General features: G+C 37.7%; 1 long non-coding RNA gene across 1 annotated transcript; it reads right to left on the bottom strand.

Moving 5' to 3' along the window:
- Nucleotides 1–27,685: 27,685 nt before the first annotated feature.
- On the bottom strand, nt 27,686–37,734 carry LOC109730099 (uncharacterized). The gene is made up of 3 exons (XR_002222782.2): nt 37,421–37,734; nt 35,005–35,050; nt 27,686–28,200 (listed from the first exon to the last, which is right to left on the bottom strand). It is a non-coding gene; the product is annotated as an uncharacterized LOC109730099 (long non-coding RNA).
- Nucleotides 37,735–72,089: the final 34,355 nt, after the last annotated feature.

The raw sequence follows: 72,089 nt of genomic DNA, 5'->3' as shown, positions 1-72,089 counted from the left end.
AACACCCTACTGACGGCACAAGACAAATTCTCCAAAAAGAAAATTAATAAATAATGGACTTAAACAAAACCCTGGAACAACTGGGTCTGACTGACATCTAAAGGACATTCTACCCAAAATCTACTGAATATATGTTCTTCTCATCAGCTCACGGGACATTCTCTAACATTGACCATATCCTAGAGATTTACACAAAGTAAATCTCAAGAAATTTAAAAAAATAGAAATCATACCATGTACCTTCTCAGATTTCAGTGGAATAAAAGTAGAAATCAACCCTAACAGAAACTCCCATTTCTACACAAAAATGTGGAAATTAAACAACCTCCTACTAAATGATTACTTCATGTATGAAGAAATCAAGATGGAAATAAAAAAATTCTATACTCCTACACTGCTGGTGGGACTTCAAATTAGTTCAACCTCTGTGGAAAGCAATATGGAGATACCTTAAAGCGATACAAGTGAATCTACCATTTGATCCAGCAAACTCATTGCTGGGCATCTACCCAAAAGATCCAATGACACTCTACAAAAAAGACACCTGTACTCGAATGTTTATAGCAGCACAATTCATAATTGCAAGGCTGTGGAAACAGCCCAAGTGCCCATCAATCTAAGAATGGATTAATAAAATGTGGTATATGTATACCATGGAGTACTATCCAGCTCTAAGAAACAATGGTGATATAGCACATCTCATATTTTCCTGGTTAGAGCTGGAACCCATACTATTAAGTGAAGTTTCCCAAGAATGGAAAAACAAGCACCACATATACTCACCAGCAAATTGGTATATACTGAACAGCACCTAAGTGGTCACATAGGTACTGCAGTAATAGGGTATTGGGCAGGGGGGAGGGGGAGGGTATATACATATATAATGAGTAAGATGTGCACCATCTGTGAGATGGTCATGCTGGAGACTCAGACTTGTGTGGGGAGGGGGGGAAATGGGCATTTATTGAAACCTTAAAATCTGTACCCCCATAATATGCCGAAATAAAAAAATAAAAAATAAAATAAAATAAATAAAAAAATTTACATATATCAAAATAATTTCTGAAAAAAATTAGGAGTAAAATTTAAAACAAAATAACTTTTAGATTTAATACTATGGTATCATTTACATGACTTTAATACTGTAAATTCAGAGTAAAACCTATAATAGAAATACAAAATGCTATTAGATTTCATTTAAATATCAGCAAGAGTTGTGGCCCAGCAAGAAAATAAATGATGATAATAATCATCATGTGTGATTCAGGAAATAGTGAAGAAAGTTACCTCTAACCTGGAATGTAGAAAGCAGAATTTTATCTCCCATATTAAGTAATAAAAATAACAAGAGTTTACAAAAGAGTTATTATCTAGAAGTCTTACCGTTAACATATGAGAAACCAACCTCATCTGAGCTGTGGACTTCCAAAAATGTTTAATGAGTCTAATGTGTTTTCCACCTGGGTTTTACGAATTTCTCAAGTAACACATCAGGTCATTTTTATCAAGACAATAACCTCAACTCTCTTGGGATGATGCTACTGCTCCTAAAAGACCAAAGGATATAAGCCAAAGCTAATAGAATTAGCAATAAGTCTTCATGGTTGATAGATATAGAATCAATGAAGATGGTTGTATTTCTGAACATTAATTCTAATCATTTAGGAACTTGTTTCTTCAAAAGATATATCATTAGCTAAAAGATACATTAAAATAAATCTAAGGAAAAAGTATAAAACAATGAATTTTCTGTTTAAAGAATAGTTTAAAAAAAATCAAAGAATGCCAGGCTTATAAGTAATACTCAAAGTCATAAAATTTTCAGATATTTCTGAATATTCCATATAGACAATATAATTCCTGTCTGGGTGAGTGTGTATAGGTCAACTGTCTAATTTTTATGTAACTTGAAAGTGAATGGGCCAAAAATAAGAGTGAAGACAATTTTGAACAAGTGGACCACTGGCCTTAGCAGAAATCAAGATTATTGTAAATTTTTAATATTTAAGATAGTGAGGAAGTTGGTGAAGAGATAAAGATAGAGATCAATGGAGCAAAATAGAGTGCTGAGAAAATGATTAAAACATTTGGAATTTGTAGGTATAATTATACAGATATACAGATAACTGGGAAAAATTGAATGTTTAATAAATGATGCACAAACAATTGGCTTCATGATTTACATGATTTTTCACATTAAAAAAAGTGAACCCATCTAACACACCATATGTAAAATTTACTCCAGGATTAAACATGAAGACTTAAAAATTTGATTATGTTAAAATAAGAAATTTTGTCAGCAAATGATACAAATTGAAAGAATGTATATTCATAGATATGTGAATATCTATGAATATAGCTTTCTTAGTTTATTAAACAAACTATTTTTTTTGCTTTTTGACTATATTATATTCTCAAAACATCATTGAGAAATCTTGACCAACCAGAAAAGACAAGAACAGCAAGGTATCTAAATGTAATATATCTAATTTAATGGGAGCCTTTTGGATTCAGTTCAGAACCTGTGACTTTAATTAAGCAGAGAAATTTGTACTGAGAAATGGAGATTTGAATAGAATAACTGAATTGAAACATATTTTTTATCTCTATAATCACAGCCTCCCATTACAATTGAAATAAAATATGAAAGTAACCAATTTCTCATGGAATATACAGTGGGCAGGTATGTGTGTATGGCTGCTATGTGAAAGCCTGAAATGTCTATATTAGAGTGAAATGGAACCTAGAGGGAAAAGGTAAGAGCTATCATATTTACATGTAAGTAATTCTCCACAGTGCGTCACCTAAAGCATCTCATCTAAACATTAAGAAAAATCTATATATTGTCTTTCCTTTTGAGGGGTCTGTGTATGTATGTGTTCATGAGCTTTTTTTCTTAATTTCAGGGTATTAAGGGGTACAAAGGTTTTCACTACATAAATTGCCTTTGCACCCCCCCCCCCAATCAGATTTACACGGGCGCCCATCCTCCAGACAGGGCACGCCAAATCTGTTAGGTGTGGATTTACCCATCCCCTCCTCCCCCCCTCACCTTCCCAACACCCTGTGAATGTTACCTCCCATGTGTGCACATTAATATTAGTGCCAATTTAACGGTGAGTACATGCGGTGTTTTGTTTCTCCATTCTTGCAATACTTCACTTAGAAGAATGGGCTCCAACTCCAACCAGGATAATACAAGAGGTGTTAGTTCACCATATTTTTTATGGCTCAGTAGTATACTCCATGGCTCACATATACCGCAGTTTATTAATCCTCTCATGGATTGATGGGCACTTGGGTTGTGCCAAAGATGTTTGCCCACATCTTTGAACTGTGAATTGTGCTGCTATAAACATTAGAGTACAGATGGCTTTTTTATAGAATGTCTTTTTTTTCCTTTGGGTAGAAACCCAGTAGTGGGATTGCTGGTAGTTCTACTTTTAGTTCTTTGAAGGTATCTCCATACTATTTTCCATAGAAGTGGTACTAGTTTGAAGTCCCACCAGCAGTGTATGGGGGGAAAAGGAGGACTCAGAATAATATACTATGTTTCCATTCATATGAATGTAAAAATAGGGACTCAGAATAATATACTATGTTTCCATTCATATGAATGTAAAAATAGGTAAAATTAGATAACACAGCATGCAAGCATATATGTTAAGATGATTATAAAAAATTAGTGATAAAATTCAGGAAAGTGTTAATTTCTGGGTGTAAAGGAGCTAATGAGAATTTCAAATAGAATATTGATGATGTACTATGGTGTTGTTTTTCCTCAGATTGTGTGCATATGATATATATTAGTTTTCTCTTGCTATTAAAACAAATGACCACAAACCTAGGGGCTTAAGACAATGCAAATTTACTGTCTTACAGTTCTGAAGATCAAAAGTTGAAATCCATTTCACTGGACTAAAATCGCTGAATCAACATGGCTGCATTTCTTTCTGGGGGCTCCAGGGAGGAATCTATAATATTTCCTTGCCTTTTTTAGCTTCAAGGGACTGCTTACAGTCCTCCATCCTCCCAAGGCTGTGTCTCTTTCCTCCGTCTGAAAGGCAGCGGCATAGTATTTTCATCCTGGCTGACCTCTGCTTCTGTCGTCGCATCGCCTTCTGTGTCTAGGACTCGTCTGCCCTGCTCTTATAAGAACCCTGTGGTAACGTTGGACCTAGAAGAATCCATGACGTTCTCCCCGGGAAAGACTCTGAATCCCATCACTGCAAAGTCGTTTTGACTGCGTAGGTAACGTGTTCACAGGCGCCGGGCGTAGGACGTGACTATTTCGGGGAGGGCGTTATGCAGCCTACCACAGATACGTTCCTAAGTTACATATGTTTAATTTAAAAAGCAAACATTATATTGCAAAAGGTAATTGTGATATAGACTAAAGAAGTACACATTCTCATACTAAGCGTAAGAGCATAAATTGCGTGAACTTTCTGGATTCAGTTTTGCAATGCGGTCTTCGCGCTCTGCATCGCCCATGCCTTCCGATCCCCAACGCCCCTTCTAGGAAATGAAATAAATATATTTCATGTGATTATTAAGTAAATTCTTAAAATTTCCTTTTCTCTGTGCTTTTTCTTCACATATTCTTAATCATTTATTTCATAATTAACAAAAACAGATTTTTATGAAAAGCACGTGCGGTTGGGGACGGTGTGTCCCCCCCAGCCCCCCCCCCCCGTGCAGCCCTGTCCCGCCCCCCGTGTCCCGCCGTGTCCCTCCCCCCCGCCCCGCCGCGTCACGCCGTGTCCCCCCCGCCAGTTCCCGGCCGTGTCCTGCCCCGCCGTGTCCCGCCGTGCCCCGCCCTGCCGTGTCCTTCCCCGCCAGTTCCCGGCCGTGTCCTGCCCCGCCGTGTCCCTCCGTGTCCCACTGTGTCCCGCCGTGTCCCGCCCTGCCGTGTCCCTCCCCGCCAGTGCCCGGCCGTGTCCTGCCCCGCCGTGTCCCTCCGTGTCCCACTGTGTCCCGCCGTGCCCCGCCCTGCCGTGTCCTTCCCCGCCAGTGCCCGGCCGTGTCCTGCCCCGCCGTGTCCCGCCGTGTCCCGCCGTGTCCCGCCGTGTCCCGCCGTGTCCCGCGCTGCCGTGTCCCGCCGTGTCCCGCCGTGTCTCGCCGTGTCTCGCCCTGCCGTGTCCCTCCGTGTCCCGCCGTGTCCCGCCCCGCCGTGTCCCCCCGTGTCCCGCCGTGTCCCCCCGTGTCCCGCCCCGCCGTGTCACGCCGCGTCCGAGCTCCGCCGGCGCAGGGAAGCGAAGCGGGATAACCAAGGACACTGAAATTCAAACCTTCACGTTAAACAGTGGGAAAAGCAACGCACTAAGTCAGAACGAGAAAAGATACATAGAAAAGGAAACTCTTGCTCTGCGGTGGGACAGGAGAGCGCAGGCCCTTCCTAGGGACACGCGGGTCCCGTGCGCGGACGCCGGGCGCCGATGGCACCCCAGGGACCTGCCCGGCCAGGAGCTCCGGGACGCGACGTTACGCGCCTTTTTGCTAGTGCTGATGACAGTCTGTGAAGATTTGGGTTGATTTGTAGGGTTTGATGTCATTAGCACCAGTTTAGCCTTTAGATTTTGGCTTCTTAAATATCATGAGATCTTAAGTATTTTGGGTAATGGAGATTTTTCCTGACACTGCTTTTGCTGCTCATTTGAATGGAGTAAGGATTATCTCTTGGAAGCACTTCTAAAAAACCAGTTTGGCCAGGGTAGAGCTATGCATAAAATTAAAAAACAAAGGAAATTTATGATTTTTATGGTATTAAAGGAGAGAACAAAAAGTTTTGCAAGTTTTGATAAGTTCAGTTAATTTGTAAGTATAGAATTTTTTTTAATTTTTGGTGATAGCAGCCTTTGAGCCATCCCACTGAGGACCCTGAGCATGACAAAATTCATTGTAGATAAATGAGGAATTTTGTTGATTCATGCAAATTACTAATTATATGGAAAACTCATTTAAAAATTTCCCATACTTCTACTTTCCCCCACTAAATTTGTTCCTCCTGTGCTATATTGTTTTAAAGTGTTAGCTGAAAAATGATATTCCAGCTGTAGTGTAATTTTTTAATCATCTCTTGAGTGGCTGAAATACCAAAAGGCATTGTTAGAAATAAAACGCCCACCTTTGCCAGCTGAGCATTTGCACGTTGCCTGGAGGTTGTAAGAGAGAGCTGGAAGCTAAAAGAACAGCTTTTAGATCTGATGGATTACATCTCAGTCTATTTTAAATTGCGGTTTATAATATATTTAGAAGAAAACATACAGAATTGTGTCAAATTCAACTCAGGACATTGCATTGATGAAAAGAAATTGACAGCACTCATTTAGAAAATGCCATAACTACTGGCTAGATGAGTTCATTATATTGCCCCATAGATTTGATATTATCAATACAGATTGAATCAAGCTAACCCAAAATGAAATTTTATCTTAAATGCTTTGTGAGTGAAACAATTTCCAGAAAATATGTGCCTTGTTAAGCCAATATCCAGTGAATGCTACATGCCAGACAATTTCTACAACCGTGTATATTTATAGTAACGTGCTTAGTAGCAACAACTCACTTATATATTTTTGTTCTTCTGGGATTCAAAGGTACCAATGGAAATGTCAACTAGGCCAATAGTTTTCCATCTTCCATATTCTACTTTTCCCCAAAATTGTATCAAATAATCAGGTTGCCAAATTGATATAAACAAAATGAACAATTTTTCAATGACACTTGTTTACTATCAATCTGTTGTCCTATTAATATTTACAGGAAGTTTGAGAAGCTAACTTAATGTCTTAACTAGCAAAGATCTATATTTTCATTTTATAGAAAAATTATCAGTATTGGAATACAACTTGATCTTGTTTGCAAAATTCATCATGCATTCCTAAGTATAAAAGAAACTTGAAAATAATGTGATACTTACTTTTCCAAATCTAAAGCTTTTAAAAAAAGTTTTCTGACCATTTTGAATATATGAACACTTAAGGACATAGATAAAATCACAAAATATCTACCAATAATAATTTATTAGTATAATTATATGTAACTATTTTAAATAACATACACAAAACTTTTTTATTTAGAAATGCATCATCTGTTTTCCTATCTCACCTTCTACTAAACCATATTATGTAGGCTTTTGACTTGGGCAATTGACATCAATCAATCATCATAGAGCCAATTTTTGCATCACCTAACACTGTTTTTCAGAGAACACACTCTTTACTTTCATCTGCATTTTTAAAAATACAGTAGTGTTTCCTCATGGTGCTTTCATAAGCAATGTTACCCCAAGCCACATGTATCAATTTGAGTAATATTAAGATAGTTTTCCCCCACCTCCCATACTTACTGTGATTTATGTTTGGTACATAAAAATCAATTAGGGTGTTTCTTTTAAAGATAAAATGTTACAAGCTTGTTTACAACAAAATATAGAGATTTGCCATTGTAAAATAAAGTAGTTATTCCTGGATAATATGGTAGATTTCTTTGACTAATAATGTTTCCATGACCTAAGTCTTATAATCAGTGGTGTTCTGGCTGGGAAATGTTTAAGACTGGGACTCTGGAAGTGAGGGCAAAACACAAATCCTGATTTGTACTATTTTCCAGTTTCCATGATGTAAATACTCCCACTCTGGCTACTGATGTGAAATAGAAACTGTCTTGCAAATTTCCAGAAATGCCAACAACAGGCTCTCCAGAGTCACGGGGAACCAGCTCCAGCACACCACAGAAATACAAGCATCTTTCTATCAATTAACTAAACTGCTTCCACTTCCCACCCCCACGTGCTTGTCTTCAATGTCTGTCTCTTCCCTGCCTCTATCTTCATTGGCTCCTTCCCTTCAGTATAAGCTCACTTACAGCCACTAAAGTCCTAATTCCTTCCCAGCCCAGCCCCCTTTTAATAAAAAATAGTTTTCATAATATTGATATTTCCAATACTCAACCTCATACAAATTCCTAAACTCAGTGAAAGTTGTACTCTAATATTGTTGTTTACACTGCCCTCAGCAGGGTCATTAGTAAACATTGCATTTATAAATCTGAAGGTTACTTTTCAGAGTTTATCTTATTAACCTTTCTTTGCATTGACATTTCTAAAAATAAATATGAAAAAAACTTTGGAAGTAAGAGTTCTGTTATTCTTCTTATCTCAATTCCACAACCTCATTATTTTCTATTTCTCTAATATGTCTTTCTTGATTTCCAAATACTGATTGCTAGCAGGAAGAACATATACTAGCAACCAGAATATCTGGTTTTTCTATTGATGAATTAAATTTACTATACTCCTGAAAATTATATTTAAACTTTATGATCCTCAAATAACTAATAAAAATATCCATAGTCTTCTAAAAGAAGGTAAATTGCCAGTTTACATTAGCTAATTCATTTAAAAATAAATACCCAATACTAGTTCATGCAATAGTTTTTATTAAATTTTTAGAAGCAAAAAGTTTGGAAATGGAATGCATGCATACATTGTTATAAAATATACATTCAGACAATCATATATTAATATTTTATCCTGTCAAACACTGAATAATTTAATTATTTCAGTAAGTGACTTCTTTTTTTTACATTTAGAAAACATGATTAATAATCTGTAATCCTAAAATCCATTTATGATCTCTTAATGGAAAAGCCAACTTAACATGAAATTATTACCTAAAAAATAAGTAATATAAGCATTCTGTTAATTAATTTATGAAGTCAATATTAATTGAGCATTTGTTTGTTGCTGAGGACACAGTGGTGAAATCCTCTGTAGGAATTTAGAGTTCCTAAAGATTACACTAAGATTACACTCTACTTGAGATTTTCTCATGTGGTGATAAAAGAACCCACAGGGATTATGTTTTAGAGAATTCATATCATTAAAAGTACTAATTGAATAAGTGCCATTTTCTATCTATAAATCACATAATAGAGTAACTATTCACATATTTTACCTTTTAAATAGAATAATTTGAGATTCTCCAAAGCCATATCAAATGATCATGACCCAATTTGTTAGAGAATATGTGTGTGTGATCATGTCTCAGCCTGCTCATCCTTTAGATCACAGGTCCACAAACACCTATCCATCAGCCAAACCCAATCCCTCATTTGTATGAATAAAGTTATACTGCAGCACAGTTATCCCCATTCATATGTGCATTGTCCCTGGCAGTATTTTTACTACAGAGGAATAGCTGAGTAATTGAAACAGAGAATTCTGGACTGCAAAACCTAAAATATTTATTCTCTGTCCCTTTGTAGAAAAAGTTTGCCCAATCCTACTATAGATAAATACTTCTAACAAGTCTAAAACTTTTAAAACAATTTTCAAGCTTTAAATTACATTTAATTACTAAATGCTTACATTGGAAACAAGAAAAGGTTTAACATCAATAACCTAAATTCCTACCTGAAGGAACTGGCAAAAGAGCAAAATATACCCGAAGCAGACAGAAGGAAGGAATTCATAAGAGACAGAAATCAACAAAATTGAAAATAAGAAAACAGCAGGGGGAAAAAATCGATGAAAAAATCAAAGCTAGCTCTTTGAAAAAATCAATAAAATTTATAAACCTCTAGCAAAACTAAAAAAAAAAATGAAAAGAAAGAAGACATGTATCACTAATATGAAGAATTAAAAAGGGGATATCAATACTGATCCTTCAGCCATAAAAAGTTTAAAAGGGAAAATGATCAGCAACTTCATGCTCATAAATTCAACAACTTAGAAAAAATAACCCAATATATCAAAAACCAACAAATACTGAAACTTAAGTGAAACAGACAATATGAATAGCCTAAATAACTATTAATAAAACTGAATTCCTACTTAAAAAACTCTCAAACAAGAAATCTCCAAGTCAAGATGGTTTTACTAAAAAATTTCACCAAAAATGTAAAGAAGAATTAACATCAATTTTATAATACAGTTTCTTTCAAAAAAATAGAAGAGATAAGAATAGAAATCAACTTATTTTATGAGGACATTATTACCTGAGACCCAAACCAGAAAAGACAGTACCAAAAATAAATAAATAATGTGCTAGAGAACATACCTTTTATAAACTCAGGCACAAAATCCCCAAAAGATATTAACCTACTAAATCCAGGAATGTCTAAAAATAATTAATGTTGCCAAGAGGGATTTATTCCAGGCATGCAAGGCTGAATTAACATTTGAAAAGCAATCAAGGCTATCCACAATACCAACATACAAAAGAAGAAATGTATTTGACTAAATCTGACACTCATTCAAGATAAAAAAACAAAACAAAAAAACTCTCAGCAAGTTAGGAATAGAACGAAATTACCTCAACTTGCTAAAAATATCTATTTAACAAAACTAAAGCTAATGTCATACTCAATGGTGTAAAAATGAAAGCTTTCCTCCTAAAATTGGAAACAAGAGAAGGGTATGTGCTCTCACCACCTTTATTCACTGCAGTACTAGGAGTTCTAGCTATTACAATAGGCCAAAAAAAGACATACAGATTGCAATGAAAAAAATAATAAAACTATCACTTCTTTACAGATGTCAATTACTATCTACACAGAAAATCCCAAGGAATTGACAAAAGAAAAAAAAAAAGCCCTCCTAGAACTAACAAGTGAGCTCACCAAGATTACAAGATACAAGATGAACACATAAAAGTCAATTGCAATTGCATTTCTATATACAGACATGTGTTGATTAACAACAGGGATATATTCTGATAAATGTGCCATCATTAGACAATTTTGTTGTGCCAGCATTATGGAATGTGTACACAGACCCAGAGGTACAGCCTACTCCATACCTAGGCTACACAGCCTAATGCTTCTAGACTACAAACCTGTACATGTGACTGTACTGAATACTGTAGGCAACTGTAACACAATGGTAAGCATTTATGTGTCTAAACATAGAAAATGGACAGTAAAAATATAATACAAAAGATAAAAAATAGTATACCTGCACATGGCACTTACCATGAATGGATCTTGCAGTAGTGAAAGTTCTGAGGGACTCAATGAATGAGAGATGAGTGAATGTGAAATCCTGAAGATATTACTGAACACTACTGTAGACTTTATAAACATTGTACAATTAAGCTTTGCTAAATTTATTTTAAAAATATACTAATGGCCAACAAACTTACGAAAAATGCTTAACATCGTTAATCATCAGAGAAATGCAAATTAAAATCACAATGAGATATGGCCTTAGTCCAAGCAGAATGGCCATTACTAAAAGGTCAATAAACAATATATGTTGGTGTATATGTGGTGAAAGAGAATGTTTATATGAGTTGGTGGGGCTGTATATTAGTACAACTTTTATGGAAGTCAATATGAAGATTTCTCAAAGAACTAAAAGTAGATATGCCATTCAATCCAAGCAAATTGGATAGAACCAGAGGCCATTATCCTAAATGAAGTAACTCAGGAATGGAAAACTACGGCATCTTCTTCTTTTTAGGTGGGAGCTAAGCTATGGCTATGCATGGTCACACAAGAGTGAAATAATGGACACTGGAGGCTCAGAAGGAAAGAGGATGAGAGGAGGGTGAGGGCTGAAAAATTACCTATTGGATACAATGTATATTATTTGGGTGATGAGTACACCAAAAGCTAGCTCAGACTTCACCACTACACAGCATATTGCTATAGTAGATGTTGGAATGCCAAAAAATTTGGAAAGTCTAACGTAGTCTATATATACATATTAGTGCCTCAACAATGAGAATCTTAGAGATTTTTCAAAAATATGGTATATTTGCAACTGCAAAAAAAAGCATTTTTACTTGACTATATTCTGAGTATTTCTTTCATTGCACTCATTATTATTAGTATTTAAAAGAAGAGAAAAATAATCCATAAAGATACATATATTCAACTTTTAGAGTAATTCAATCATCATCATACATACCTTATGTTCCACTTTGATAAAATCTTTATATGATGAAATAATTTCAAGGTTTTAATGATCAAAATAAATACAATAATGGCTAGAAGTAGGATAACACACCCTCTATTAAATGGATTCATTATTTTTCATTAACTAAACAAAATATAAACATTTCAAAAGATTTTAAAATTAACTGTGAATGTAGGCTTTGTGAGGAAAAATAAATAAATATATTACTCCAAACTCCTTAATTTCAACCTCTGACTTTTCATACAAGCACTAATTGCATGTCTGCTACTTCTGCTTGTATGAAATCTCATTATTCCAGCTTTCATTGAGTGACCTCTTAGAACCAGTGACAATCCCATAATACATACTGGTGGATGCTCATTAGTTTGTAGTCTAAAAATAATCATTCACTTAATTACAAAACTCAACTTGTGTATGTGTTCATATATGTTCGCATTTTTCTCTTACCCATTGATTTCTTGTTTATATTCCTTCAAAACTTACATACACACACATGTGTGAGCATTTATGTATATATAATATATAATTTACAAGTTTATATCAATTATCACTATTAAAATTTCCAGTTTTCTTTTGCTCATTTCTTTTTTTCTAGAACATCTTTGTATAAGAGAAGCAATTTGCTTAAAAGTTGGGTGATATATAGAGATATGGATGTAGATATAGATATCAACATGAAGAGAACAATTTCTCTTTATATTTTATGGTGATAGGAAATTATGTTTTACATATATGTCAAATAAATAGTCTTCATAACGACATGTTGGACGGAGCCACACTTTCTGCATTACTGAAACCTACACCCCGGGAGCCACTGTTACACCATCAACAAAGTGAGCATCTTTGCAGATACTTTTATCTCTAAAAGAGCAAAAGTACCCTGGCACCAGTGGTCGCCTTTGGACTAGAGAAAGGGGATCTAGGTTTCTCCTTTTACATCCTTGATAATTTGTAAATGTTTTAACATATACATGTTTTCTTTATCAAAACTTAATTTTTTTTAAAAAAAATAGACTTTTGAGTGGGAGGGGGGAGGAGGAGCGAGATGAGGGGGCAGGAGTGGTGTGTGCGGAGCTGCGTGGCTGCGGGAAGCCACTGCCTGTGTAGTAGTTGCTCCTCCTGCTCTTGCGCGTCTCTCCCAGCGAGACGCACACACACACACACAAACACATGCACACAATGCACGCACACACAAATGCATGCAAACACGCACACACTCGCACGCGCACACACATGCACACACACATGCACGCACACACATGCAGGCACACACACGCACATGCACACACACGCACACATGCACATGCACGCATGCACACACACGCACGCACGCATGCAGGCACACACGCACTCACACACGCACACACGCGCATGCACACATGCAAACACACATGTGTGCACACACGCGCGCACGCACACATGCAGGCACACACACGCAGGCACACACACGCACGTGCGCGCACACATGCAGGCACACGAACTCACGTGCACACACACACACACATGCAGGCACACACAGACGCATGTGTGCGTGCACACACACGGGCATGCACACACATGCACACACACATGCGCGCACACACACACAGCAGCACACACACATGCAGGCACACACACGCACACATACACACATGCACACGCATGTACGTGCACGCACACATGCAGGGACACACATGCACGCACATACGCGCACACACACACACCTGGAGGCACGACCCAAAAAGTGGGGCTGTTTGCAGTGTCGGTCGCTATGTCGGTGCCATTCCAGGGCCAGCACAGCTCCTCCTCCTCATCTTCGTCCCCCAAGCAGCAAACTGGGAACGAGGCGAACGCCCTGAGAAGGAGGAGAGCAGAGTGCCCTGTCACCAGCGCAGGAGGGCCGCGGGACCGGCAGGCGCCGCCGCAGACCCTGCCCCGAAGCGCAGGACCCAGGGGACGGCATCTGGGAAGGGGCATCGGCCACTCTGGGACCCCAGCGTCGGTGTGTGCTTCCATGATGCTGCCTGACACCAGAATATCCCTTCAGGCCTCCACAGCCTCCATTTCGGACAAGAATCTGTCATTGTGAGATTAACAGTCAAGGTGTGATTTGCTTGGACAGATTGAAAGGTAAGTGGAGGCCAGCACTAACCGTTTCCAAAGTCCTGCTCCTGCCTGCTCACTGCCTGCAGACTGCAACCCTGCTGACCCGCCGGTGGCAAGTGTCGCCACTCAGTGTGCCACCGGCAGGGCAGAACATGCCAGAGTGGCCTTCGGTGGGCCAAGAGATGCACTACATAAATTGGGTTTCTGTGATTCTTAGATTATTTGTCCGTCACAGAAGAGAGCCGCCTATGATTTTGAAGGGGTAGGTGAGGGTGGGAGTTGGTAAAGAGTAGGGTATTTCTATAACAGATATTATTCAGTCTTATTTCCTAAGATTTTGTTGTAACCTAGCGTATCTTACTATAGCAAACAGAATTGGTAGTAGCAACTTTTAAAACCATCATTAGTTCTGCAATATTAGCTAAAATGTAGTACAGAAAAGAACGGACATTTAGATATTTGTGTTCAGTTGCTTGTAGTCTGTAAATTTAAAACAGCTTAATTTTGTGTAGGTTACACACATGGCTATTTTAAAGTCCTTCTAAGACTACATACGTTCTGTTTTTAAAAATGGAATTTGTTTTCCCTTCTTAGATGGGAACATTGATATTTAACAGAGTTTTTAGAGACTCATCCCATATATATAAAATAGGCATGTGGCTATAATACAACATGTAGGAAATAAGTAGTTAATGTATTTTATTTTATATGACAATCTATTGTTAAAAGATTAAAGGTTTGTATCAGTACTTCTAAAAACCCGTAGTATACCTTAAGCCAATAACTGGAAGGCCTGGGGTAGGAGTTACTCAGTGGATTAGTTATACGTTGTAGACTACTTTTTAAGTCTGCATGTGTTACTGTGCTAATAAACAATATACAAAAAACAAATAAATAAATATGTCATGGCCTGATTGCAGAACGGGGGATGAACACAGAATCTAGAAGAGTTCCAATCACACCGAAGGAATGATCGAGTGGTCAAAACCTGAATTTGATCGCCAAGCACTGAACAGTGCTTTGTAAATGGAGGACCTCTCCTTCTAACCGACTATCAATCTCCTGCTGATGTTGCCGAAATCGATGAGAGTCCTCATGCCACCTGCGAATGAAACCAGCAGTGTGCACTGAGTGCGGCAGTGCCACCCCTGCAGCAGCGGCAGTGGCAGCAATGGCAATTAAACCTGCAACAGCAGTAACTGTAAGACCAATGGCCCTCTTGGCTCTGTGGGTTAAAGAAGTTATTTTATTAAGAAGAGCAGTGATCATGGCCAACTCACTCCAAGGTCTGGACAAGTTAACAGGAAGCCACAGCTCCGTTCTAGCTTTTAGAATATATAAACTCTGGGCACTGGGATTAAATCCTGCCCAAGAGGTGTGATTAAGACAAGTAAATAAAGAGCAATTATTAAGGCAAGAGACTTGTCCTGTGGACTTGTTCCACTGGATTGAACCCATCAACAATAAGCAGGGATAGGATACAAGGCTAGAAGAGACCGTGAAAGATTACGGTGGAGATGAACCTGAAAACCTGCAGAATTATTAAAAGACATGTTACCAAGCCAAATACGGATGCGCTTCCCGGATGCCAACAATTGCCATATCTGTCCTTGCACTGTGGGGTTCCCAAAAGGTGGGGCTGAGGAGGAGAAAGGCCTTTATCATGCCACAGGATGGCCTCGTTGGCGGTGGTGCTTAAATGGTTTCCCTCCTGATGCCATCAAAGTTTTTCCCTTACATCGACTCCATTCTATATGAGTCAGCGGAGACTCGATGTGAGGCATGGAGCAGAGGTAATGGTGGCTGCCCTTCAGATATGCTAGAAGGCACACCCCTAAGTGTCCCTACTGACAGTGGCATGGTGAGGGCCGCAAACGGCGAGGCATGATACTGCAGGCCCCATGCTTCCTGAGGAACACTTAGACAATGAGCAGTTGCACCCAAACAAATGGGACGTCCTTCTGCACTAACTGAACAATCACAGACCAGCCGACCTGACCTTCCTCACTGGGGTGAAATGAACATGACTGACAGGGAGCGGCATGCAGTCAGAGTCGCGGGCACGAACCAGGACTCCAGTCTCTTTGGGCGCGGGGGCGGCCGGGCGGGAGGCGGCAGGTCGCGCGTCAGGCTCTGGCAGGCGCCTGGGGAGCCCCGCCCAGCGCTGTGTGACTGAGGGACTTAAAAGGGTGTCCCGTGCCCGGCCCCTGTGTGACTGAGGGACTTAAAAGGGTGTCCCGCCGCCCAGCCCCTGTATGACTGAGGGACTTAAAAGGATGTCCCGCCGGGCCCTGTGTGACTGAGGGACTTAAAAGGATGTCCCGCCCCTGGCCCTGTGTGACTGAGGGACTTAAAAGGGTGTCCCGTGCCCGGCCCTGTGTGACTGAGGGACTTAAAAGGGTGTCCCGTGCCCGGCCCTGTGTGACTGAGGGACTTAAAAGGGTGTCCCGTGCCCGGCCCTGTGTGACTGAGGGACTTAAAAGGATGTCCCGCCGCCCGGCCCTGTGTGACTGAGGGACTTAAAAGGGTGTCCCGCCGCCGGGCCCTGTGTGACTGAGGGACTTAAAAGGATGTCCCGCCGCCCGGCCCTGTGTGACTGAGGGACTTAAAAGGGTGTCCCGCCGCCGGGCCCTGTGTGACTGAGAGACTTAAAAGGATGTCCCGCCGCCCGGCCCTGTGTGACTGAGGGACTTAAAAGGGTGTCCCGTGCCCGGCCCTGTGTGACTGAGGGACTTAAAAGGGTGTCCCGCCGCCCAGCCCCTGTATGACTGAGGGACTTAAAAGGATGTCCCGCCGCCCGGCCCTGTGTGACTGAGGGACTTAAAAGGGTGTCCCGCCGCCCGGCCCTGTGTGACTGAGGGACTTAAAAGGGTGTCCCGCCGCCCGGCCCTGTGTGACTGAGGGACTTAAAAGGGTGTCCCGCCGCCCGGCCCTGTGTGACTGAGGGACTTAAAAGGGTGTCCCGCCGCCCGGCCCTGTGTGACTGAGGGACTTAAAAGGGTGTCCCGCCGCCCGGCCCTGTGTGACTGAGGGACTTAAAAGGGTGTCCCGCCGCCCGGCCCTGTGTGACTGAGGGACTTATAAGGGTGTCCCGCCGCCCGGCCCTGTGTGACTGAGGGACTTAAAAGGGTGTCCCGCCGCCCGGCCCTGTGTGACTGAGGGACTTAAAAGGGTGTCCCGCCGCCCGGCCCTGTGTGACTGAGGGACTTAAAAGGGTGTCCCGCCGCCGGCCCTGTGTGACTGAGGGACTTAAAAGGGTGTCCCGCCGCCCGGCCCTGTGTGACTGAGGGACTTATAAGGGTGTCCCGCCGCCCGGCCCTGTGTGACTGAGGGACTTAAAAGGGTGTCCCGCCGCCCGGCCCTGTGTGACTGAGGGACTTATAAGGATGTCCCGCCGGGCCCTGTGTGACTGAGGGACTTAAAAGGATGTCCCGTGCCCGGCCCTGTGTGACTGAGGGACTTATAAGGATGTCCCGCCGCCCGGCCGAGGGGAGACCCGGGTAAACTGTTAGAGAAGGGGGTGAGTGCGGACCCGCCGCCGGGCCATATTCCTCCTTTTGAGCAGAGAGGTCAGTTCTTGAATTTCCGACCGAGCGGGTGGATGGGGATTTCCTGGAGGCGCCCTCCGGCGTCCCACAGCCCGATGACACCGGCGAGGAGGCGCCAGGGCGCGCCTTACCTCTCCCGCCCCGCGGCTTCTCTGGGCGTCCGCGGAAGGCAGGGCTGTGTGAGGCGCCCGCGCTGCCCGCGCGCTTCGATCGGTCGCGTCTCCGCGCCAGGAGGGGACGGGAAGCCCTGGCTGCTTGTTAGGCCGTGCAGGGTCAGCTGCGCTCGGGACTGACGCCGAAACCAGCCGCGGTGCTGTTGCCCCGGGAAAAAAAAGCTGCCTTAATGCATTTTCTTTGCTTCACCCCCGCGAACTCGACAATCCTTGAATTAACTTTCGATGCAGCTGAGGGGGACCTCCCATTTCCCCAGCGTCCCCTGTTGGCTGCCGCTTATCAACAGCCAAAGGGGCGCCTCTTCCGTCCCTCCGTCCTGAAATGACGCCGTCCCTGCTCAGGACCCAAGACCCTGCTCGCTGCACCACTTGTCGTGGCCCGATTGCAGAACGGGGGACGAACACAGAAAGACACACAGACACGAAGACGGTACAAGGCTGCAGCGCTTAAAGCGCCAGTCGTTTTATTTTTATACTGTTCAATTTGGCAAGCTCCCGCAGCTGCTTTCTCAGCTCCTTTCTGGTGGTGACTTCCCACGGGTCAGCAGCACCTGTCCTCCAGACATAGCCCCGGAGATGCCCTTCACCGCCGGGCACCGTTTGCGGGTAGCAAGTCGCCTGGCTCGCTTGCATAGCACGAGAGAGGAAGACGTTTGCGTCTGTCCTTCCAAGCCTGGCCCCGTGTGCGGATGGCAGACAACCTCGGCTGGCGGAACCACAGGCCCTGGCCGTTGGCCCTGAGGACAGCTCTCTCTGCTGGTCAGCAAGTCAGTGCTGCTAATCGTGGGAACAAGCGATGCCTCCGTCCTGCTGACTTTGGGTCTCGGCCAATCTGACCCAGGGGCAGCTCCTACAAAAATAAATAGACCTTTTCTCAGCATTTAGAGCAAAAGAGATTCCTTAGATGATTTTTAAGAAAATCTTCATAATTTATGAAAATTCTAATGTGTTAAATACAAAATTTAACCTTATTTATGGAAATATTGAAAAAAAAATTACCTTGTATAGGACACCACACTATTACTATCTCTTTTGGCTTAGATGAGCACGCATTTCTAATGTTTCTAATTCAAATATTTATGTGTCTAGAAGTGTATGCTTAAAGAAAAGCCTTAAAATTGACTTTGTTCTTCATTGATTACAAAGTAAGTAGATTGTCAATGGCTTTCAAAAGCTTCTCACATATTAAAATCATGTTAACCTCTTATGTTGGGCTATCAGTTCTCATTCTAAATTGGTGGTAATAAAGAAAGGACTTATGCTACTCCTAAGACAATGCAAGTAGACCAATAATATCAATAATTTTGATGACAAAAGCACTTTTCTACTTTGCTGTATGGATTCAAAATAGAATCCTGTGAGATGGTATTCATTCTTACCAGTTGGCCATGCACCTTACAGAAAATGATGTTATAATTTCAGAAATGGTTTTATTTCATGTAATTTTAAATATGTAGGATATCAATGCTCACTTTGTTATATAGCTTCATTTACAATTAAGACTTTTAAAAAATTTATAGATTTAACTTTCAGAAGAAATGCTTAGGATTACCATTGTTAAAAATAATCTAATTAGCAGGTTGCCTTCTATCCTATTGTTTTCTATTAGAGGACACGTTAAATAGTAATTTTTTTCAGATTCTAAAATTAAAATGCATAGATAAATTTTTAATAATATTTTAATTATTATACCCATTCTGGTAGCTTTCCAAAGCTTTCCATGTTATATATATATATATATATATATATACATATATATATTATTAAAATATAACTATATGTAAAATTTAAATATATATGATTCTTTTTTGTACCAATCCAACCCAGAACACATTCATGTATTGATACTTTTATATTAATAAATAAAAGGGGTGATGTTAGTACAATAATGGTTACTAATCAATTTTCCATCTCAGTACTTATTTAATATGTAGCTAAGTGCCGGTGATGTCAATTTCTTGTACACTTCTGCCTAGTATAATAGAAAATACAATTTTGTTATTTCATGTAAGATCTGTTGATATTTACAAAGTACTATAACTGTTATAATTCTTTAATATTAAAGGAAAAACTCAGATAAGAAATATAATACAGTCAAATAAAAAAGAATGAAGGCTTTAGAGACAATTTGAATAATACAATGTTTCTCTTGTTAAAAGGCAGCCCTGTGCTTCCAAGATCCCCTTTGCTGGAGTTAGATAGATTGCTGACTTTGCAAAGAGGAGTGACATAAATGTGGCTTGTAGTTTAGGTGTCAGGAATAGAATACTTCCAAAGTTTTGGGTACTAGTTTAAATGCAGGTATAGATCAGCCTAACATAGGGAAAAATGTACAATCTCATTAGTTTTAAGCAAGTAAACTCATCATTGCCTCATTTTTGCTGAGGCTTTAATTAATTAATGGCATCCTCAAGCATGTAACAAAATTTAATGTGAATATAGTGCAATCATAAACATTAACATGAAAGCATGAAAGAGATTTTGAAAATACTCATCCACTGATCCTGAAACAATTACCCTGCAAAGAAGTTATTAACATCAATCTCTTTAGCTCAACTCACCTGAGAATTAGATGCTGGTAACACACATTCATTATCTACCATTTTAGTTTTTTTATCTGCAGACTAAAAATAAGCAACAAAACAAAAGCATTTAAAATATAGGTCCTGTTTAACAATTTCCCACATTAATTACCTTTACAAAGAATCACTCTTTCAAACTGACACATATAGTATGTAATTAATCTTAAGGAATAGGAAAAGTATATAAGCCCAATATGGGGATATTTTTTTTCTCAAAAAGTGCATCAATCGTAAGTGAAAGCATTAGCCTCAAGACTAACATTTTTCTTGGGTCCTATTCAGGAGCCAGAGGACATAGACTGATTTTGATTAAATATTAATTTTGTCATATTTTATAGGCTTTAACACAAATCACTCTTCCAGACATAATTACTTCAATAAAATTAAGATTTCAAAAAGTAATATTTATAGGTTTCAAAGGGATACAAAACATCTATTTGAATATGTATTTGTTATATTCATAATTTTTATCTTATCCATTAAAATGTACAAATTTACTTTTATGATTGCCATTTGAGCATGCATGAAGAATTTCTCTAAACAGAAGGGATATATCATTTTAGTTTTTGAAACCAAAGATAGAAAGGAAAAGTGAGGAGAAAAAACAAATTAATGTTTTAAAATTACCATTGACTCAGTAGAAGAGACAATCTGGTCGCATTGATCTATTATGTGTGGAATCATTGATTAAGGTGACTGGTTTAGCCAACATTTGCTGGGCACAAGGCATCTCAAAACTTTGTGGCTGAAAACACAAATTTATTGTTTATCATGATTCCATATTTGTTCAGGAGGTTTTTGTCTTTGTTTCCCATGAACTTACTCGTGCACTGCATTCAGCTAAGGGTTCTGCTGGGCTAGAAGTCCCCAAAGGCCTCAACTACATTCTGGCAGTTGGTACTGGCTGTCAGTCAGAATGCCTCGATTTTCTTCCACATGGTCACTTTTCCTTCAGCAGACTGGGCTCAGGACAGCGTTTCAATAGACCAAAATCAGAAGCTACAAGATCTCTTAACACCGAGCCCTTCAATGGACACATTGTCATTTCTCCTGAGTTGTGTGGCTCAAACTTAGTCACAAGACTAGTCTAGGTTTAAGGGCAGCAGAGTACACTCTACCTCTTGTTGGAAGGGGGAGGAAGTCACATTGCAAAAGAGTTTTAAAGTAATTATCTTAGAAACAATTTATCAAAGCAATAAAGCATAGACCGGAGATGAACGAAAGGAGTGGCATTCTATAGATTCTCAGCACGAATTATGAAAAGCCTGTAGGCAAATGAACTTTGCTGTATAGCACAAGCACTGGGAGTTTGGCAGCAAAAAAATGAGATGAAAGTCACTTTGTAAAGTGTATGTATCATTTCTGCAGTTATTGTTCTTACCAAAATCTTTCCGTTTATCCCGTGTAGACTGACTGCAGGAGGTCCATTTTCCCTGACATTTTGCACTGATATTTTTAACAGAACTGTCCTTGGAGCACAATTTTGTGTGATTAGAAAAGTGTGTTTGGGTGCACTCTGTAAGTACTATATGAGGGAGGAAAAGGAAAACCACAAAAGTAAAACTCCTTGCCTTATTTCCTCAGCACACAAATTTTTTTCTCTCATTTAAAACTGTTAGCATTTTGAGGTTCTAAATTTAAATGCAAGCATTTCTAAAGACTACAAGTTTTGGATCAAAGCACACTTAGATATGAATTTCATTCCTGCCACTGAGAGGTACAAGTCTGCTATTTAAATTACCTTAGGCTGAATTTGTTTTTCTTTTTAATTTATACCATGAAGTATATCAATTGAGCAATAAATGTTAAGAGCTAAGCACTCAAGAGAGCTAATACATATTTCCTGTTCTGAAAGGGCCACTCACGCAGAACAGGCTAACAGACAAGTACATCCATATATATGTTTCACTGTTGTGTGGATAGAAATGTGTACCTATGACAATGGGGCCACAAAGTGTAAGTGGTGGGACTGGGAACACCAATGGAATAAGGAAGTCTTGGCGGTTGTGGTTCTTGAACTACGTATTGAACTATAACTGTGCACCCACCTGGTGGCTGGGGGAGACACACTCAGAGGCTAGCAAAGAAGTCTAGCAAAGGCACAGAAATGTGAAAACGTGGCTCATATTAGGAGACGCCTGTGGTTTAGCATGGGCTGAGCTCAGGGTGGAGAGAAAAACATGAGGACAGAGGCCTGCAGAAGAGGGAGGGGTTGTATCATAAAGCATACTTTGAGTGCCAGTAAAAGAAGTTAGAAATATATTCTCCAGGCTTAAGGACATGGTCTAAAGTACTCATTACAGGAGTAAGATAATCAGATTTCAGTTTTTAAAAGATTATTCTGGAGCGATGTGGTAGGTGGATTGTAGGGGTGAGGGACTGGAAGTAGGAAGCCAGTTTTAAGACCAATCAGGAGAGCATATGAAAGATGCTAGACCTTGAATAAAGGTACTTGTAAAAGGAAATGATGCAAAGGCAGTTACTCAAATAACTGATAGATTTATTTAGTTTAACAGGGAGTAGGTACATTGCATCACTGTATTGTATCAAAAGATACATATTTTGTCTCATTTTATAATATGATATGTCCTAATATTAAGACCTAGTTGTCTTACATATGCATTGTCTTTATTTCTACCTGCTACAGAATAAAAAGCAGTAATGTATGAATTATTAGACAATGCTATTTATTAACAAATAATTCTTAACATCCAAATATTTATATATGACATTATGTCACTAATTCCAAAATGAATGACTCCTCTTAGTCAATTTTTGTTCCTGAAATGCCTAGAGACTGTTTTATATTTTCCACTAGTCAACAAAGAAATAGCCATCATTTTCTCATGAGACACACATGCCAAGATCGGCCTCTTTTACGCTATTTTTTAAAGCTTCATAGAACTAACACATTAAATGACAGCAAGATAAATTATTCTATACAATTCAAAACCTACAGTGATACTTGCTGTCAAATATTCACAACTTTCACATCCTTTAAGAGACATATTTAGAACCAAGCAGTGTACATTACTGGGGAGTGACAGCACTCTGCTTAGCTTTTACTGTGTAAACATTAATGAATTATCTCAGTTGAAAGGTTGCTGTTACGACTAATGCATATATTTTCCACTTTGTCTTTTCTGAAGTTATGTGTCATACAAGCAAATGCAAACTTGATGTGGCCAGAGCTCCAGATTGTACCCAAATGGACTGTAGGAAAGAAAAATCCTTCAATGTTTCATCTTTCAACAAATTCTATTCAAGTAAGTATATCTATGTGTAATTGGGCACACACTCTCACACACACACAAGGACCAATGAATAGTTTTTAACATTTTAAAGATAACAGATGTGAAAAACTTATTCAGAGTTTACATAGTAATACAAGAAATATTACAGAAAAGTATCTAAATAAATGTCACAGATTTCAGAAGACAGACATGCAGCTAATTAGGAGGATCACAGAAAGCTTTTAAGAGAAGATAAGATGTAAAATTGATCTGTAAAAGCTACACAGGAATTGATTAAGAAAGAAAAAGGGAGAAGCAATTCCTGGCAGAAGGAACAGCCTCAGCAAAGGTACTTAGCACTAAGATGTGGGGCATGTTCTGAAGTAATTTAAAAAAAAAACAATATATCTAACTCCAGCAAGATTGGCCTTTATCAAAACACCCAAAGCAACAAACCCTGGTGAGGATGTGGAGAGATAGAAACACCGTTACACTGCTGGTGGGACTGCAAATTAGTGCAACCTCTGCGGAAAAGAATTTGGAGATACCTCAAAGAGCTACAAGTAGAACTACCAGCAATAGCACTATTAGGCGTCTACCCAAAGGAACAAAAGTCTTTCTATAATAAAGACATCTGCACTCTAATGTTTATGGAAGCACAATTCACTATTGCAAGGATATGGAAACAACTCAAATGCCCATCAATCCATGAGTGGATTAATAAAATATGGTGTATGTATACAATGGAATATTACTCAATTATAAAAAATGATGGTGATCTAGCTCCTCTTATATTTTTCTGGTTAGAACTTGAGCCCATCCTCCAAAGTGAGGTATCACAAGAATGGAAGAATAGGCTCCCTGTACTCGCCATCGAACTGGCACTGACTGCTCAACACCAAGTGCTCACATGGTAGTAATATTCTTTGGGGGTAGGGGGTTGAGGGTGGGTAAACTCACAACTATCGGAAGGGGTGAGTGTTGTAGGGAGAAGGGCATGTCTCAAATCATGGTTGGGATGTGGCAAAATCATAACATGTAACCAAAATGTTTGTACCCCCATAATTTCCTGAAATAAAAAAATACAAATATTATGTCATTTATTTCCAGTGGTATCAAATCTGAAATCATTCTATAAATAGTAATAAAATAGCAAATGTGACATAATTAATTTTAACACAAAGATGACTGGAAATGGAAATAACATGGACATCTAGTAATAAAAGATGTAAAAAACATATTTTGACTTCAATATAAATTTGCCTTGTCTGGTTCAGTAAGTTTGATAGTCACTAGACTATATTTCTACAGAGGGATTCTGCATAATTTAATAAATCTCTCATAATGGACAAATTGAACAAAATACAAGAGACATCTAAAGTATAATATTTTTGCTTACATAGTATGTCTAAATATTATAATGCTATGGATAGATTGGTGCCATAAATTATCCTTGTTCACAAACAATATACGTATGCAAATCACTTTTCAAGTATATTAATTCAAGTAATTCTCGCAGTACCCCTTTGAAGCAGGTATGGTTGTTTTTCATTATAATGGTGATGATTATCCTCATCATCATTCTCATGATTATCACTATTTTATCATTGAATAAATTGTTGCTCAGAAAAGTATAATAAATTTTTCAAGTTCATATATTTAATGAATATGAACTCTAGCCCAAATTTTTACATAACAAATTTTATACTATACGATGTAATGCATTCTAACAATTCACTACAATTTAATAGAATAAAGATTGGTGAAATAAAAATGAAGATTCTATCTATGGAGTAGTTGCTTTTCAATGTAATTGTAATCTAGTTTTGTCTGAATAAAGTTGTATATGGCAAAAAGGGCAGAAATTCAGGAGACAGGAAACCAAATCAATGCTGAAGATGAAATCTTTCAAATTTTCTAAATGTAGGAAACTAAAAATTGCTTAACATTACTGATACATCTACAAATAAGTCAGAGGATGAAAGCTACTATTTATTTATCTCTATTAGGTTATTTATTTGCTTTTCAGAGCAAGCTTATTTTATTATCCAGGCCATAATCTGCATACAATGAGGGGTAGCTGTGTTATTTTATTTAATTGCATAGCCCCAGTGTTAGCAGTGATAATCATGTAGTAAGTGTCCAGTTTGATTAATAACATTTATGTGCTGAAATAAACATTTAAGCATAGGTGAGGTGTTTATGAATAAAATGACTTCTTTTCCTTTGGATAGACACTCGGTACTAGGATTGTTGAATTGAATGGCCTATCTACTTTAAGTTCTTTGAGAAATCTGCATACTGTTTTCCATAAAGGTTTTTTTTATTTTTTTTATTCAATAATAAAGTTAGATATTTTGTCTAAATTTTGAGGAACTAGTTATTTACCAATCTCAAGACATGTCATTGTACTCTGTAAAAGGGATTTGCAGCCACAAATTATAAAAATAATTATATTAAAATTATAATAGCTAGAATATTTTAACTGATATTGTTAGTCTACATCATGTGGCAAATCATAGTTATAGACTAGGAAAAATATGTATTGATGTTAAAAACTAGTCGAGCATGAAGAATTGAGGATTTTATATACAGTTAGAAAGTTGAGTGGGAGAAAAATTATATTGTTCAGAAAGTATACCTGATTAGATATTGTGAGGAATCTTCTCACACCATATTAACTAAATAGTATAATACAGCTTTTGAGGTACTGCATGTCTCAAAATTATTAGGGATTTCTGTAAGTATTCCTCTCCTAAAAAATAATAAAAAATTAGATATAGATGTATATTTAAAATGTAAAATTATGTATACAATACAAATATATTTATGTATCATTTGTTATTTATGTATAACATGTGTATAATATATTCATTATCCATTTATATACATTGTATATATTATATCCAGTATTTAAATATATAAATATAAAAACAATATATATATACACACAACATCAAGGGGAGGATATAAAAAGTATCAATTTGCATGCATCTAATAATGTAGCTTCAAACTATGTGAAGAAAAATAAAAACTTGTCAGAATTAAAAGAAAAATAATCAAATCTGCAAATATAATTGTAGATATCAACACATAGTTCAACAGTATTTAACGCAGCTGCTCACTCGCTTTTCCTTGGTAACACACTCCCCACTCTCCCTCTACTTCCCCTTCGTGCTCTAGCAGTTCCCGTCAGTCTGTTTAACCTGTTAAACAGACTCTGTTAACCGCTTTCAGCTCAACTCTAAATGTTGATATACCCCAGGCTTTTTGGATCACCTTTTCTTCATATCTGCAATCACTCTCTTGGTACTTTCCTCTTAGTCTCAAAGCCTTAAATATCACCTATCAATCACCTATATGTTGATATTTCCCAAATTATTTTTTTCCTCTAACTTCTTTCCTAAGCTCCGAATTCATTTAGCCAATTTTGTGCTTGATATTTTCAATTGGATGCTTAAATAGAAACCTCAAATATGACATATTAAAACTGATCTTGTTTCCATGACGCCTCACACTCACACAGGAAAAACATTATCTGTCAAGTATTCTCCAGTTTGACAAATGACTCCACTATTCACACAGTTGCTAAGGCCTAGAATCTTTGTTTTATTGACTATTTTCATTATCCTGATATCATGTATATTCCCCTATAAAAACTTATTGACTCCAACTTTAAAATATCTTAAATAAAACAACATCTTAAAATTCCACCATTGTCGGCTACTCAAGCCTTCGTGTTCTTGACTGTAAAAGCTTCCAAAATAGTTTCCCTGCTCTGTTCTTCCCATTCCACAAACTTTATACTTTAGCTACAGAGCTACTAAAAGTTATTGAGAAAAACAATGAATTTAGACACAAATCTTCTACCTTACATAAAATTTAGCTCTTAATGCATCATAAGCCTAAACGTCAAGTGAAAAACTATAAAACTCTTAGAAGATAACATAAAAGAAAATGCAGTTGACTTTGGGCTTGGCAATGACTGTTTAGACACTTTACCAAAAGCACAATCTATGAAAGAAAAGATTGACAGCCAGATTTCATTAGAATTATAAACTTTTGCTCTGTGAAAGACACTCTTTTTTTTTTTTTTTTTTTTTTTTTGAGACAGAGTCTCGCTTTGTTGCCCAGGCTAGAGTGAGTGCCGTGGCGTCAGCCTAGCTCACAGCAACCTCAAACTCCTGGGCTCGAGTGATCCTTCTGCCTCAGCCTCCCGAGTAGCTGGGACTACAGGCATGCGCCACCATGCCCGGCTAATTTTTTGTATATATATCAGTTGGCCAATTAATTTCTTTCTATTTATAGTAGAGACGGGGTCTCGCTCAGGCTGGTTTTGAACTCCTGACCTTGAGCAATCCACCCGCCTCGGCCTCCCAAGAGCTAGGATTACAGGCGTGAGCCACAGCGCCCGGCCAAGAAAGACACTCTTAAGTTTTAAGAGCCATTGTACTTTTGGGGATACAAGCCTTCATCAGATGTGTGTTTTGCAAATCTCCCAGACTCCTAGTCTATGGCTTGTCTTTTTATTCTCTTAACAATAAGAAAATAAACAACCCAGTTAAAAAACAGGCAAATATCTGAACAGATAACTCACCAAAGAAGATATACAGATGGTGTTACATAGAAAAAGATGCTCAACATCATATGTCACTAGGGAATTGCAAATTAAAACAATAATTAGATATCACTACACACCTATTAAAATAGCTAAAATCCAAAATACTAACAATACCAAATGCTGGTGAGGATGTGGAGCAACAGGAACTCTCATTCACTACTGGTGGGAATACAAACTAGTATAGCCATTTATATATGTACATGGATGAATATAGCAACTTATTTATGGTTTCCAAAGCTTGGATGTAGCCAGGATGTCACTCAGGAGGTGAATGGATAAACAAACTTTACACTATACAATGTAATATTATTTAGTGATAAAAAGAAACTATCAAGCCAGGAAAAGACATGGAGAAATCTTAAATGCATATTGCTAAATAAAAGACAATTTGAAAATACTGCATACCAAATGATTCCAATTATATGTAATTCTGAAAAAGCAAAACCTATAGATTAGTAATTGCCAGGAGTTTGTGGGAGGGTTGAACAGGGGGAGCACAGGGGATTTTTAGGGCAGTGAACCTATTCTGCATGGTACCGTACTGGTGGATACACGATACTAGACTTTTGCCAAAACCCACAGAATGTACAGTGCAATACAAAGAGTCCACTCTAATCTAAACTATGAACTTAATTATTATGTATCAGTATTGGTTCATAAAATATACCGCAACAATGCAAGATATTAATAATAGGAAAAATTGTGGAGATGTAGGGTGAAGGCCATATGGGCCTCTGTACTTTCCACTCACTTTTTCCAAAGATCTAAAGTGCTCTAAATGATAAAGTCTATTCATTTTTTTAAAAGCCATTGAAATCATATACTCACCTGATTAAATATATCCAGTATGTTCTCAGACTTAGAATAATTTGTTACTAGAATTCAAAAGGGTCAGCACGGCCTCTCTCCTGGCTGCCTTTCAGCTGTCATTTTCTGCCTCCCCTTGAGCAGCACTGGTCTTCTTGCCTTTCTTAACCAAGTCAACCATGCCCGTCTTTAAGGGCTTTGCTTCTGCTACTTTTTCCACCTGGAATACTATTGCCTTGTTATTTGCATAACTTGCTTCTTTACCTCATTTATGCCTCTGCCAAATGCCATCTCATTGGAGAGAATTTCTTTGATTTAAAAGAGTGTCCAGTATCACTCTGTCCCCCTTTCTGTCTCATGCACCCTTTAAATATTTATATGCATATTATATTTTATATTAGTGTGTAATTATTGTCTGTTTCCCTTGCAAGTATTTATGTTTCATGAAAGAATGGGGCTTTGTTTTGTTCAGTGCTGTATGCCAACATCATAATGTCTTTCATATAGTAGGTGCTTTCTAAATAATTGTAGGATGAACAATTGAAAGACACATATGCAGCCATTTTTAAATATTTTGAAAACTTCTATAAATATACAAAAGTTAGAAGTATAACAAATCCCTATTTCCTGATGACCAGGGCTTAAAGAATTGTCAACATTTTGAAGAGAGTCATTAAATATAGTATATCTATTATTTTAATGACAGTTCATTTTATCAAATTCTTTTAATGTGAGCAAATGGTCTGTAGAACAGACAAAAAAAGGTGGCAAATAAGCCCATACTGCATTAATATAACAAATCTATAAAAACAAAATAATTGAGTCACTATAAAACATATGAGTATATTAATATTAAAGAATTGTCTCCCGTGTCAACAACAAACATTGCAGACTAAACATATAGTTCAAAAATATTTTCCTGCCTTACTGCTCTTCATTTTACACATTTATTTTTTCAACCTCCTTCAGGGAAGTACTTTTATCTTCAGCCTTTTCAATTTCTCATATCTCTGTGCCTTCCTGTTCAAAGGCCTCCTGGAACCTGCATCTTTGGGACTGTATCTGCCTAAATAGTTCGACCTTCTGTCCTCAGTCTCTTTAGTTTATCTTATCAACTAAGTCTGTGCCTTACTGAAACCCTTTCATAATTGGTCAGAGGCTCTATCAGTTTTCTCCACTTCACATTTTAAAGAATTTTCTCAGCTTCAAAATATTAATATAGTGCACAGAAAGAATATATAAGCTATTGTTTTTCTGCCTATGTGGTCATGGAAGTGTTTCCAGAATTAACTTGCCTAGAACAATGCCTTGTATTTGTTTACAAAAATTATGTGGAATGACTGTGTATTTTAGTCAGACATTCCTACCCATCCTTTAGGTATAATGCTAAGATTCAGAGATATCTTTGATAATCATCCACTTTAGTCAATAATGTTTACTGAATTTTCATTTTGTGCCAAGCATCATTCTAAGCAAGAGATATAATGGTGAACAGGGAAAATGAGGTTCTGGCTATATTACCTTACATTGCAGTGAACTAATACTAAGCAATTTGACTAGTTAGAATAATCAGCCCCATCAGCCTATCTTCTTACCTAACAAATTGGTCATACATTTCTTAGGATATTTTGTTTGGACATTCAAGCGACTAGGAATGAAGGGAAGGATAAGGGAAGCTTGCTCTTTCCTCTTCACATGTTTAAGTAACTGCTCTTTGTCATAGACAGCAAAGGAACGTGATTAGGAAATCCACATCAGACCAGTTTCTTTAGTCTAAAGCAAACCAATCAGACTGAGATTCAGGACTTCAGGATTCAGTTTAAAAAAACAGATAAACACCATAGAGGTTTTTGCCATTGCAATAGGCAAGAAAAAGAAACAAAACATATATACAGTGGAAAGGAAAAATGAATTTTTTAAAAAATTTACATATGACAAGATGGTGCTCATAGAGAAAACTAAAGAATCCATAAAAAACTATTAAAGCTAATATGTGAATTTAAAGAGGCCATAAATTATACATTATAGAAAAATTAATCACATTTCTGTGTATTAGACTATTGAAAATTAAATTTTAAATGCCAAAAACATGAAATAATTACAAAAAGATTGAATGAACTATGTGAAAGACCTATAAAAATAAAAACTACAAAATATTGCTACAAGAAAAATTTCTAAAGCCCTAAATAAGTGGAGAAAAACTCCACATTTACGAATTATGAGACAAAATATTATTAAGTCTCCCAATACTTACATATAGATTCAATGCAATGTGAAGCATAATTTCAACAATATTTTTTGAGGAAGGAGAAATTGGAAATTGACAATCTGGATCTAAAATTGATATGAAAATGTAAAGGACTTAGACTAACCAAACAATTCTTAAGAGAAGAACAGATTTGGAAAATTTTTATAACTTGATTTCAACTCATCATAAAAGAACAGTAATGAAGTATTGGTGTATAGACATATGCATCAATAAAACAAAATTAAGCATCTAGAAATAGAACCACATGTTTATGGTAAGCTGTTTTTTTGGCAATGATGCCAAGCAATTCAATGGTAAAAGGGCCAATGGCCTTTTTGAGAAATGTTTCTGGAACAACTGTATCTTTACATGGAAAAAATCAACCTCAACCCTTACCTTGAACAGTACATGGATACTGTATTATTTCAAAGTGTATCATATGCCTAAATGTAAAAAATAAAACTGTGACATTCTTACAATGGTGGTTCTCAACAGAAACCAATTTTGACCTTCAGGGGTACTGACACTGTCTAGAGACAATCCCAACACAGAACATCTGGTTCAAAATCTCAATGATGCTGAGGGCAAGGAATGCTATTCTGGAAAAAAATGATAGAAAATATTTATATCTTAGGCAATGATTTTTTAGATATGATACACAGAATATGAATCATTATAAAAAATTATTATTGGACTTCATCAAAATCAAAAACCATAAAAGACAAACTAATTTTAATAAAAGAAGGCAGGTTTTGAAGGAGCTGTGTCATGTATGAGAGAGAACTTCTTGGGGTGATATACGTGTGTTCATATTAGGTGTCAGATTTATCAAAATTTTCATTTTTACATTTTAAGTGGGCATTTTTAATTTTGTTCCTTTATTGATACATTATTTTTGATATATTTATGGGATACATGTATTTGTTACATGTATAAGCACTGTATATTAATCTTAGTTTTATAATGGTAATCACATCTTAATTTACCTGTATTTATACTTATGTATCTCTCTAATGACAATCTCTTGCATCTTTACAGGTTTGGTTTTCCCCAATACTACTATGATTTCCAAATCATACTCTGATAAATATATCATATAGGATGTATTTTTAACTCTAGTCCCACTGTTAAAATTATGCATTCTAATTAAGAATGACTGCCCTTTTTCATCCTCCATATTGTTTTCATTTGGACAACATGAAACCATAGGTAAGTGACCCAAGCTCTGATAATGAGCCCCTTCTTTAGCAAAATTTGGAAATGAAATTCCAACCTTAGTCCAGCTGGTCTAGCTAACATTGTTATTTGATGGTTTCATTTTTTTTTTCCCTGAAATCTAAAAGCAAGCCTATTCCTCTTTTCTTTTTTCATTCAAATATCCCCAGTGGCTTTTGTTATTTGTAACTAAGCTGTCTGAACCACTACAGATAGAGTCAGTGGTATTATAGTAACCAGACTACTCAAAAGAGCAACATGCAGGAAATATTCAACTGGTTGTATTATGGCCTAGAGGAATGAAAATCAGCACACCCAGTGTGAAGGTCAAATTCATACATCTGGAGTGATATTTGTAGTACCAGGAAATGTTTTTTTCTGGCATTTACATACTTTTCTGTATAAGAAGAATACTAGATTTCTTCTGTATAAACTTGTAAGTTACATATGACATGTATACATTTAACACATTCATGTTTTTGTTAACTCGTTTGCCTTTTTAATATATTTTAAGGTAAATTTGCCCTCATGGATCAATTGCCTCTGGGTACAATAAGAAACTCTGAGCATGAGTAAGTTTGTGAATTAGACTGTGATAATGTTCACAATAAACTTCATGAGATCTTACCTTAACTTTCTGATGTCATTCCTCTCCAAAAATATTTGTTTTATTCCAACCTCAATAGCAAGACCTCAGTAAAATCCCTATGGTTTTATGATAGGTAGTTGGAGTATATTTGCCTCTGATCTTATTTGTTCTCTAAACTATATACACTAATGCATAATATATGTGTAGTGTTAGGACTTACAGCAGAAATAAGTTGAGCTTGGCATAAATTTCCACACTGGAGATATTAGCAAGTAAGAAATATAAAGCATCAAAATGATTTTATAAAATTGCTAAACTATTAATTGAAATCACCCCTTGTTCCCAAAATAGGCAGCTTAAAAACACAAAATATTGTATAACAAAATTGCATAAATTAGAAGTAGGTAGGAAAGAAAAAAGTGAGATTAAACATAGCTGAATAGGGGACAGATATAAATATCCATATTAGGAAGTCCTTTATACTTGCTATTGGAGGAATCTACAATTTGGACTGTGATTTCCAACTGTCGGCTAAAAAATGAAATTTTGATTAGATACATGATTCACATTGGCTTTACCTTAAATCCCAAACCATGTTTTTAAGGGAAAGCACAATTATTTCCAAATTCCAACACTAGAAAGCAACCTATTGAATGAATACAACAAAGAACATAGTTAAGAGTGTAATGTACAACATCCTCACATAAGCCCTCTTAATGCTCAATAGGAGGCTGTTTCTTAAGGTTTTCCTCAATGTCTTTGCAGCAAAGAACAATGCACAATTAGCAAGTATATGCTAAGGCCAAAGTGGAATATATATCCCTCAAGGTTCTATAGAAACATTGAAAGATGGTTACTCTAAAGATATTAGGTGGTATTGACATTGAAAATGTGGTCCCTGATCAGCATGAACTCAGCATTCGTGTATTCCGTAATGCTCATGGAAGCTTATGAATCTTGTCTTAACTAACCATAAATGTGCATTTCCCTAGAAGCTTTGTGGGGCAATCAACAATAAGACTTGCTTAAAGTAAATATTCCAAAACAAATAAAGGAACTTAATACTGACTAGTACCAACCTTATGACTTAAAAATACCTAGAAATCACCTGACTTGGAGTAAGCACTTTAGTCTCTCCTGAAGGTGAGGGGACACGAGGGCAGGGATTCCGCGGGGTCTTTGGCCCTGCGGGAGCCTACATCTTCAGCACAGCTACTCAACTTAGTGACTGAAAAAGGGAAGCATCTGTCTTCCCGCACACACTACTGTAATTACAGACTGAGAGGGAACGTCCCTTTTAAAAATAATGTATACAACAAACATAATCTTGTGGATTCAATTTTAAGCAATTGGAAGAGACTAGAATAACAATGTGACTCTGTAACTAGATTTATCGAATCTAACCAATTTGTAATCTTATAAGCACTGAGGCCTAAGTATTTATAATTTTGTGACCATGGATGTCCTAAAAAATAGTTTTGCTAGGATGGAATTAAGGGTTATTTCTATTAATACTTGGCAATAGGAGTTTGATTATTTCATCTTTTATCATACTCATAAAAATTTTATTACTAATCTATAAGTTTGCTTGCCTTGCTAGTTTTTCAAATATTATTGGCTTTGTGTTTAAGTGAATTCAAAATCTATATATAATTGCCATATTTAGCTAATAATTTCTGTTGCTCTTATTTTTCTATTTTGTTAGTTATAAAACATAAATTAATATTCTTTACTAGTGATACATCTTATCACAGCAAGACCAATGAAAGCAGCCTACGAAATATTATCTTTTTATTTCAAATCATATTATAAATACCATTAGATATGATACTGTTCTTACAAAAAGCCAATTCTAATATTTTCTGAACTACTAAAATACTTGAGTTTATAAAATTGAGCCATATATTTTATGATACATAGCATTACATATAGCAATATACCCATTATCTATAACAGGCCATTGAAAAGTCGCCTTACCTGTAATTAACAATAGTCTTTATTTATTCAGATATCAGCTTCCAGTCTTAATTACAAAAAAAAAAAGAGAGGAGAAAATAAAAGAGAAGAGAAAACAAATTACATGATAAAAGTTCTAAGATCAAAATACTATTCTTCTAGACTTGAGTTCAAGTAATATTTTAGACATAATTTAACTATATAGGCCAGGTGATTTAGTTAAGAGTTAGAGATAGATTCTATGTCTTTATCTCCTAACCTATTATCTCTCTATTAAAATTTTCTGTAAAATTTATGTATTGATCCATTCACTCATTCATTAATTTAGTCAGTCAATCAATTGTTTTCTCAAGTAATATATATTGGGTACTTTTTACTTTTTCCAGAAACTGTGCTGGAAACTTAATTGATAATTTATGGAGAATGCCAAATTTGTGATCAGGCAAACACAATATAAATGCTACAATAAACACAGGATTGTTAGAAGCAATTAGGGAGACATCTGATCTATTTTGGACAATGTCCTGGATAATGATATTTTTACTCTGATATAAAAACTGGGAAGTGTGTGTAATAGGAGCATCTGTGCATGCTTCTTGAGGGTAAGAGCTAGGCAGGGAGAAGCTGGGAAGCTGAAGACACTGTAGGCAGAGAAACACACGGCAATTTTGGAATGTGAGAAGTACAGTACTGTCGATGTAGAGATGGACTTAAGAGGGGAATGATGAGAGATACGTCTGAAAAAATAAATATAGATCTGTTGTTTTCAAACCTTTATATTCTGTATGCCTTAAAGTAATTTTGAAAAGCTATTCACATCTCATATTTTTTAGAATGACATCTAAATCTTTTAATCAAATTGAAAAAGATAAAAAGCAAAAATTGTCCAGTGTATATAAATAATGATATTTTGAAATAAAATGATTACATCACTCTTTTAAAAGTACATAATGGAATCTAAATACCGGAGTGAATTATCCATGATTATCTATTTAAAAAATGCATGGGGAAAGATCTTTTTATTGGAAGTTATATATCATGGTTTCCCTTAAAGTTAGTTATGTTTTAATTTTACTTTCTTCACAGATTTTCTATTTAATGTAACAGTTTTTGTGCTTCAAACGCTTCTACTGATTATCTATCACACTTTTCTGAAACAAAATATGTGATGATTGAAATTATTTTAAAATTGTTTCAGAGACTAAATATGAAACAAATCTTCTGGATTGATGTATTATACTACTAATTGTCATGCAGTTTATTAAAACACTAAATATTTTATTGAATTTTTTAAAAGAAGTAAAATTTTATGAAAAGTTATTTTCATGCAATGAAGTTAACATTTATTTAATTAATTCATTTTCTCTGGATGAATATTATTGAATGCTAAAATGAGATATAGCACAGCATCAATTCTGTGAGTTGATTAATAAAATTTCACACAGGGGCATTTTGCATATCTCAATTTATTCCAAAAATAATGTGATTAAATTAAAACTTTGTTAAATTTTAATACATCTTTACTACCACAATAATTGTTGATAAAATGCTCTAATATTATGTGCTTTAAATACCTTTTTGTTAACAACTTTGGAGCTGCGTACTAAGCTCTTTCGATTTACATGTAATGTCTAACGCACAACTTAATTAAGAAAGTCCTGTTTTTAAATGAATTTTTCAAATCAGGTTTGGAAGAACTTAATTTTTCAGTTCAGACATACATGTTACATGTTTTGTGGAATATTATAAAAGCCAGTGAAAAATAAATTATAGAACGCCTTTTAAAAGATCTGTTGCTGAAATCAATCTAGTCAAGATTAAAATAATATAGTTATACTAGTATTAATTCATTTGTTTTTATAAGACCCATAACAATATTTATCCAATATGCTGTTTTTTATTGCTTAGCTATAATAAAGCAATGTTATACACAGCTAAAATCGTAAGTTATTTACATATTGAGTATTATGACAAAAAGCATAATATTCTTTTGGTAAAATGTTCATATATTGCATTTTGTATATGACTTTTTAACAAAAGTTAAAGCTTGTATAAAATTCATAATTTTATGAATGCCATGATGCAGCATAACTAGCTTTAATAAAGCAGAAATGTGTGGACTTTGTAGAGCAAAGTATCCAGCATCTAATGCACAAATGTATTTTTGGCATTAGGTCTAAGAAAATATTCATCATTTTAGTAAATATAATAAAATGATAATTAACTAATGCTGGAATAAGACTTCATGATATGGTAGATAAAACATGAGTTTAGTTAATTTTGTTTGTGAGGTTTCAGTAAGTAAAAAGAGGCTCTCCAAGTACCATCAAAATGAAGACATTCCTACAGGAATCAGACCTTTCATGAACGTGGCAGGAGTTTGGAGAGGGGAATTCTGGAAAGAGAGAGGCAGAAGCTCAGAGAAACTGTCACTAACCAGCTGTCGCCAGTGCTGATGTGGGCGACGAGGTCCACCTTGCTGGAAAAGCCACGACCCCGAGGCGTTGGCCCGCCAGGGAGAGGGACGGCGAGCGGCCCGCGGAGCTGCCCGAGCTGCCCCTGCGCGGCCGCCCGTGGGCTTCGGCCCACGCCCCGGCCCACGCCCCGGCCCACGCCCCGGCCCACGCCCGGCCGGCAGGCCCTCCGCGCAGGCGCAGAGCAGAGGGGGGCAAGGGCAAGCTGGGGTTCCAGGCGCCTTTTTGTCACCTTGCCTAACTGACAACCCTGCAAGAGTAGTGGTGCAGCCTCGCTTCAGCCTCCAGCACCCGCAGCTGGCCTGCTCGTCATTCCAGCCCTGAGCACACTAGGGCCTTGCCCCGCTCGCCCGTGGCGCCACGCGCTCAGCACGCTGGCTGCTCGGGAGACGCACGCCGCGTTGACAAGGACATGTGTGACGTTTCTACCTGTGGTTATTTTCCACTGTTAACTTGAAAATTTTGGTGGCTCCTGAAAACATTTCAACTATTTTGAAATATGTCAATGGCATAGCATGTATTTCTTCATCCATTTAAGATTACTTCCCAGCTAAAGGCATATTTAGGAGCGTGAGTATGTCCAAAATGAATCGCATACTTATGAGTAGATGGGAAAATGCCATTTCTTTTCATTTAATATTTTTGAAGCAAACACTCCTTTTGCTTTACCTCAGTCTCCCCCATAAGGTCTCTGCCTTTCTTGAAAGTCAGTGGATGAACTATGTGTGCTCTCTAAAGCAAAATTCCCATCACTGTCGCTACCCATGAACTCCATGCAAGTTCATATGGATTTCGAGCAGCCGAGCAAGTGTGAAAGCAGCTCGTTTCTAAAGTTGCTCCTCGTGTGTAAGAGCAACGTGTTTCAGATAAGAAGAGGCAGTAAGACCTCTGACGGTCTAAATCTTCCATTTTTAGATGTCTCTAGTATTTTGCATGACTAATGAACACGCAATGATAGGATTCTGGGTGAATGAATTGTATGCATTATTTTTTCCTTATAGAGTGGAGAAAGAGAGATTATGAAATGAAAACTGGGAAAGAAAAATGTATATGAAGTTAGGAGAAACATATAGAATTTGAGGGTTAGGAAATGTATTACTTTAAAACAATTAATTTTCAAACCTTTCTCTTGAGGTACACCCTAAAATAATTTTGAGAAACTGCACATCTCATGCATTTTTAGATTGCTATCCAAAGCTTTTAATAAAATTTTTAAAAATACAAAGCAAAAATTGTCCAGTCTATATAAATAATGATATTCTTAAGTAAAATGGTTACATCACTCCCTTAAAAAGTATCTAATGGAATCTAAATAACAGAGTGAATTATCCAAGATCATCTATTTTAAAAATACATAAGCAAGCTCTAGCTCTTCTTATGGAAAATTATATATTATTCTTTTTCTTTAACTGCTTAAAGTACTTTTTCATTTTACTTCCTTCACAGATTTCCTGTTGAATGTAACAGTTTTTGAGCTGAAACACTTCTACTGATCATCTCTTTTCTGAAACAAAATAAGTTACAATGGAAAATTGTACTGTGTCATGTGGTAGAGAATGGGGAACAGAATGCGTGGGAAAATGTGAAAGTCAGAGAGAACTGATACATTTGGTGATGAAAACCTATTTAAAGGAATGAAAGTCTGAATATAGTTGGAGAACAGTGCAGAAGTGGTAGTAAACTGAGAGATCAAGAAAAATAGGAGAGGTGGATCAAGATGGCGGATGAGAAACACCGCCAGACAGAGTATCTCTGCAGAAAAGACAAATTCTAGCAGAAATTAGAAAAAAAAACCAAGAAGACGAGCATACACTGGACGAGGGCCGGAAGAAGTGGTACCTGAGACCCGGGGAGACTCTATAGGAGGAGGCTGCGGAGGAGAACTGGAAGCTGAGACCACCGGAGCAGCCCGGAGACCAGCGGCAAGGGTAGGTGAATTTGCCGTTTCCCCTCCCCTGCATCTGGGACTGCTGGTGGGTTCCCCAGCCGGTGGAGAGACCTGCGGACACCAGCCCAGAGACGGCCACCGCCAGGTAGCAGTGAGCCTGTAGCAGACACGGCACCAGGCTCTCAAATCCTCGAGGCATGTCTGTGTGCACAGACCCGAGCCACGTGGAAGGCACCATATTGCCTCCTCCTCCCCTCCCTGACCCTACCTGCGGCTGCCAAGAGAGACAATACAGCCACCAGCCAGAGGCACCTATAGGGAACGGGACCTTCCCTTTTGGGACCCTACAGCTGACTAAGGGGAACTCAGACTGTGAGATCCCTACCCGCCAGCACTCCCAGGTGCTGCTGGCATGGTGTTCCCAGGAAAACGGTGCCGACTCAGAGGCTGAGAGACATAGACCCAGCTTGGGCTCCCTGTGGGTGAATTGGGACCGGAACTCCTCTCCCTGGTGGGGATACAGTTTGAACTCTGGGACCCAGAGGTCGGACCTGCAGACCAGATCCAGTGCACCGAGGTCTAGCATTGCCTGGGGCACAGAAGGGATATTTGTGAACAGACTACTGAGGTGTGTGTGTCTTCAGGGGCAGATCAGCATCCTAGAAGGCAACTCTCCTCCCAAAAGGAGGCCATACACCCAGCCGAGATGGTGTTCCTGCGCAAGGAACCTCCCTGCCAGCATCACAGTCCAGGGAGGCCTGGGGGCTTGTGGTCTGGCCTGCTGGCAGAGGCCCAGGAGTAGATGCGGAGTTGGGGAGGGGGGAAAGAAGTGAGGCCCGCTATAGACTGCGGGTCTCAGGCAGCCCCAAGCCCACACACAGACTTTCTGGCTGAGCGGCCATTCCAGCCCCGCCCTGACAGCTTTTCCTGGAAGCAGAGAACAGAATTTAGACCCCTGCTAACGGCATTGGTGGTGCCTGAGGGCAGGCTTACCCAACCCAGCTCCGCCCAGAACAAGAGCTGATAACAGGACACAAAATCAATGCATTGCCTGTTCCTCCAAGCAAGCGCCACCTACTGACAGGGTGCAGGCATCCTGCACAGCCTTTTCACGGCACCCACTGACTCATTATACAGGGAGTGGTTGAATCTCACCCACAGACACCACCTAATGCCTCAGGAAATTAAACAAGGTGTGTTAATACCCAAACAAAAACCTAAAGGAAAGAAACAACAACTGATCGACATTGGAAGCAATCAGCAAAGGAACTCAGGAAATATGAAGAACCAAACGGAAAACACACCCCCAAAGAGGAGCACCAGTCCCCTAGAAACAGACACCAACCAAAATCAGGCAACCAAAATGACAGAAGAGGAATTTCGTATGTGGATCATAAGAACACTCACCGACCTGCAACAACAACTCAATAACCAACACAAAGAAACCACAAAAAGCCTCCAGGACCTACAAGAAAAGTTCACTAAAGCAATAGACACAATGAAGAAAAGATTAACCGAACTCCTGAAAATGAAGAATCAATTCAGGGAATTACAAAATACAGTGGAAAGTCTCAAGAACAGGGTAGATCAAACAGAAGAAAGAATCTCAGAGATTGAAGATAACATCCTCCAACTAAATAAAACCATCACAGAGATAGAGCAGAGAAATAAGAGAAAAGAGTAAAGCCTACAAGAGATATGGGATTATGTGAAGAAACCTAATGTGAGGGTCATAGGGTTACCAGAAGGGGAAGAAGACAACCCTAAAGTGTTGGAGAAGCTATCTGAAGATATAATAGAGGAAAATTTCCCAGGCCTTGCTCAAAATCTCGATATACAAGTTCAAGAAGCTCAGAGGACCCCTGGGAGATTCAATGCAAACAGGAAGATGTCACAACATGCAGTCATCAGACTAACCAAAATATCAACTAAAGAGGCCCTTCTAAGAGCTGTAAGACGAAAGAAGCAGGTGACATACAAGGGAAAGCCAATTCAAATAACACCAGACTTCTGTAATGAGACTTTACAAGCAAAGAGAGATTGGGGCCCCATTCTCACTCTTCTGAAACAAAACAATGCCCAGCCTAGAATCTTATTCCCTGCAAAACTAAGCTTCATATATGAAGGAGAAATAAAGACATTCTCAGACAAGCAAAGTCTCAGAGAATTCACCAAGACAAGACCAGCCCTACAAGAAGTACTCAAAACAGTGTTACGCATGGAACACCATAATAAAAACTCACGAATATAAAAACAACCAAAACCCAAAGATTAAAGGACATATAATACAATGGCTCAATAGAGAAATCAAAGCAACAACATCCAACCCAACAGAATGAACAGTAATCTACCTTACCTATCAGTTTTCTCAATAAATGTGAATGGCTTAAACTCTCCACTCAAGAGACATAGGCTGGCTGAATGGATAAGAAAATACAGGCCAAGTATATGCTGTCTTCAGGAAACACATCTAACCTGCAAGGATGCATATAGACTAAAAGTAAAAGGGTGGAGATCAGTATTCCAGGCAAGTGGAAGCCAAAAGAAGGCTGGTGTGGCAGTTCTAATTTCAGACAATTTAGTTTTTAAACCAACAAAAGTAGTGAAAGACAAAGAGGATCATTATATAATGGTGAAGGGCACAGTTCAACAAGAAGAGATAACAATTTTAAATATATATGCACCCAACATAGGTGCACCCAGTTTCACAAAGGAAACCTTACTGGATCTAAACAAATGGATTAATAGCAACTCCATAATCACCGGAGATTTCAACCCCCCACTGACAGTACAAGACAGATCCTCCAAACAGAAAATTAATAAAGAAATAATGGACTTAAACAAAATCCTGGAACAATTGGGTCTGACTGACATCTACAGGACATTCTACCCAAAATCCACTGAATATATGTTCTTCTCATCAGCTCACGGGACATTCTCTAAGATTGACCATATCCTAGGACACAAAGAAAATCTCCAGAAATTAAAAAAATAGAAATCATACCATGTACCTTCTCAGATCTCAGTGGAATAAAAGTAGAAATCAACCCTAACAGAAACTCACATTTCTACACAAAAACATGGAAATTAAACAACCTCCTACTAAATGATTACTTCATAAGTGAAGAAATCAAGATGGAAATAAAAAAATTCTATGAAGAAAACGACAATGGAGAGACAAGTTATCAAATCCTGTGGGACACAGCTACAGCAGTTCTGAGAGGAAAGTTTATCTCCATAAATGCCTATAACCAAAAGACAAAAAGATCACAAATAGACAACCTAATAAAACGACTCAAAGAGCTGGAAAAAGAAGAACAGACCAACCCCAAACCCAGCAGAAGAAGTTAAATCAACAAGATCAAATCAGAACTAAACAAAATTGAAAACAGGGAAGCTATTCAGGAGATTAATAAAACAAAAAGTTGGTTCTTTGAAAAAATGAACGAAATTGACACGCCATTGGTTAAACTAACGAAAAGCAGAAAAGAGAAATCTCTAATAAGCTCCATCAGGAAGAAAACAGGAGATATCACAACTGATCCCAAACAGATACAAGATATAATTTATGAATACTACAAAAATCTTTATGCACACAAACTGGAAAATGTGGAGGAAAAGGACAAATTTCTAGAAACACACAGCCTCCCTAGGCTCAACCAGGAAGAAATAGATTCCCTGAACAGACCAATCTCAACAGCTGAAATAGAAACAGCAATTAAAAATCTCCCTAAAAAGAAAAGTCCCGGTCCAGATGGCTTCACACCTGAATTTTACCACACTTACAAAGAAGAACTAGTACCTATCTTGCAGAAACTATTCCACAACATTGAGAAGAACAGAAACCTCCCAAACACCTTTTATGAAGGGAACATTACTCTGATACCAAAACCAGGAAAGGATGCAACAAAAAAAGAAAACTACAGACCAATATCCCTAATGAATACAGATGCAAAAATTTTCAACAAAATCTTAGCTAACCGAATCCAGACATTTATCAAAAAAATAATCCATCAGGACCAAGTGGGCTTCATCCCAGGGATGCAGGGATGGTTCAACATAAGTAAATCTATAAATGCAATTCACCATATAAACAGAAGCAAAAACAAAGACCACATGATTCTTTCAATAGATGCAGAAAAAGCTTTTGACAAAATTCAACAGCCTTTCATGATACGAACACTTAAGAAAATAGGCATAGAAGGGACATACCTAAAATGATACAAGCCATATATGACAGACCCATAGCCAACATCATACTGAATGGGGAAAAATTGAAATCATTCCCACTTAGAACTGGAACCAGACAAGGCTGCCCACTTTCTTCACTTCTGTTCAACATAGTGCTGGAAGTCTTGGCTACAGCAATCAGACAGGAAAATGGAATCAAAGGTATCCAAATAGGGGCAGAAGAGATCAAACTTTCATTGTTTGCTCATGATATGATATTATATCTAGAAAACCCCAAAGATTCAATCAAGAAACTCCTGGAACTGATAAATGAATTTAGTAAAGTCTTAGGATACAAAATCAATACACAGAAATCAGAGGCATTCATATACGCCAACAACAGTCTAATTGAGAACCAAATCAAAGACTCAATTCCCTTCACAATAGCAACAAAGAAATTAAAGTACCTAGGAATATACTTAACCAAAGAGGTAAAAGACCTCTACAGGGAGAACTAGGAAACACTGAGGAAGAAAATAGCAGAGGATGTAAACAGATGGAAATTCATACCATGCTCATGGGTTGGCAAACTCAATATCATCAAAATGTCTGTACTATCCAAACTGATCTACAGATTCAATGCAATACCTATTAAAATCCCATCAGCATTCTTCACAGATATAGAAAAAATAATTTTATGCTTCGTATGGAACCAAAGAAGACCCTGAATATCAAAAGCAATTCTAGGCAACAAAAACAAAATGGGAGGAATTAATATGCCAGATATCAAACTATACTACAAAGCTGTAGTAATTAAATCAATATGGCATTGACACAAAAATAGGAATATGGACCAGTAGAACAGATGTGAGAATCCTGATATAAAACCACCCTCATATAGCCATCTAATCTTTGACAAAGCAGACAAAAACATATGCTGGGGAAAAGAATCCCTTTTCAATAAATGGTGCTGGGAAAACTGGATAGCCACCTGTAGAAGGCTAAAACAGGACCCACACCTTTCACCTCTCACAGAAATAAACTCACGCTGCATAACAGACTTAAACCTAAGGTATGAAACTATTAGAATTCTAGAGGAAAAAGTTGGAAACACTCTCCTAGACATCGGCCCAGGCAAAGAATTTATGAAGAAGTCCCCAAAGGCAATCGCAGCAGCAACAAAAATAAATAAATGGGACATGATCAAACTACAAAGCTTCTGCACAGCCAAAGAAATAGTCATGAAAGTAAACAGACAACCTACAGAATGGGAGAAAATTTTTGCATCTTATGCATCCGATAAGGGACTGATAACTAGAATATACTTAGAACTCATGAAAATCAGGAAGAAAAAAATCAAATAACCCTGTTAAAAAGTGGGCAAAGGACTTGAACAGAAACTTTTCTAAAGAAGACAGAAGAATGGCCAATGAACATATGAAAAAATGCTCAACATCTCTAATCATCAGGGAAATGCAAATCAAAACCACAATGAGATATCACTTAACTCCAGTGAGAATGGCCTTTATCAAAATGTCTCCTAACAATAAATGCTGGTGTGTTTGTGGAGCGAGAGGAACATTCCTACACTGCTGGTGGGACTGCACACTAGTTCAACCTCTGTGGAAAGCAATATGGAGATACCTTAAAGGGCATCTATGTAAAAGATCCAATGACATTCTACAAAAAAGACACCTGCACTCGAATGTTTATAGCAGCACAATTCATAATTGCAAGGCTGTGGAAACAGCCCAAGTGCCCATCAATCCAAGAATGGATTAATAAAATATGGTATATATATACCATGGAGTACTATTCAGCTCTAAGAAACAATGGTGACATAGCACATCTTATATTTTCCTGGTTAGAGCTGGAACCCATACTATTAAGTGAAGTTTCCCAAGAATGGAAAAACAAGCACCACATATACTCACCAGCAAATTGCTATTAACTGAACAGCACCTAAGTGGTCACATAGGTACTACAGTAATAGGGCAGGTGGGAGGGGGGAGGGGGGCTGGTATATTCATATATAATGAGTGAGATGTGCACCATCTGGGGGATGGTGATGCTGGAGACTCAGACTTGTGGCGGGAGGGGGGAAATGGGCATTTATTGAAACCTTAAAATCTGTACCCCCATAATATGCCGAAATAAAAAAAATAAATAATAATAAAAAAAAAGAAAAATAGGAAGTTTTCATTAGAGAGGACCACTCTTAAATTTAATATTTCATAAGGAAAACAGCCTAGTTCCTAGCAGTTTTAAGTCATGAGAATAAATGGCTAAACCAGAGTGCAGATGAATGTCATTGAGTAAAGATCACAGAATTAAGAGGTTGGGATATAAGATTAATTCATATGTACACAGTAAATTACTTAAAAATGATGGCAAGACTTAAGATAGAAATGAAGAATATATGTGTCCTAACATTTATATAGCCACCAAAGATGGCAGTCATGTAAGACAGAAAACTTAGATTGGAGGTTTCCCATAAAACGATTTACATCACACTATGGAAGGTGAGAGAATGGGCACTTTGGAAGAGTCAGCCAGAGCGTGGAATAATAAGCTTTCAAGGGAAGGAATAAGCCTGCAGGCAACAGAATCGGGTCTCCTGTAGTTTAGAAGAGCATCAGGCAATGGCAGTCTGAGAAGTCCTTACAGGAAAAAGTGTGAAATTGTATTACTGTAAAAGTCACTACTTTTTATTGAATCTATACCAATAGGATATAAAGCCAACAAAATTACAGCAGACATTGCTAGTTGCTTAGTCAATGGCCATTTCCTCTCCTTGGAGCTGACCTGAGTCCTTCCAGGTCTTCCCACTCTATAGCTGATTGACTCGAATAAATCCCAAGTAGATGACTCTAACCATGTTTGTCCACGTCTTTTGTCAGAGCTTAGCTTTGAGTTGGCCAAGGAGATATAAAGGGATTGAGGAAACAGAGCTCTGGGACATGTTTCTGAATACTTAAGAAGAGATGAATAAGAGAAAAAATATGTTTCTTTTTTCCCCTTGGTCTGCTTTGTTGTAGCTACAGAAGATGACCTAAAACCACAGTTACTGTTTTGGGACCAAAAGAGGAATATGCTGAAGGTGACAAAATGAAAGACGGCTAAAATCCCATCTTTGATGACATTGAGTCACTGGCCTGAGCAGCCTCCCCCCGCTCTGTCCCCAGAGAGCTAGCTAAGAAAGGGCACAGAGCCCACAGCTCTTTAGGCTGTCTGGGAATTTTATTTTCTTATAGATGAAAGAATCCTAAAGAAAACATTTTTTCCAACCACTTTTCAAATTATTGCTTCAAAACATTGTGAGTAAAACCATATAATAAAATAAAATACTCATCTTTCTGAGTGTTTTAAGTACTCGTTGTTTTTGACAACTTCACTATGAATTTATTAGTGATTCCTTTCCACTGCCTTGTAATATAATGTCAATGTTTTCATAACTTTAACTATAATGAAGCAAGGCAAAGACAGACCAAGTGTTTTGTTGAAAGTGGTCCAGCAACTCTATGGAGTAATTTGTAGCTGCCAGGCAAGAGCTCTTTCTTCCCCAGCTTTATTAATGATAGTTGACAAATAAAAATTGTAGACATTTTCCAATGTACAGTGTGATGATTTGATAAACACAGACTATGAAATGATTACACAATCAAGTTAATTAACACAGGCATTGCCTCACATAGTTCTTTTCTTTTTTTCTTTTTTGGGGGGGTGTTGGTGTGGTGAGAGCTCTCAGCATCTAGTTTTGTAGCAAATTTTTATGTCAAGTACGATACCATATATTAATTACAGTTACCCTGCTTTACATTGTTTCTCTAAAACTTATTCATCTTCTAACTGAAAGTCTACACCCTTTGGTCAACCTCATTCCCTGTCTCCTCCACCACGCCTGTCCCCGGCAAACACCGTTCTACTCCATGAACCTGTGAGTTAGAGTATTTTAGATTTGATATATAAGTGAGATCATGCAGTATTGGTTTTATTTCCTGTATCTGATTTATTTCACTTAGCATACTGTCCTCTAGGCAGTGAGTTTTGGATATGATCCTGAAGCACAAGCAACACAAGCAGAAACAGACAGGCGGGACTGCATCACACTAAACATCGTCTGCCCAGCAAAGGAAACAATCACAAAATGAAAAGGCAACATTTGAAATGGCTAGCCATATAGGTGACAAGAAGTTAATATCCAAAAATACAAGAAACTCATACAACTCCATAGCAGGCAAGAACTCTGAACACCAAACTGCGGCCTCACTTTCCTTGCTCTGGCTCACCTCCGTGTTGACCAGGGCCCCTACGACAGCCAGTAGTTTGTGCTAGAATCAAAGAAGTGCTGAAGTAACTTTTATGATTTACAGTTTCTCTTCAGACTGAATGCTCCCAGGAATCAGCCAGTGGCACAGCCTTAGCGAGCTTAGTGCCCCTGTTTAACATTTATATAGGATTCTAATGACTGGAAAAACCTCTTGCTTCTGCTGACATTTTGACATGGGCTTAAGCAGGGATTATTTCAGCTCTAACAAAATGACAAAGAATTCTGCTAATTGTAGAGGAAACTTAGCATACTTTCAGCATTGTGCTCTCTTAATACATTCACTGCTTTTATTTAAAAAGGTGTCAAGAGATTAGTTAATATTGAATAAAAACACAGGTTAAACAATTCTATCCTTAGAACATCCTCTCATAAGATTATTTGTCTTTTTAGTTCTTCTGTAATTTTTTGATATTTCTTTCATTTTATCACATTTTCAATCCTCAGTGACTTTAAATGGATTCAACTTATTCAAATATTAGGTTTAAATCCAAATTATGAAAACTCTATTAGAAGTACTGCTAGTTAATATTGATTTTCACCATAAGCATTTTAGAGGAAAACCAAATTGTAAACACTTTTATTTAAATAAATTTTAGAAAAAAACCTATTTACTTTTTCTTGACTTAGAAAATGGGACAGAGATGATTAATTCTGAAAAAAAAATTGATTAAATGTCAATTTAATATTGCAGAAATATAATTGCATCAAAAGATCTAAAACCATTAGTGTAAAACTGATCTCTAGAGTCTAAATTTGTTATTAGAAGAGCACAGTGGAAGAATTTGTTGTTAATTTGAGCTCACATGTACATTTTTAAAGCAAATTGCACCCAAATAACCCACTAAAATTTATTTCCTATATTTTAAAAAATAATTCAGATGGTAGTGGGGGGATTCCACAAAATATGTAATGTAATGATTATTTCTCTTTATCTACTGGTGCTAAAAATATCCAGATTAATTATCTGTATTTCATATTTTGATTAGTTTTGCGCCTAAATCTCTTTTTCCTTCTGTGATTTTTACATGCATTTTTCAAATTTCATATAGGATATTATCACATTCATTATACTTTTTTACTATGTATTTTTCTGTAACAACTTAATTTCCTTTTGAAAACCTATAGAGTATAGCAATAATTGAATTTACAGAATCATGTTTTTAAATAAGAAACATCATGACTTTCTGAAAATTGTAAACTTGAGGACAATTATTACATCTATTTTTCTATCTTTATATGCCCAGATTATAGCCCAATGCCTAACATGACGATGGTGCACAATAAATGTTTATTAGACAAATCTGAGGATAATAATCATTTTTTGATTAAATAAAATACACACATGTGAAAAATTAGATTTTGAACAGCAACATGATATTAAACAGAGAATGTGTTTTGAACTCAGACAAGCCTTGGTTAGAATCTTTGGTCTGCCAGTTGTTACCTGTGTGAGCTTAGGCAAGTTATATGACCTTGGTGATCGAGTCCCCTCCCCTGTAAAGTGGGGAAGACAGAACTCATACTGTGTTCAAACACCAAGGACAATGTCTATAAAGCACCAACTCAGGTCTGCCACAAGATATGCATTCATGAAATGCTAGCAATTATATTTATTGCTTATTTTTACTTTTTAATTTTCTATTCAAGCTTGATACAGAACAGGTAAATCACAGAATGGGTAAAATCAATTTCAGCCCTCTGTGCTGCTCTTTCATACCCTTCAGACTCTTTTTGCTTTTCCCTGAGAGCAATTAGTTCCCTGATGGTAGCTGCTTCTTGGCAGAGTGGCTGCTCCAAGGTCGATGGGATTCCCAGCCCTCAAACCGGAAACCATCCCATACAGTGTATTTATTTTCTGTCTCCCTCTTACTTTAAATAATAATAAAACAAATTTGGTGTTCTTTAGAAAATAACAAAATAACTTCTGTTAAATTATTAGTGAGTGATAGCGAGTATATTTATCTTTCCCAATAAAACTCGCATCTTCACCACTGGTTTTAATATGGCCACACAAAGCCATGAAAAATAACATTCCTGCCTTCAAGGAGTTTCAGATAGAGTGGGGAGTGAACTATTATTTAGTGTATATTGATAATTAAAAGAGGGCGATATTTATAATTCAGAAATTGTAAAACCCTCCCTAACCCTTTTTTGTTCTTAAGCTTCTTCTAATCCTCTCTGTAGAGGAAGATGCCGCTGCTGCAAGCCAATTCAGTTGAAATGAATACTCAAAGCTGGGGGCTCTGATATAGAGTAGGTCCCAGTAAGTGCATCTCAAATTAATGACTAAAAACAAAATCCTGCATCTGACTCTAAAAATAAAGGAAGACTATAACATGTGCTAAAATTAAAGTACAGAAACTGTCAGGGAGTTCAGAGGATCTGTCAGCCTAGTTAGGCGAGGCCGGCGCAGGTCAGTGTGAAGGAGCAGGGGACAAAGACACACATGAAGGGCCAGTTACTGGGACGCACGAGTCGGGCGAAGACAGATGACGAGACGCTCAGATGGGAGCGACAGCAGGAACACGCTCCAAGATATTAACGGCATGGTGACCGTGCACACATTTCAGGTATGCACTTTAAATTTTGAGTTTTAACAGAAGTAGCAGAAACTTAATTTGAATTAATTTGGAATTTTCAAATTTATTCAGCTGTGTCCTGATTCAAAAGACATACATTTCTAAGGTATCTTGGGGAATTGGAACATATGATTTTTTGTTTTATTTGTCCTTGCTGTCATCCATGGGAACATCTAGTATCTTGTCTCATCATTTTGCAAGGCAAAGCTAATGAAAGAACTTCTTTTCATTGCTTTCTGTTGCTCTGACATAATTTCCCAGAAGCCACAGCCAGCAAAGACCTTGCCTGAGATGGAAGGGAGTGTGTATACAAGACAATTCTGAAAAAAATAAGTTAAAAAAATGTCCAATATATTAAACTTTTATAACACAAATATTCAAATAGTAATGAATAATTTGTTGTTATAAACTAAAGAGGAGTTTTAAAGAGAGGAGTCTTCCACTGGTAGAAGAGGTAACATTAGATTTAAATACATAAAGGTAAAGTCCCAGTAAGTAACTCATCAGTCTGTAGGGTTCCGCAGGTGTCATCGCCGCCTGCTGACGCAGGGCAAGAATCGGGTCACAGGTAATTCCCTGACCAGGCAGCATCTGTTACAAGGTGCAGGACAGATTTCCTCTTTATTGCTAAAGCCAAAATGAGTTAGGGGGAAAAAAAGAGAGAGAGAAAAAAGCTCTTCCTGGTATCTTCTTGGAAAAATCATTCCCTGGAAGATGTATAATTATTATTTGCTAAATTCTTCACCTATTATTTATACTTTGGTGAACATATATTGGCTGGTGAGTAAATATTATGTAGTTTATTCCATGTGGGCCTTGTATTATTCTCAAATCATATGTTTGTTTTCTTTACAAAATTCCAAGATAAATTAGTTCCACAGAAGATACTCAGAGGCAGGAGCCAACACCAGAGTTTAAACAACTCCTTTAACAAACCAACGATAAACAACAAAATTAGAATTAGAATGGAATGTTACTTTTTTTAAATCAATTCTGACCCTATAAAAGTGACAATTCATTACTGTCTGTCCTGCTATAACAAAGAGGATGAACCATCAGAAAGACTAGAAATTTAGAGGAAAAAAATGCAGAACGAGGATGAAGTATGAAAAAGATGGCTGAGGATGGCCATTGGAACAACAAACCTTGTGTACATTTTCCCCAATAATCTAATGAAGACTCTGCATCAGACTCTATCAAAGAAGTAAACACAGTGGGAATGATCTAGAATACTGATTTTTTTATAGGAGTTAAACCTCAAGCCTTTGTGGGAACAGGAAGATCAGTCTATGCAGGTTGTTGTCTATTGCTCTGGTTCTAGGTCAGCTAGACCAGCAGTTAAAAATTAAAGTGCTAAAGTTGAGACCTGCAAGGACAAGCCAGAATCCATGAAGTGGTGGCTACTGGAACCTACAGGGACAAAGTAGAATCTCTGTCTATCTGTTACCACCTACAATTGTGATGCTATGATGGCTATAGAAGGTGTCACCCTTTGCCACCAAGCTGTACTGCTTCTGACCCCAAACTTGAGGAAGCTGCATGAGATGTGATGACAGTTGAAGAAACTGAGGGTCCCACATTGTCCCGTTCCATTAAAGCAAGCTAGCAGGGGGACAGCAAGGCGCATGAGCTTCCACATCTTCCGAGTTCAGTTCTCACACAGAATGTCTGGTGGCCAGTGGCGACAGGGAGGAGAATTCTGAGAAATATAGTTTTATGTTAGGTAATTAGACAAGTACAAAGTTATCACAGATTTAATTATGAATGAGTGTTATCATTTTTCCTCGTCATTTTGATTTATATTTATGAACTACTTGGTAAATAGTTTATTGGCCATTCTATAATGTAGTAATAACAGTGTTAGATTGCTTGATAACTAAGTATATGCTTGGGACACCAGCAACCAGAGGGACAAAAATTATTTTGAATAAATTGAAATCATTTAATATTTCTGAAAATGTGGCAAAAGAAATATGTTGGGCTTCTTTTTTGTTATTTTATAGTTTGGTGTTGTTCTTTATTGGATTATGTATTATTGAATGGGCAGTAGGTAAAAACATAGCATAATTTTAATAGTCTTTAAGATTGCCAAAGAATTTAAGCTGGCTTTGAGCTCTACACTTATCAAACAATAATTGGTTTTTCTGTACAAAATACCAGGGAAAAACAAAAACTCTTTTAGCATTTAACAAGTAAATCTTAACAGGCTAACTCCAATTGGTTTGTGAAGTCACCTTTCTGGTGGCCAATCTGGGAGCACCAGATTAGCAGCACCACTTGTAAAACAAAGTCTCGGTCAGAACTATCCTGAATTTGCTGAATTTTGTATTAAAATATCTAATAGACCTAGAGATTTGCTGTATATTATCAGTCAGGAACCTTAAACGTAGGAGAATTAAACGTCATAGGAAACTATAAAAAATATGAAGTCTACCTTTTTCTTTCAATTTATGAATAAACAAAACCTAATGGTGACATGCCATCTTTAAGAACTTCACTCAGACACCCAAAATTGATTTGTGAAAATTTAAACAGATTTAAATCCTATATAAATTTCCCTTTTCCTTATAAGTAGTATATCCTCACAGAAACTCATGGAAATTCTACGTAAATAAACTGAAAGAGCTCCTGAACTAAGTAAGGTTGGCAGACAAAATTCAGGACACCCAGTTAAATTTAAATTTCAGATAAACAACACTGTTTTTAGTATAAGTATTGCATGGAGCATGGAATATTGCGGGGGGGGGGGGCATATTTATACTATAAAAAAAGTATATCTCTTATCTGAAATTCAAATTTAACTGGGTGTCCTATATTTTTATTTCATGTATCTGGCAACATTATCCTGAACATATGGAAGAAAATTAATAACAAAATTGCATATCTGAATTATATGAATATTCCCCACCAGGGAATACCAGAACAGGTTTTCAGAAGGCTAGAAAGGACTCTTCTTGGAAACCATGTGCAAATTTTCATGATAGTGAAGAAGTCCCCTGTGTCCTCATCCCAATCTCCACTCAGTCCCAGGGACCATGTTAGTCTTCTAGCCAGTTTAGCCCGAGGGACTTGCCTAAGTAAATAAAAATGAAGGAAATTGGCTATGCATCTCCCCATTCCCTAAGTGTTTACCATCTTGGTCATCTTTACCTGTCTCCCAACGCTTCTTTGTAACAATCTTAGCTGCTAAAACAAAAAAGAATGAAAAAGATTCTATTGTTATAAAAGTGCTTCAAACATTTTTATTATGTGATGTGGTGACATAACTAGCTTACAAAGTAACCTTTCAAACCATCAAGAGTGGAAGGAAGGGCTGTTGAAACCCCAGCGGATAAAAATAGAATAATGTTAACGCTGCGACTGATCCCATTCTGACGCTTTCCGCAGGTTCTCTCCTCTTGCAGAAGTTTGCGAGCTTAACTTTTGAGGAAGTGTTAGGGAAGGGAGTGAACAGAGGGTTACAAACAAACAAGGTCTGTATCTATAAAACAGATGAGTGAAAAACCGAGAAATAAGCAAACAAATAAAAATTAGTTAAATGACTAAGTTGATTTTAATAACTATTTCCTCTCCCATGTACTATAAAAATAATTATAAAATATATAAAACAAAAGTTAACTGTATTGTTGATGGCTTTTTTAGTGATCCACACCAATAGTTTTAGTTGTAGGACGATGACACTAAGAAACTTTAAGATAAAATAAATATGTATCTCATAAGGGCATAGCTTTGGAACCTGATAGCCTGGGATCAAATATGGGTTCTTCTCCTTATCAGCTATGGGATTTTGGTCAGGCAAGCTACTTAACTTTCAAATCCCTGGTTGGGTTTTTCCATTTGCAAATTGCTATTACTAATGGTAATACAGGGCCGTGTAAAATATCCTCCTTTCTTCTAATGTATGTAAAACTCTTAGAATAGGGCCCACTAAATAATTTCTTCTCAAATAATTATTACCTATGATACAACTCATTTTTTCCTAGTTATTTTATGTCATAAATCATTGTAAAGAAACAATGAAGTTTTGCCTTTTGAGCCTGGTAAGGAGAGTGGAAGGAATATAGGGAAGCACACAGAGGAAAAAAGATGTGTCCATTCATTCATTTACTCAGCAAATTTGCACTGCGTGTACCCACCGTGCAGGAAGCACTGTGGAATATTGAAATTACAAACCTGGATAAGCCACTTCATTTCCTTAGAATCTAGTGAGGGAGACAGCCCAGGTGCGAGCCACTCCTTCATACTACATTGAATGCGGCAATGCCAATGCAGGGTGTGGGGCACTTAGTGAAGCTGGGATGGACGGGGAAGGAGGCAAACTTGAGTATAAATATTATTGCTCAGTCTTGAAATATGTACATTATTCAGGAAAAGAAAGGAGGATATTTAAAGATGAATTTTCACAGCATAGTCATAGCTTGTGGTTTCATTGTAGCATGGTACAAGGATCTGCAAGAGCAGCAGGGATCTACAATGCAAAGCTTAACACAGAAGTATCAGGAGATTAATCCAGAATGGAAGAGCCACCAGATGGTAGAAGGTCTTGTGAAGCAGAGTTAGGTGTTTAGATTGTATCATGAGGGCAGCAAAAGACTTTAAGGAAGTGAGATTTATACTCAGACTTCTATTTAAAAGATCACTCTGCAAGCATGGAAAGATTGGACAGGAGGGAAGCATGTAGAGAGGCAGGAAGACCACATTTGTTGAAGTGATCAAGTTGAGGTTCTGATTGAAAAAGTGGAAATGGCAGTAGAAATGCGAAGGGAATCAAGAAACATTTAGGAAGTAGAATTAGCAGGGCGGCGATATGAGGCTCAAGGGAAAGGGATAATCAATGATCGCTGCCAAGTGTCTGCTCTAGGACACAGGCTAGATACAGGGGCTGGACGGAGGGCAGGACATCCAGTTTCTTGAAGTCGTTACATAATTGGCAGCATTAACCAGAGAACCTAATTATGAAGCATTTAATAGGTATTATGAAAACACTATTTCAACATAGTCTCACCTGTTAGGCTTAATTTTTCCAAATATCTAAAAGTAGTATAAAGTATTCTGGTTTTAAAGTTCTTGGCCAATACATTGCATATATTCAACTAGCTTTTTTCATTTCTAAGGGAAGTTCCAGGTGAAAGTATGCTTCTTCCTCTATAAGAAGAAAAAAAAGAGAAGAAAGTAGTGAGGGATATAAGACTCTTACTAAATTTTGCCTATAGTGGACAGTAAGGTTACCATAAATTCATACATATGTGGAGTTAACATGAATAAAATAGCTAGATATTTCTAAAGAATTTCACATAAAAATGTAATGAAAGCAAGAGCACTAGTACAACTAGATTTAAATTTGAGAATGGTGTCAAAACATACATAGGAAGAGAGAGCTACATATGAGGAAAGTGAGTAATAAAAAAGCATAAAATATAAATTGAATACCTAGTGAGTCTCCCAATGACTAAACTTAGCAGAGTCCTTTTCCTTGGAAAATTTAGCACTAAAGAACATATAGCATATAAATTTTATAATAACATCAACATTACTTATTAGAATAAGATTTTTATGAAACACTGGTAGAGTATATGAAATGGCAGATTAATGTGAAGTCCCAATTTTCAATTGCTTACAACTTTGGCAGAACATTTCATTTCAAATGGAACTTGGCATGAATTTACTCTCTGTCAGACATCAGTCCTTGCCAAGTTTGACAAACATCCAGTTCAGCTGTTTGAGGCTAATGTGAATGCCAGAGTAAAGATTTTTTTTTTTTTTTGGCATTGAATTCAACAACATTTTTCATTATAAAAAGCAAAAATGAGTAAATGAGTGTTTATTGTCAGGCTCCTTAATTAATGTAAAACAGTTCTCACAAAAAGTAGAAATGCAAAATGATTCAGTGAGCAAAGTAATGGACTGAGGACTCCATAGCAGTCATTTCGGTTTTGCTACCAATTCACTTTTACTATAAAAACTTGGAAAAGTAACTTAGTGTCTTTGTGTCTCAGCTTATTCAACAGTAAAATTAGGAGATCAATACAAACCCACATAATCATAGTAATGAAAATGAGAATAAAGCAGTTTTCCTATTTAAACACATGATAACTTCTCTTTTCAATGTCCTAGCTTTACGGTTCTTTCTGTTATTGTTGTTTTCTGTGGAGATAAATAAATATGGACATGCGATGATAACCTGTACAAACTTATACAAAAAGCTAGAATCTATTAATACGTAAACTATACCCAGGGAATTAGTTAGGCTCTTTGGAAAGCTATGCATATCCTTTTGAACCACTGAGTGTCAATTAGCAAATTAATATTCAGTTTACAATTTTGTAAATTGCCGCTTCAATATATGAGACAACATCCTGATGGCTTGAAAAATTATTGCATTCTACTACAAAAAGCACCAAATTTTCCACTGAGAGATAGTTTATGTACAAGAAAAAAATCAGCTTAATAAGTCAGTGAAAAAGGATATACCCCCTTTCTATATATAATGAATGAAATTGCTATTTTCTTGGTCACAATATGGACCAGGAAACTCTTTTAAATGGCACAGTCAATTGAATAACAGTTCAAATTGCCTCTTAGACATACCAAAACACCAGGTTCACCCAACAATTTTGACACCAGAGGCATAGCAAAAGTTTGAATTTAACAATGTTTTCTCTTCACTTATGTCTAGACTACATAGGGCCACATACTGAAGCAAAAAATAAATAAATGACATTTAATTATATGATTATCTACAAATGTCCAGATATTCGCGATTGTGCATGAAAAAGCACAGTGCACCAAGTTCGTATCATCTTATATGCCAAGTATGTCATATTATTCTTATGTTCATATTATATTTATATTATTTTAAGTTTCCACCGTGAGTAATTACTTCCATTGATTACATTGGCATGCTTGATTCTAAAGCCAAAAGGAGACCCAGGCCATCTTAACCTCAGTCTTCAAGAAATGTATTAAGTACCCTCTTCCCCAAAAGTGCTGAGATTATCAGGTTGACACAATAATATAAGTTTAGAATATTGGAACTGAAAGTGCAGCCCTCATCTGGAAGTTTGCAAAGATTATATAAAGTATTAATACATTGAACTATACATGTAGCATTTTTTTTTATCTAAGGGAAAGTATATATTTGGTCATAAGATTTTCATCAAATGTCTGGTTTGAGTTTGTCCTAAAATTACATTAACTTTATGACTATGTTGGTCAGAAACCTACTTGGCTGTTGATGCCAAGTTCAATACTTTCTAAAAGTGATTGTTTGACCAGACATTTATTATCAGACTACATGTCAGGTTGTCACTGAATTTTAATCAGTAATTTTAAAACTACGGGAAAGGAATGACTAGGAGTCTAAGAGTTCACCTAACATGTCGGGGGCGGGAAAGGTAGTGGGCAGAGATGAGATTAATGGCACTCTTGCTCTGTGTAGCACTCCAATCAGATCACCTTCACATGTGCGTGTTTGGATATTGTATTTCCATGGAAGAGGTCATTTGAAGAATTGTTGGTTACTATTTTTAAGGACTACTTGAATTTAACATATTCAATATACGACTTAACTTGGCTAGTAATAGCAAATATATTTAAAGATCTATGTGTCTTATTATATTATGTGGTAATAACAGCTTGGCTATCACAGAAATTTATGTGATAATGTAATATTTCTAATCATCAGTAGGCATAGATTCTTGTTTTGAATCTCGTTCCAAGTTGACTTCAGATGATATTTAATGATTCTATTAATACTTTAAGGGAAATGATGTGACATTGACACATACCTTTTTTATTATTTGAGCATATTATGGGGGCACAAATGTTTAGGTTATGTATATTGTCTGTATCTCCCACCCCAAGTCAGAGCTTCAATTATGTCCACTCCCCAGATGGTGCGCATCCCACTCACTGTGTGTATATACCCTTCCCCCTCATCTGCCTGACACCCAATGAGTGCTGTTACTGTATGTGTACTTAGGTGTTGATCAGTTAATACCAAATTGATGGTGAGAACAAACACCTTTTTTCCAAGCAATCAGCAAACTTAGCTTCCACTTTGGTGTCTCCAATTCAGAGCCAAGTCCTTCTCACGCTGGCCAGCTCACGCCTATGTACCAGGTATTCTAGCCTGAGTCAGCCCTATCCCTCAATGCTACGTTTCTTAAGCACAGTTTAATATGTATACATGTATCTTTATGTCCTGTACATTCTTTTCCTATCACCTCAAAACATAGTTGGTAATCTAGCCTATCTTATTCACTATGCACATGATATTTTTATTGCTATCTTATCATTTCCTGTATTTAATCATTTGCTTTGGCATAATTCCTATTAATATCCTGAGAGCAATGACCTACACATGACCCATCATTCAGTGTCACGTGCATGAAGGTGTCTAGACGGATACTAATACTGTGTGCATCACTTCCTCCAATAGTAATATAAAACACCAAAACATAAAAGTGTTGTGTTAAAACAGCTGTTTTTTGCAATGATGTAATCATTAAATAGTAGACTATTTTGTCTTTAACACAAAATTATCAGTATGGAAAACAAAGCTAAGGCTAAATTTTAACTAAACAATTTGATTGTATCTAAATATAATCTTTAAGAAACTATATCATAAAAAGTATTAAGAAAGTATTATTATTAAGTTTGTATTTCACACACCTTTTCCAAATAAATTAGTTTAGGACTCAAAACAAATTGTTTCACTAGTACTTTGTGGCTGTCTCCCTGGGGCACACAATACAAGAAGTGAACCCTGTAAAACCAGCTGTGAAGTGTAGCCACATAAAGGATCAACTTTGCAGTTTATCCTTCTTTTCTTTGAGGAAACTGACATTTTCATAATTTAGCCTTTTTCTTTTTACTTGGAAAATTCATTCCATGTTGTAAATGAAAGTTATATAATAATCTTCTTAGAACATTTTTCAGTTTCTCTTCCAGTAAAACCTATGATCTTACTAAAATAAGTCCATACTGATCACTCCCTTCTCTGACCATATCCTTTGAGCACTGATGTCTCTTAGCATGAGTAGCTTGATAAATATCCTTTATGGTAAAAATTAGATGTAACCTTCATATTTTCACCTGCTTGTTGGTAGAACTCAGTGTGGTGTCCTGGAATCTCAATGTCAAGAATACCTTAAGGAAATAATAAAAAAAGAACACCTTAAGGAAGGCTTAGGTGGCTAGCCCATTTCTATCGCCACTCTTGGCGACTCCTGCTTTGCATTCTTTGATATTTACTTTTATGTACTCTTCGTCCTCTTGGTGACTCTTTTCCCCAATTATATCTTAGTGCCAGAAGAATTTACTGTTAAAGTTTTATCACCTATGTTTTAGTCCATTTCCTGATGTCATTATCATTCTAAAAACACATATTTATATCACTAATAAGACACAATAAACCTGTGGGAGTACAGGACTGGGAGGTGGCATTATTTACACTTATCAGGAACTAAACACAACCTATATTTTTATTCCATCTGTAACTCCCTAGTATAATCATAGAGATTATCTAAGTTATATTTTTAGGTGATCAATTTACACTAATCAAACTCAAAACAGAAAAATTTATAAACAAAATTATACAATGAGAAATCTTGTTAATAAAAAAAAAGAGAGAGAAAGAAACAAAAGAATACATGTGTCATTAATTCTGGGCATCCCCTTCTTGTTTAGTAATTATAAAATTATAAATCAGAAAATGTATTGGCAGATGTATAATCAGAATAAATGCAGTTGATGATGTTATGCAATGTGTGTCAAGAAATACTGGTTTGAAGAGTTATCTTTCTCTACAAGTTAATGCCCATCAGCTACATTTTGACTCATTTTTGAGAAATGGAAGCCTTTCTCTATATAAGCAAATCAAGTTGAGCTTTTTAGTGGTGGTGGTGGCAGTGTTTTTATCTTATTTATTTTGAGTTGATTTTTTCAAGTAATTTCTATTATAAAGAATGACTTTTACTAAGCTTACTCACAAAATCTGAACTGGGATCTTGTTTAGAGCCAATGGCATTCTACTCACAGATTATGGTGATAAATTAAGCTTTTTCTACCTTAATGATGCCTCTTCTGCTTTCTGCTTTGCCTAGAAATGTTATCTCCAGAATGTTTGAGATAGGTGTCGTAGAGATGATACCAACAATACAGTATAATCTGTGACATTCCAATTCATATCCTAAACACAAAAACAGCTCTTTTTTGTTTTATAAATAGCTTTCCTGAAAGTTAAATGATTAGGCAGACAAATTTTTAATTTTGAAAACAGAAATTAAAAAAGAAACAAAATTAGTGACTTTGATGCTTGTTCTAATTTTAAATATTAGCTAGAGAGAAATTACTGGTCTTGAAGATAAATGTTAAATGGAGATACAATTTCTTTTCAAGCATTACAGAGTATGCAAATTGTCCCATAAAACATGCTGAATTTAGTGCTATTACATCATTAAAGGGAGGGAAGAAATTAAATTGGCATAGCATAAACTAAAACTTATAATATATTTATATTTATCAAAAATGAACTAAACTCCTAGATTGGCTAACAACAAAGCAATTTTGCATATTTTTATACTTCCTTATTCCAAGAACAGAGTCAGCACCCTAAAACAATTCAGAAGCTCTTAAACAAATCTTTTAGATTCTCAGCATTTATATTTTGGACTCAATGTATTGCTACAAGGCTTTGCTGTTTATCTCTTAATCCTTTATTGTTTAATAATCTTTCTTCACAGATGGTGACATGCAAATTATATTTTTCCAATGTAAATAGTGCTGGGAATGCAGATTTAAAGCGTGAATAAATCAGATTTGTGTTAGGTGGCAATGACAATGAAGAAAGGACACATGGAGATGCCAAACAAACTTCTTGTTTCATTTCACTCCTTATGGCCTTTTGATTCCTAAGCAGGTGGAGAATCATCCAAACAGATTGTATCTCAGTATTAACTCAATCTTATCAACTGTTTACATTGAATTAAGAGTGAGTACTTGTCAATTCACATAATTATGTTAAGATGTCTATGCCTGCATTTCCATGAGGAAAAAGAAAAAGAAAAAAAAAACCTGTGTAAATGTTGGCACAATTATATGTTGTATTAAACAAATCCACTCTTGTATGAACAGCCATCTCCTTTAGACTTTCAGGTGACAAAGGTGACTCCCCTCCCACTGTGATCTGGAATTTCTCCTCCTGAGTCACGGTACAGCCAAAGAAAGCTGTTATCATGAATTTGGTGGCCGTATCTAAATTTATGTATGTAATGGAAGGCTAGGATGATGAGTACCATTTTAAAAAACCAGGAGTTAAGAGGAAGGTTTGGCAAACTCTTAGAACCAATGCTGCTATAAAAAATATTCTTCCTAAAAGCAGTTACTGTGTAAATATCCTAAACAGTATTAAAAAAGAATAGACTTGGCACTTCAGCCCACATTGCTACTCAACCGACTCTTTCAAATATGGTTTTGGCTTACTGAGCATTGGCAGATGATTTTAAAGCTGATTTGGACTCATGTCATGAGTTAGAAGCAGAAATCTACTTCTACTTTTAATATCTCAAACATATTTTCAATATAATGACTATGGTACCTTTTCTCCACATTAATTTTGGTGTTCAAGAAGTAAGGGGTGAATATAATCAGGAAAAGTTTCAGATAAAATATTTGGGTGATGGTTTTTCAGTGAGCTTTACATTCAAAGAGCTTGCTCACCATAGAATCAGCAGGTGTCAAACCAGGAAAACGCCATCAATATAGCCTCAATGATTTCAGCTGAGCTGGACCGACACAGGGTAAGACAGGCAGGAATGAAAACTCAAAAATTAGCCGTGGAGAAATAGGCTAGAATTTCTCAGCCTAAGCAAATAATTATGAGCCAACATTCAGGATATCAGAAGTCATAAAGAAATAGTTTACAGTTTGGGGCTATTGTGAATGAAACTTGTATAAACATTCTTCAACAAGGCATTTTGGGGATAAATGTTTAAATTTATCTTGGAAAAAATGAAAGGAGTGAAAATATTGAACATAGGTGACTCATAAGGGAATGTTTATTCATTCACAGGTAAATGTTTAACTATATAAAAGGATTTACAAAGGGGTTTACTATTCTGTACCTCCAGCAACAGTGAGGTGTCACAGCTGCTCCCATCGTCACCAGCATTTGCTGCCATCAATCTTTTTCATTTTAGCCATTTTAGTTAGTGAAAATAGTACTTCACTGTGGTTTTAATTTGCTTTTCCCTGATGATCAATGATTTAGAGTGGAGCTTTTAAAAATGTAATTCCTGAGCCACTAGTATCACCATTATTAGGAAACTTGTTAGAAATGTAAAATATATAATCCCCCCCCACACACACACACACATACCAGGCTTACTAAATCAGAAACCCTGTGGCTGGAACTCAGCAATTTGTGTTCTACTAAGCCATCCAGGTGATTGTGATCCATGGTAAATGAGTTCAACTGCTCAGGTGATTTGGGGGTCTCCAATAGTCTAGCAACACCATAAAATATAAGTTAGACATTCTAATTTGTATTTAATAGGGATTATGTTATACAATAGAAAGTAGTTGTTTTTATATTGATAATCTTCTAGGCTGTTTAAATTTCTTATCAATCTGTATCTGTATTTTTGCCCAGTCTAGCACATTCTTAATCCCCTTTTACCTCTCTCAAAGGATGTTCTCTACCAGGATGTTGCTCTCATCTAGGATATTAGATTCATATTTTATAGAATAAATGTGTATCTTCAACTCATTGATTATTTGGTTATTTAAGCAATTTAAGCAATAACTTTTATTATATTTTACTTGATTTCTATATTTTGTATTTTATCACCAAATTATTTTTCTTAATAGAATAAGTTTTCTTGCTAGAATAAATTTTCAAGAGAATATTTTAGTGATAAACCTTGGGAATCTATGTGTAATTGAAAATAATTTTGTTTCATATTCTCATTTAAATGTCACTCTGATTTTTGTTCCCTTGAGAATGATCTGCTTGTTATCCCCAGAATTTTTTAATTCTGTTTGTCTACTATTGTTTTAAATTTCACAATGACTTAAGAAGGGTTTTTTACCCCTAAAGTAGCCTAAATTACTTGTATGTATCCTTAAAATTTGATGGCTGGAACATCACTAGGCAGGCCTCTGACATGGGAATGTTACAGTTATCAAATGCTATATAGGAAAATCACCCTAAAACTTTATAAAAGAAAACAAATTAGTATGGTCACATTCTGGCAGACAGGTTTTTGTTCCCTCACCAATGGATCTATACATCTAGAGGTATGGGCTACATTTCCACCAGCTGGGGAAAGAGATAAAGCATCTAATTGGAAAGCCCTGCTCCTATATGATGACTAGCTCCTCCGATGCCAATCACTTTTTCGTTGGGGATTCTTCTCAGACTACTGATGGTAAGATCAAATTTAGCAACAAAATTATCCATAATAGATCAGAATAAAATTTTTAAAAAATCCTCCAAGCCACTCTATTATTTATCCCACATTTTGATATTCTGCATAGTTCAATATAGTCTTGTAGAATTTCTATAATGAGATCAAATGGCAATATTAAAATATTTCAAAAATAAAATATCACCTTGATAGAGATGGTCAAAATTTACATGTAAGTTTACTTCCAACATCAAATTCCATTATCTCTAATACTCTTAGACTCTCCCTAGCCCTTACCTTGTCCTAGAGGTGGAGAAACAAGAATTCACAAATTGAATCTCTTTATAAGTTTGAATCTAAATTAATTAGAAAAATAAAATATTTTTTTCATCCTGTGAGTTAAATCTCCAAAGAAATTAAAGCCAAAAACATCCTCTTCAATTTCATACTCGTTCAGTCACAGCCAGAAGGCTCTCAATGCTTGTGCGGACTTGTCAGGCTGCCTCTCACTGGAATGAGATTTATTACGACATTTTTATGGCCCTGCAAATTGATTTAATTTAATGTCAAGTTTCTGATGTACCTCACTAATAAGGGGCACATATCCAAAATATATAAGAAATTCAAACTACTTAATAACAAGAAAACAAACAACTATATTAAAAATGGGTAAAGGACATGAGTAGAAATCTCTCAAAATAAGACGTACAAAAAGACAATAGATATATGAAAATATGCTCAATATCTCTAATCATCAAGGAAAGGCAAATCAAGACCACAATGATATAACATCTCACTTCATTTAGAATGGCTGTTATCAAAAAGATAACAGATAAGTGCGAGCAAAGATATGGAGAAAGGGGAACCCTTGGACACTGTTGCTAGGAATGCAATTAGTGCAGCCATCGTGCAAACCAGTACGGAGGTTCCTCAAAAACCTGACAATAGGATTACCATATGCGATCTATAATCCCACATCTGGGTACATATCCAAAGGAGTTGAAATCTGTATGTTGAATAGATGTTTGCACTCTCATATTCATTGCAGCAACATTCACAACTGCCAAGATTTGGAAGGAATCTAAGTGTCTCTCAGGAGACAAATGGACTTTAAAAATGTGGTATATAACCTCTTGAGACAACACGGATGAGTCTAGAGGCCGTTATGCTAAGTGAAATAAGCCAGGCACAGAAAGACAAATGTTGCCTGATCTGACTTACAAGTGGAATCTAAAAATTTGAACTCACAGAAATAGTGTAGAATAGTTACCAGGGTCTAGTGCGTAGGAAGGAAGAGTGGGCAGGGAAAGGGGAAATGTTGGTCAAGGGATACAAAATTTCAGTTAGACAGAAGGAATAAGTTCTGTTGATTTATTGCACAAGATGACAACAGTTAATAATGCATTGTATAATTCAAAATTTCTAAGAGAGTGGATTTTAAATGTTCTCATCAGAAAGAAATAATAAGTATGAAAGGTGATGGATATGTTAGTCAAATTTGCTCATTCCACAAGTTATACATGTATTGAAGCATTATATTTTACCCCATAAATATATACAATTATTATTCATCAATAAATATTTTAAAAGAACACTTAAAGATGTCCACATATACAAACTTAATATAGACTAGTCTCACATTTACCAAATTTAAAATTAGGCCAACCCTTTTCCCAAAAACTGTTCCTTAGGTAAAACTAATGTTCCTATAATCTAAGGCTTAGGATTGTCAAAGACCACAGCATAGATTTAGTAGTTTCTGAAAGATAGAGGCTTGAGAGAATAAAATATCAGATCAATCCTCTCCAGGGTATTTTCAGACTATGATACTTATAAACTTAAATTTAACTGGGAGAAATCTCCTAGCAGAATTTTAATTTTGCCAACGTGCAACAACCATTTCTGGGAGGAAAATCTAACTTTGCATATCTTCTTTCTAAGCGACTGAACAATGCTTACTTATTGCAAAGTTTAAAAATACAGAATAATGACAGCCTTTGTTATCAGTTCTTAGGTCAGGCTTCCTGTAAACATGATCTAAAATGTGAAGTTTTGCTCCAGAGGCTTATTGAGGTTACGCTCTCTGGTTAAACCTGTAAGGGAGTGAGGAAAGCAGAATATATCAGGGGAGGAAGCTCGGTAGGTTGTGCATTTAGCTGAAGTCTAGACTTACTTGACCAAATGGGGTGCCCATTTGGTCAAGTGTGAGGGCACACGGGCTACAACCATGAGCTGCTACAGCAAACACACTCAGCAGCAAGGGAACCTGAGAGAGGAGATCTGGGCGTGGTACCAAAACCATTTATTACAAAGGGTAAATGCAAGTTAGAAGGTTGAAAGAACAGAGTTCCTGCAAATTATTAATGCCATGTTCCATAAACAACAATTATCCATGAAGTAGGTAACAATTTTGATATTGCAAATCTGTGAAAAGCTATCACTGAACACCTTAAAAATTTGATAGCACATTTTGCATTTTATTTTCTAGAATCTTCTGATTCGTAGTCAGACGCATTATCCATTGCGCCACTGGCCCACGCCCATGCATTTTATTTTCTATCAAATGAAGATACATGTATAGGAAATTAATGGATCCAGAATCCATTTCTTCCACCAGAAGATAATTTAAATATAACTATAACTTTACAGGATAAATCGTTGGAACTGACTACTAGTAAAGGATTGCAGATGAATTTTAAAGTACAGTAGCACTTGCTTCCTTTTGAGCAAAAGTCAAGATGAATATCCCAAGCTTGCCGAAATTGCTTTAAAATCTCTTCTTCCATTCCTATTAACATACTTATGTGAGACTGGTTCTTGCACTATAAGTGTCGAATGCAAGAAGGAAAAGAAAAAATATCATAAAACCAGTTTAGATATCATTATCTCCTGTAAAAAGCATCCCTTCAACCTATATTAGAATAAGCAAAAACAAAAAAAGATTTACTTATCAACATAAAACTTTTAAACATTAATATACATAGGGTTGTTCCAATAGTGCTTTTAGGTGCTTAATAGGGGGAATCACTATGTCACATAATATTGACAAATAATTCACAAAAAATTAAGTTTTGTTCCTTTAAAAGTGAGAAATAATATACCCATGACTATAGGAGTTATTCTCTATATTAATCATATATGAAAAACTTTCAATGAATGTGTGTAAATCTGCAATTATTTTTATTGTTTTATGTTTATTCTGATTAGATTTATTGGAGTATATTTTGTGTGCCTGTTGAATCTAATGATAAAAACACTGAGGCTTGTATGTTGCATGAATTTTTATTCAACTTAAAACAATTAATTTGTATTATATTTTACAAAAGTATCTGTCCAAGATGAATTTGAAGTTTTTTAAAAAAATGCTTTTTCCCCAAAGCTGGTTTGAGCTACACTGCTCTCTAGGGCATGTGGGAATCAACCACCTTGAAGCTAAAAAGCAGCTTCATTTCTGAAAGGCTGGTACAAAGAAACTCTTTTCTCTATTGTTCGGTCTTTACTTCAAATGTGTCTGTAAAGTTCAGGATGGAGCTGCTGCAGCTTCTATCCTGAAGCTGATCAAGCTTGACTAGGATACTTGCAAACTTTAAGATACACACACAAAAACCGAAGCTTTTGCTTAAGCCAGCGCTGCGTGCTGGGTGCTCCCTGCCCCTCACAGTGAGCGCCCCCCCAGGCCCACCCTCCGCCAGGCTGCACCTTCCCCGTGCCCTGCCCACCTTCCCCGTGCCCTGCCCACCTTCCCCGTGCCCTGCCCACCTTCCCCGTGCCCTGCCCACCTTCCCCGTGCCCTGCTCACCACCTTCCCTGTGCACTGCCTACCTTCCCCGTGCCCTGCCCACCTTCCCCGTGCCCTGCCCACCTTCCCCGTGCCCTGCTCATCTTCCCCGTGCCCTGCCCACCTTCCCCGTGCCCTGCTCACCTTCCCCGTGCCCTGCCCACCTTCCCCGTGCCCTGCCCACCTTCCCCGTGCCCTGCCCACCTTCCCTGTGCCCTGCCCACCTTCCCTGTGCCCTGCTCACCTTCCCTGTGCCCTGCTCACCACCTTCCCCGTGCCCTGCTCACCACCTTCCCCGTGCCCTGCTCACCACCTTCCCCGTGCCCTGCCCACCTTCCCCGTGCCCTGCTCACCACCTTCCCCGTGCCCTGCCCACCTTCCCCGTGCCCTGCTCACCACCTTCCCCGTGCCCTGCCCACCTTCCCCGTGCCCTGCTCACCTTCCCCGTGCCCTGCCCACCTTCCCCGTGCCCTGCCCACCTTCCCCGTGCCCTGCCCACCTTCCCCGTGCCCTGCCCACCTTCCCCGTGCCCTGCTCACCTTCCCCGTGCCCTGCTCACCACCTTCCCCGTGCACTGCTCACCTTCCCTGTGCCCTGCTCACCACCTTCCCCGTGCCCTGCTCACCTTCCCCGTGCCCTGCTCACCTTCCCCGTGCCCTGCTCACCTTCCCCGTGCCCTGCTCACCACCTTCCCCGTGCCCTGCTCACCACCTTCCCCGTGCCCTGCCCACCTTCCCCGTGCCCTGCTCACCTTCCCCGTGCCCTGCCCACCTTCCCCGTGCCCTGCTCACCTTCCCCGTGCCCTGCTCACCACCTTCCCCGTGCCCTGCCCACCTTCCCCGTGCCCTGCCCACCTTCCCCGTGCACTGCTCACCTTCCCCGTGCCCTGCCCACCTTCCAGGTGCCCTGTCCACCTTCCCTGTGCCCTACTCACCTTCCAGGTGCCCTGCTCACCTTCCCCTCTCCCTGCCCACCTTCCCTGTGCCCTACTCACCTTCCAGGTGCCCTGTCACCTTCCCTGTGCCCTACTCACCTTCCAGGTGCCCTGCTCACCTTCCCCTCTCCCTGCCCACCTTCCCTGTGCCCTACTCACCTTCCAGGTGCCCTGCCCACCTTCCCCTCTCCCTGCCCACCTTCCCTGTGCCCTACTCACCTTCCAGGTGCCCTGCCCACCTTCCCCTCGCCCTGCCCACCTTCCCGTGCCCTGCCCACCTTCCCCGTGCCCTGCCCACCTTCCCCGTGCCCTGCCCACCTTCCCTGTGCCCTGCTCACCTTCCAGGTGCCCTGCTCACCTTCCCCGTGCCCTGCCCACCTTCCCCGTGCCCTGCCCACCTTCCCTGTGCCCTGCCCACCTTCCCTGTGCCCTACTCACCTTCCAGGTGCCCTGCTCACCTTCCCCTCATCCTGCCCCCCTTCTCCTCGCCCTGCCCACCTTCCCGCCTCTGCGGAGCCTGCAAGCCCCGTCCCTTCTGAGAATAGCATAGCCTTGTCTGAGATGGGCATTTTTTCCTTTCCCTCTCATCTCAAATGCCCACTCCTCACTCTGTATTGGTTACCCTACTTCTTTCTTTTTCTTAAGAAAAATAATGAGGGAATCAGAAAAAAAGATCTGTATCTTTCTACCACAAATTCTCAAACCCAACTTTTTCCCTTTAAAAATGTATACACCCTCTTCCTTAAGCTAACCTCCTTATATGTACAAAAATTCCATCCCATCTCTTCTTCTCAATCACATTTTACTCTATAAGTATTCCTGTTTTCTTGTCTCTTGTTTCTTTTCCTCTCTCTACTGGATCATTTACAATATGCCATCATACCTCACTCCTTAAAATAGCTCATCTTCTCCTCTTCCAGCAAATACCCCTTTCCCTGTTCCATTTTCTCTAAACTAAATTAGACCCAGCTTTTCTCCCCACTGTTCCAAAGTCACTGTTCTTGTTAAGGTGACCAGTGGCCTTCATTTAAGCAAATTAAATGGTCTGTTCCTGGCCTTCATCTTATCTGACATAATAAAAGCATTGATTTCTTCTTTCCTGAAATATTTTCTTCACTTGGAATATACAGGACTTGCCAATCTTCCAGTTTCTCTTCTAATTCACTAACAACTCCTTCCTTGCTTGATTCTCCCCACATCTTTTTAAACATTGGAGGGCCCGGAAGTTCTATCTTTGGACTTTATTTTCTTCCTAGCTGCAAACAATGCCTGAATGAACCCATCTGTTCCTGTAGCTTTATATACCTTCGATTTCCTGATGTCTCTTAAATTTATATCCTTAAAGCTGAAATCACCCCTAAAATCCAGACTTGTAGATACAAATCATCTACTTAACATCTCCACTTGGATGTCTTTTGAAGTCTCACACTTAACGTGTGCAAATTGAATACTTGAATTCCTACTCTCCAAACCCACTCCATCTCAGCTCGTGTTTCTCACTTCATTAAATGGTGCCACAATTCCCCCAATTGCTCAGGTTAAGAATTTTGGTGTTATATTTGACGGATACCAATAAAATATAAGTAGAATCCATGAACATCACCTATAGACCTAGATCATTAAAAACATCAGCAGGATTTTCTACTTCCTTTTTCTTTCTCTCTTTCCCTATTATCCAAGCTGGAAGTAATCGATACTCAGCCTTAGAGTGTGGCAATGACAACATTTGAAGACATCTGGGTCCCTGAATCACTGACTTGGAGGAAACAGTTTCAAGAGGGTCACCCAATAAATAACAAATACATGTTAATGAGAAATGAACATTTGTTGGTATAAACTACAAAAATTTTGAAGTTGTTTGTTACAACAGAGGTCTGGCATTATGAATGTAGAACCTCCCACCTAGAAGGAGGGTCTTAATTGTCAATAAAAACAAAAATGGAATTGATTATGGACTGCTGGCTTAGTGGCTGGGCAGCAGGAGGCAAAGGAACTGAGAAACGCAGGCTCACAGGCTGGAAAGGCTTACTACCATGTGCAAAAAAATTAGTAGAGATCCATCTGTGATAACTTAAAATGAAGACCACATACTCACTGAGCCTATAATTTTAAGGCTGAACCTAGAAAGAGTGAGAGTGACAATATCTGTTGGTTTTTAAGAGGTGATTTTTAGAAGTCATTAAAAAAAACGGAGCTGCTCATGAAAGAAGTGACTGACTTTCCGGGAGAGACGGAAGAGGAAGCAGAAGGTCCACCTGGTCAGTGGCATCAGAGGTATAACAAAGCTAACTTCTCTGGGCCATTTGTAAGAGGTAAGTCCAAAAGAGAGAAAGACAGACAGAGAGAGAGAGAGAGAGAGAGAGAGTAAAAGGGGAAAAAGCCTTAAGCAGTAACAATCCAAGAAAGTTTTTAAACCAAGTGACTCCATTTAGTGGGAAAAATCTAATTTAAGAACATTACCCAAGGAAGACCCTTGTTCTAGGTAGCCTCAAGGTGGCTGTCATTAATCAGAAAGAAGGTGAGTGGAGATAATAAAGGAGTCAAGCTTGGGAAATACTTTTAGGTACAAATTTGTGTTTATTGGCACGTGAAACTGTCTGGAAGCAAATAGATAAAAAGTTCCTAAGTTTTTAAAGAAATTGTATTGCCAAAGAAACTGCAAGCCTGATCTAAAAATAGGCTATGACTGTTTGCTGAGTCTTAAAACTCTCTACTGAAATAACCGAAGGGTATGTGATGAGCCTCTGACACAAAGCAGCTGCCATGGCTGTTTCCCCAGAGGACATACTCCCCATCATCCACCTTGGGCACATCTGTGGAGGATAACGGCCAAGGATGTACTTTCCAAAGGGTGAAGAAAGGAATCATAAAAAATATTATTTAATGGAGTTTTATCAGAGAAAAAACCAGGATGTACCAGACCTTTTCCTAACCTCAGGTTAAGAGTCTTTTATAATACACGCTAAGAAGACTTTATTTATTACTTTGAAGCAGGGACTGCTCTGGGTCTTCCATTCTGCCTTTTCTGACCAAAATTTATCACAATTATCATGTTTGTACTTTACCATTATATATTGGCATGGAAGGGGAATGCTATTCTAAATAACATGGCTTTTTAGTTCAAATCACAAACAACATCTAGATCAGTTAGAATGAACTGCTCATCACTTAAACTCTATGAACTAGTCTTTAAATGGAGTCATTGGATGGGATTGAGTTACTTCAGTTAGGAAAGAAGCGAGCATGTCCCCAATATGGAGGAGTGAAGTGGAATTGACTTCTAATCAGTGGAATAAAGATGGAAGTAACATACCCTTCTAGAGTGGACTCAAAAAACAAATACATTCATGCAATGCTCCATCTTCTTTTTCCCTGTGAGGGGCTGGAAGCAAAAGATTCCAGGACTCTGAAAAAACCCCAAAATAAAAGGTGCCTAAGGTACTGCTCGTCAGAAAGTGGAGTGGATAAAGGGGAACGGCAGGCCTAACCAAACACTGGACTCCATGGAAGGGAAAATAAAATCTTATTATGAGTGCCATTAAAA

The sequence above is a fragment of the Microcebus murinus genome, chromosome 23, assembly GCF_040939455.1.
Source record: "Microcebus murinus isolate Inina chromosome 23, M.murinus_Inina_mat1.0, whole genome shotgun sequence".
Classification (NCBI taxonomy): domain Eukaryota; kingdom Metazoa; phylum Chordata; class Mammalia; order Primates; family Cheirogaleidae; genus Microcebus; species Microcebus murinus.
This window is presented reverse-complemented; position numbering and strand designations above follow the sequence as displayed.